Source organism: Quercus lobata, chromosome 9 (genome assembly GCF_001633185.2).
Source record: "Quercus lobata isolate SW786 chromosome 9, ValleyOak3.0 Primary Assembly, whole genome shotgun sequence".
Taxonomy (NCBI): domain Eukaryota; kingdom Viridiplantae; phylum Streptophyta; class Magnoliopsida; order Fagales; family Fagaceae; genus Quercus; species Quercus lobata.
This window is the reverse complement of record NC_044912.1, coordinates 34,118,922-34,191,010: the sequence shown is the minus strand read 5'-3', so window position 1 is coordinate 34,191,010 and position 72,089 is coordinate 34,118,922. Positions and strand designations below refer to the sequence as shown.

General features: G+C 35.1%; 2 protein-coding genes across 8 annotated transcripts; one reads left to right on the top strand and one right to left on the bottom strand.

Annotated features, from left to right (window-relative positions):
• The first annotated feature begins 38,844 nt into the window (after positions 1-38,844).
• Positions 38,845-48,826, top strand: LOC115960151 (IAA-amino acid hydrolase ILR1-like 6). 5 transcript variants are annotated; one of them, XM_031078898.1, is made up of 6 exons: positions 38,845-38,993; positions 41,648-42,063; positions 43,024-43,149; positions 46,985-47,299; positions 47,435-47,563; positions 48,338-48,826. In XM_031078898.1, exons 1-6 carry the CDS (start codon positions 38,954-38,956, stop codon positions 48,701-48,703), a joined length of 1,392 nt encoding a protein of 463 aa, XP_030934758.1. In that variant the 5' UTR covers positions 38,845-38,953; the 3' UTR covers positions 48,704-48,826. The 5 variants fall into 5 exon arrangements, with proteins under 5 accessions (XP_030934758.1, XP_030934757.1, XP_030934756.1 ...); XM_031078897.1 differs by having other exon boundaries at positions 38,939-38,963; XM_031078896.1 differs by having other exon boundaries at positions 38,939-38,969.
• Positions 48,827-50,227: 1,401 nt separating this feature from the next.
• LOC115959696 (delta-aminolevulinic acid dehydratase, chloroplastic-like) lies at positions 50,228-60,751 on the bottom strand. 3 transcript variants are annotated; one of them, XM_031078195.1, is made up of 13 exons: positions 60,572-60,751; positions 59,774-60,111; positions 59,290-59,401; positions 59,101-59,174; positions 57,360-57,428; positions 57,149-57,232; positions 56,975-57,044; positions 56,560-56,615; positions 53,344-53,465; positions 52,279-52,350; positions 52,110-52,191; positions 51,927-52,004; positions 50,228-50,643 (listed from the first exon to the last, which is right to left on the bottom strand). In XM_031078195.1, exons 2-13 carry the CDS (start codon positions 60,068-60,070, stop codon positions 50,476-50,478), a joined length of 1,284 nt encoding a protein of 427 aa, XP_030934055.1. In that variant the 5' UTR covers positions 60,071-60,111; positions 60,572-60,751; the 3' UTR covers positions 50,228-50,475. The 3 variants fall into 3 exon arrangements, with proteins under 3 accessions (XP_030934055.1, XP_030934056.1, XP_030934057.1); XM_031078196.1 differs by having other exon boundaries at positions 60,510-60,572; XM_031078197.1 differs by lacking the exon at positions 60,572-60,751 and adding an exon at positions 60,397-60,480.
• Positions 60,752-72,089: the final 11,338 nt, after the last annotated feature.

Here is a 72,089-nt window from a genome sequence, read left to right as displayed (position 1 = left end):
GCATATCTCGAGGAGATCAGGCCGAATCTCAACGAGATCTTGACATATCTCGAAGAGATCAGGCCAAATCTCAACGAGATCTCGCCTGACTCGTCGAGTTCAGGCCGGATCTCAACAGATCAGACAGAAAATATGCGATTTTCCGGTCAGATACAATCGGGTCGGTTAAATATTGGTTTCTCAGCTTCAAACCCACCAACCGACCTGCCATTTTCAGGTTCAGGGAGTAGAGACCCGTCGCCGACCCATCACCAGCGTCAGGTTGGCCAGTTCTCAGGCCGGATCGGATGGTTGGGGCGGGTGGGTCGGTTCCGGATCTAGCTGGACAGCCCTATATGATAGGATGATTTACTCCATCATTGAGGTAGTGACTTTAAGTAGACAAGTGGGTGTAATGTAACAAGTACATACACTGAATCGAATTCGATCAAGAACACCTTAGGGAGTGATCACTGTTAATTAAAAGGTTGTTCTATCACAATTTTTCTATTGTTCTCAAACATGAGAGGTTTGTGTATATTTATTTATTATGCACATAACTTTGACAATGTCAACTAGTGATGCTAATTTTAAAGGCTATATACAGACATGTTGGGTTATGTGTGTAATGAGTAAACTATGTAAATGCTCAACAATGAATCCACCAGTCTCTAAAAAAGATAGTATATTCAGTTGATTTTCATATTAAAGTTGGACTCAAAACAAAACCGGCTGGTGACATTTTTCAAAAAAAAATTTCATATATATAATATTGTGTATATATATTTAAAGAGTTTTTTCAAATATATTTTGAAGTCCAATAGAAATTATGAAATCAAGAAATTAAGGATTACATAAACTAGGGACATGACAGTGATATTAATCCAGTCCTAGTGGCTTGTGGGAATATAGTGTGGTGGTAGGACATAGATATAAAATTGTAAATAATGGGACCTCAATTGTAATTCTCTAATCTTCAAGAGTTAATTGCAATGTGTTGATGGACATTATTGCAATCTATAGAAATTCAAATATTTTCTTGATATGGTTGAGAAAATTAAGGAATAATTTTAAAAGAGTTTCAAGATAAATCAATAACATTCAAAAAGCTATTGATTAATCCTACAACTGAAGATTAGAATCCCTAAGGATCCCATGTCCAATCTCTCTCTTGGGTTTTTAGAAGTCTTAAATAAAAATAAGATTAAAAAAAAAAAATCAAATAAGTTATTGGCCATCAAAGCTACTGAGTAATACTGCAGTCTTATGAAAACCCAAAAAGAAACATAGAGAGAGACGTGAATACCTTGGGAGGCATCATACTAGAGTTGCTAAGAGAGGTACGCAATTTTGTTCTATTTAAAATCCATGGTTGTATGGTACAACGATCTTTAAATAAAAATATAATTTTTTGTTTTATATTGCTTCTTAAAAACTTTCAGAGGATGATGATGATGACGACGACGACGACGACGATGTTGTACACTCCTTACTATATCATGTATCTTTCCTTATGTCATGGTGGGTGTGGCATCCAAACTGTGAAAAATTTGTCCCCTTTCCCAAGATATTATAGATTAGAAGGTCCTACTAGCTACTCATCACTACCCCATTGAAAAGATTACCAACTTGTCAAGGGGTTACAACTTACAACACAAAATTGTGTATAAATAAATAAATAAAACAGAGACAACTTGAGAATGTCCCTGCTATATTATCCTATATACGTCATGTTTTTAACTAGTGGTGTTTGATGGCTTTGACAAACAGGCAAATACTAGGAAGTTATAGGTAGAACTCATCTTTAAAAACTAACTTGCAAATGGAGAGTGTCTAAGAATTTATAACATATTTAAGCTTATTTATTCTATATAGGACACTAAAATTATAATATAAGCTCAATGTTACTCTAGTTTTATTAAACAATGGACGATAAAAGAAGCAAAACATCACCATTTGTGAGGGTGCCAATTGGGTAAAACGATCATCGATTAAGACAAAACTGTTAAATGTAGGTTGATGTGAAATATAAAATTTAGGAATTCTTGATGGGGTCCAACGGCCGTCCAAGGAGATGGATAAAATTATTGTTAAAATTGAATACAATCAAAACTGCCACAGGCAAACCATGTGCTACTGGCATTTGAAAATTTGTGCAATATTTCTTTTTCTTTTTCTTTTTCTTTTATTTAATAATGTGGATAATGTAGAATCAGTTTAAGATTTTCATATGTTTTATGAATGCCAATTAACTCAATTGACATCTCAAAATTTTAGAGTGAAATCGTGATTCAAACTTAGGAACATATGTGATATTGTGAATATGATAATCTTTCATGTATATTAAAAACTTAACCCTTTATATGTTCAAATCTCCTCTTGTTCTATTTTTCTCCATTTCAAATATGCTCAAGTTGATGATACTAAATGATAAATTTAATCACTTACAAATTATTTATCATAAACACTTCAAAGGCATATATGACTTTATGACTAGTTTTATTTTATTGGTAGTCATCCTCGAAATGATTTACCTATATCGAGTACGTTGGAGACTTTTTTTCATTATATATAAGAAAAGATCCATTAAGCTTATCCACCCAGAAGAATTGAGGTGTCTATAAATATCAATTTGATAACAAGAGAAATTTGTGCATCACTGTTCTACGTGCGTTATTATATACTAGTTCTTTTTTATATGGATGCATTTCTATTTACTAAATGGGAGATAAGTGCATTAAACAGAAATTGTTCTAGTACAAAACAAATCAGCGAGGCTAGCAAAGTGACCACCATAGGTTCCATAAATGGATAAAGAACTTGGTTTTTTTTTTGGAAGTTGTAACTTAATTATTTCTAAGCATATTGATAATGCGATTGAGGCTCAGAGAAAGCAAGAGGCCAATACAATTCTAGGACGCTAATTGTATGCCCCGAAGATCGAGTTCCAAGTTCCTTCACTGTCTCAAATTAACCCTCTCCCTCTAGCAAGTCTCGGATTTCTATAGGAGGAACCATCAGTATTAAGTATTGAGCTTAAACCATCCAAGAGTAGGTTTGGCCCATTTGACTGCCATAGAGGAACGTTTGAGCCTGGTAGAAGAATTGATGGCAATTACGATTTACGAAACGTCTCATTCCTTTTTAACAAGTTTCTTGCAGTTTAGGATTAACTACACCTTTTTGGAGGACATAGAGTTCTTATGTAACCATAAGTTTCAACTACCAATTTAATTTGAAAAGGATACCCCACAGGATGGGGAGGTCGCGTCGAAGCATGCATGCATAAGAGCAATTAAAATTAAGTCAATCTCTCCAAGGTAGAGAAAAGGAGTACTCGAATATAGGAAGTAGATGGAATACCCAATACAATTCTTCTACTTTTTGTTTTCTCACAATTCTGTTGGAGTTCAAGAAATCTATCGTATAACTTGTTAGAATTCCCAAATAGATCGGGTTTTTTAGATCTTTTAATAGTGAACTTTATCGTGGAGCTAGATTCAAAGTATTTATATAAATAATATATATATATATATATATATATATATTATTGTTATAATACATGGTTTCATCCTAATTAAAATCTAAAGAAAAACAAAATGAAAGAATAAAATTCATAATTAAAATCTAGCAAAGAAAACTACAAAACAGTGTTACATAGATATCACATAATCATCGTTCAGTAGGTTAAGCTACAACCTAATTTAAAAGGTGTTTGGCATTCATCCATCAGACAATTGAATTATAACCACACAATCCAGCTAAGAAATGGAAAGAACACAAAATGGGGTCTACACTCACCATTATTCATCACAAAATTATGAAATAGACAAGAAAATAATAAATGAAGGCACAAAGAGTCAAACTAACCACAATTAATTCTAAGATCATAACCACAGTGGTCACTTCACAAGTACAAATGCTTATAGGATGTGGGGGGCAAAGGTTAGAGTCCAAGTCTCTAGAAGAAAGTTTCACGTATATATACACTTATATTAGACTAGAGTAAAATTTCTATCTTGTAAAAATAAAAAATAAAAATAAAAATCTAAGATTATGAATGAACATTGCTATAATGCAGGACAAAATTGTCTTATGCCCTTTTCATCCAAATTATATAGCCTTATGCCCCCCTTCCCAAACTAATTAGGAAAATGCTCCTCTTTTGAAACCCAACTTTCTCAAAATCAAGTTAAGCCCTATAGTGACCTTTTTAAGGACCTATAGTGGTGTTTTGTAAAAAATTGCCTATAACTCGATTTCATGGAGCTCGAGTTACAAAACGTCACTATAGGTCCTTAAAAACGTCACTATAAGGCTCCAGAATTTTTTTTTTTTTTAATTCGATTTTGAGAAAGTCAAGTTACAAAAGATGGGTATTTCCCTAATTAATTTGGGAAGAGGGGCATAAGGTTATATAATTTGGGTGAAAATGGCATAAGGCCATTTTGTCCCTATAATGCATGATTATGTGAAAATGTTAAATAAAACATATATGTGAATTTTATGGGAAATTCTTATGAAGAGTTATATATATATATATATATATAGAGAGAGAGAGAGAGAGAGAGAGAGAGAGAGAGAGAGAGAGAGAGAGAGAGAGAGAGAGAGAGAGAGAGAGAGAGAGAGAGAGTTACATTATGTGTAACTTGACAAGAGAGAGAGAGAGTTACATTATGTGTAACTTGACAAGAGTTACACATTTTTTAGACCATAGATTTCTAATAGATCTTGTTAGAGATATATCCGGCGTCCTTCCGCTCAGTTTTTCGCGTAGATTCCGATTTTGGGCTCCGTTTCTGCATTTGAGACTCCGAAATTAGTCAATTGGCACATTCTTCATTATGGTTTCTTCAAAGGCATTCTTTAAGGCATCTCCAAGTGATCTTCTCATGCTTATCCAAACTCAAGCCTTCATCGAGCTTCCGCCTTAAGTTTGAGAGAGGGTGTTAGAGATATATATTAAACATATTAGCCCAATGTAATAGGCCCAAGCCCATTCCTGCTTGTACTAGTAGTCTAGGATTTAGTCGTCTATATATACTCATGTTAGGGTTCATTGTAACATAGGAAATTATTGTACTACACTCTTATACAATAAAGATGTAGCCCTTAAGGGATTCCTCCGTGGATGTAGGCCGTAAGGCTGAATCACGTAATCCTTGTGTTCTCAGTGTTCCTCCTCTATGCTTCCTCTTCCGCATCCACTCTAGCATACACAACATGATATAACACATCTCTTTGCTAATATTTAACAGATCTAATAGTTAAAAAAAAAAAAAAAATGCTATTGATTTACACCTCTTTCACCTAAATAATAACACTGATTTCTATATCCTTACTTATTATTTATTTAAAACCTCATTAAAGTTAAACAGCACCCGGCCATTTTTTTAAATATATATTATATTTTATTTTATAAGAAGGCAGTGCATAATTCTATTCACAAATGAGAGTATTACTGGCTTAAAAAAGAAAAAAAAGAAAATGATAAGTGTTATATGGATTCAGTTACTCCGAAGATAAATACTAGGATATTTGTATTTAATTTGAACATGTATTTATCTAGTGTTTATCACTTTTTAATTTAATTTATATAGAATAGAACTTACCTGTTGCTATATATATATATATATATATATATATATACGGTAAATACAGATCACTTTGATAAGGTATTGAAACCAAAGTTTTTCTCATTCTTTCACTACATGGTCCCAGAGCTCGCTAAGCAAGTTTTTCTTGTTCTTTCAATAATACCTCAAAAGAGATCGGAGATCAATTGAGGTGGGGAGGTATATGTTTATGTTGGCAAAAAGGAATAAAATCAATTATTCGAAGATGTGAGAAAATTATAGTAAAAAAATGAAAGTTTATGTGGTGAGAAAATTATAGTAAATTATATACCATTTGTCATTATATTTGATAGACTAATTAATATTTTCATAAATATTTAAAAAGTATGTAAAAAATTGATAACATATTGTACAGGTTAAAAAATTAATATGGATACTAGTTTATAGTACATGAATATAGATATAAGGAGCAATTTTTCTTTTAAAAGAAAATTCAAATCAAATTGTAAAAATGAAATACATGACATCTAGCATGCAAGTGTTGTCTTTTCACTAACGTTCATTATCATTTTACTATTCAATCTTTGAAGAAAGAACTAAGAAGAGTAAAAAACAATGGAGGAAGGACAAAATTTATATAAAAAATTAAATATTAAATAAAAAAGAAGAAGAAGAAGAGAAGAAGATTCGAAGTATGTGAGAGGACAAAGCTATATTTTGTTAGAGAGAGAGAGAGAGAGAGAGAGATCGGCTATGGTCGTGGGGCTAGAAGTTAGGGAAAATTATTGAATACTCCGGGAGTAAAATAAATGTGTACTTCCCCCTCAACATTAATTGTGAGTCTTACTATGAATTTAATTAGTAGGACTTACGATTATGTGAGAAGGTGGAATATACATTATTGGTACTCCGGGAGTATCCAATAATTACCCAGAAGTTAGGGGCTTTTTGGTAATTATAATTTTATAGCTATTAATTAGGATATGGAATAATTATTACACCCGTTTTTGGTAAGGAATGATTATCCTTTATTTTAAAGAATAGTTATTCATTATGAATAACTACTATTTGTAATAAAAACACAACCAAATAATTGAATGATTCTTCCTAAGAAATAACTATTACATTATAGGGTCTACTACAGTGTAACAAACGTGGTCTTAAGACAATTAACTTGTATAATATGAGGTCTTAAGATTACTGAACAAGCAGATACAAAAGAAATTCAAGTACAAATTGCAGGATGTATCAATGGAAAAGAGATTGCACGTGTCAAATATAGATCAAAAAGGGTAGAGTTCCTCTATAAACCATTCAAGCTAATATTGATTATTGTTCCCTACCGGAGCATGGCAATAGTAGCACCTTATCCGCTCCCAAATGAAACCCCATACTCTCGGTATGTTTTAAAAAAAAAAAAAAAAAAATTATTATAATACATCTAGATAGGAGTAGAGTAAGAACATTAATACCAAAGTCGCAAGGGAGAGATTGAGCCCATAATATCTTAGAAGTAATATGAGCCATATCTCGATACTCAGCTCTAGTATAAGGCTAAACAACAATATTATATTTGTTATTGGGCCAAAACCGGATTGTCTTCAATAAATGTACAAATCCAAAGTGGACAATCTATCAGATTCAAAACGGCCAGTCATTCCAATCAGCATCATTAAAACCGATCTCATTTAAAGAAGTAGAGTGCTTATATAATAGTATTGGTCCAGGACCTCTCTTCATATATAATGCAAGATACATAAAATAAAAACACCCTTCAGTTTAAAAGATACAACGTTTTTATTTATTTATTTATTTATTATTTTTTTTTTTTATATACAAGATAGAATTCTACTCTAACCTAATCTAAGTATATATGTGTGTGAAACTTCCTCCTGAAGACTTGAACCCCGGTCCTTACTCCCTACACCTCACAAGCACTTATACTTGTAGAATGATCATTACACCAAGGGTGTGTGGTGGTAAGATACAACGTTTTTATTAACTGTGCGTTTAGCATTACTTAAAAAGTTAGCTTTTTATACTGTTTAACTTATTTTTATTACTATTCATAGATTTTATTGTACTTTTTGGTATTGTTCATGAACCCCACTATATTATTTCAGCTACCTTTTAGCTTTATCTACAGTACTTTCATCAAAAAAATTTCAATTTCAGCTAAATAAATTATTCTCAAACAAACACTAAGTGAGCGTTTGGATTCAGATGAACCTGCGTTTGCATTTTGCGTTTTGCTCTTCTTCTTCTTTTTTTCTTTTTCTTTTTTTTTTTTCTGTGCACACATTTCAGCTTTAGGGGATAAGTGCACTGTTTATGCACTATTGAGTACTGTTCACGCACTGTTGAGCCGTGATTTTTGATATTTTTGTGCACACAGTAGGTCCCGTGTACTGTTTACGAAACCCACAAATCTCACTTTTTAGTAATTTTTTCATTAAAAATAAATTTCACAGCACTATTCATATATTTAAAAATTATTTTATTACAAAATTTTTAGTTTTCAATTTTTAACTCTATCAAACAATTTTAAGCTGTTTTAAGTATTTTCATTCTTTGAATAAATCTATCATCTGCCCCCTTTTGCATAAGAGAGAGAGAGACCCGCTAGTTTTCCATTAATCTAAAGTAGTGTGAACAAACAAATAAAAATAAAAAAATAAAAATCTAAACCGGTGGTTTCAGTTAGTTCTTCTCAGCTCTCGACCCACTTTTAACCGTTGCGTGCTGTGTTACACACTTGCACTTTCGGAAATGTCAACTACCCTGCTAGGTAGGTAACTTTTCAAGATAGCCATAACTTTTAGCTTTGGGTAAATAGGTTCAAACCCATAATGATATCTCAAACCCCAATTTCTTAGGGTCCACAAAGCCATGATATTATCATCATCATCAAAGACATCAAGAACAACTAAAAACCATAATCTTCGCTATTATATAGATCCTATGCTGTCAAATCTCTGAAAAGAAGGAAATGCAAGGAATGCCCCTCCTGTAAGAGAAAAGGAAAAAAAAATGGCCCACCAGTAAATATAACAAATACATCTATTACTACTACTACTATTTTAAGCAAGACGTTGGGCTGATCTCGTCAATCAAGTTTGATTTTATCTCGCTTTCAATTCTAAAATAAGCTTACAAGTAATACAAAAATGCAATATTAGATGTGGACAATAATAATTGTGGTTGGTTTGAATTATACCACCAAAAGTCTCTTTCCCATTTTAAATCCTTGCCGCTTGCTGCTTGCTTTTCGTTCTTATCCCAACGACCTTTTTCACGTGCTAAAGAGAGAGAGAGAGAGGGAGAGAGAAGACCATTTATGCACGTAGGAGTAGGATGATGTAGAGCCAGTGTGATTGCAGTCCCAAAATGCTGATTTGATGTTTTATCAGAGAATCCAATGAGCTAGCTCAACGAAAGAAAGTTACGAATTTGTTGCTTGGGAGTTGGGAAGAAGAAATAAATGTAATGGAATGGGTTCAACAGTATTTTTTTGACGAATATTCGATCTATTTTCCTGTTTGAGAATAATAAGATAAAAAAGAAATGCTCATTTCGTTCAATTTTCTTATAAATATTGATCTCAAAAGTGTGAAAGTCGCTCATTTCTTACTTTTCATAAAATAAAGAGATAAATGTGAAATCTCGTTCCTATTTCTTTTTTGAAACAAGACAACAATGTACAACAACAATAAAAAGAAAATTTTCCACCCATAACCTATTGATTCCGTCCATAAGTTTTCCATTGACCAAAGTTTTCTATCATATCAAATCAAACACCCAAAAAAAAAAAAAATCCTACCAAAACCATTGATACAGATAACGTTTGGATCCGGATTATTTTGCATCTGTGTTTTTAGTGTTTACTTTTCTTTTTTCTTTTTTTTTTTTTCTGCACGCGTTTAAGGGGACAAAGTTATTGTTCACACTGTTTATATACGGTTCACGTACTGTTCACAGGACCCACCACCATTTTATTCAAAAAAATATATAAAAAATAGGTCCCACGATACTATTCACCTATTTAAAAATGATTTTGTTACAGTATTTTCAGTTTTTAGTTTTCAGTAAAATAAGCTGTATCCAAACGAACCCATAATAGTTATTCTTTTCTTTTTTCTTTTTTGAAATGCCATTGATAGAACAGTTTGTTGTTCAAAATATACTACCATGTTTAGGTTTAATAGACACTCAGTAAGAAATTAAGGCCTTAACCTAGCCTCTATGAAGGAAAACTCAAAACGGCCTTAGAGTAAGTTTGGATGTAAAATGTTTATTGAAAATCTATTTGGTTATTTGCTGAAAAATTGTTAGCGTCTATTTGTATTAGGAAAATTGAAATTTTAAAAATACATAGATAAAACATAAGTTCGAAAATTCTATTTTATTAAAGAAAAGTTGTTGCCCAACATACACTTAATATCTCATAATAACTTTTTCTGTAACTCTTAAAATAAATTGAACAAATAGTGTAGGGACACGATTTGGAGCCCAATACAATGAATTTGTAGAATATGGGTCAAAGAACTAAATTTTAATGAGTTGGACAATAGCTAATGTTGAGTTAAGAGACAATCAAGCACAAATAAAAGACATTGGTGTCAATGGATTTTTAGTCCGAGAAGGCCAAAGTTTAATGTATACTGATCACAATTGAATATTAAGATAGTTTAGTATGCTACAGTGTTCTCTCTTTGTTTTTCCATTACCCCCTCATGGGGGTTCTTCCACATTATATAGTTCCTTTCTGATCATCTAGACCTTACACTCGTTGATCATTTGGATCTCCACTTGAGTACCCATCCCATCAAACACCCCTTTCAGCCTTTTATGAGTTGTGGTAGCCAAGGCAGCACTATTCAGAGGTTCTCTCCACATTAATACAGCTAGAAAAGTAGCTGCAGTGTACTTAATGCGGTGGTAGCAATTTTTCCTTAGATATTTCAAGTTTCCTTCCCTCTCACATGTTCATTGGACGCATTTCAATTGTTAGAGTACATACTTGGACTGCATTTGTCGTGTCCGAAGAGGAATTCCTCCTCGGACCTCCTTTCCTTCATCCCCCACTGATGAAACTTTTAATGGGAGTTATTTAATAGTTATCTTCTCCTCCTCGGACTTGTTAGTGTCCTTGAACAAGGCCCAAAGCCCAATACATTATTTTGGGCCCTAGTCCCTACAAATAGTTATGGAGTGTAGACACCTATTTTCCCAAGTACAAAAAGAAGGATAAATAAGATTTCTTAAAAATTTAACTCTTTGACTCATTTACTTATATAATTACAAACATTGATTTAATTCAATTGTTGGTTTAATTATATTTTAGCAATGGTTTTACCTGAATTTGATTTGTCAACCTAAGGTTTGAAAACTTACACTTTGTATATACAATTTTTTTTAATAGGTATATAACGAAAAAGGGGATAGGGTTCAAACTAAAAATAAGGAGCATCACAAAAAATACCAACGATGGGGGAATTAAAGGGTGTATAGAGGGACCATGGCCCTCTTGGGTTTTTAAAATTCCTTCCTCCCCTCTCTATATACATATAAAATTTAGGACAAATTTTAGCTACAAAATTGGTTGTAGCTTAAGGTTATAACCTTACTCAATAAAAAAAATATTACTACATATTTTGAAAATCTAACCGTTACATTGTATATTCGTTGCATTCTTAATACACATATCAAATTTTGTATCAATTGGATATTATTTACCATATAATCTATAAGTTTATATTTTATGCATAGTTTTAAATTATAAAAATTTGCAATTTAAACAATTTATTAATGACATAACTATTGATCTTTAATATTCTAGAAATTTTGCAAGCATGGAGGATATAAGATAAAGATGTAATTTAATGGTGGATTTATCAAAATTCACCTTCAATAAAAAGATATTGAGTAAAGTTGTAGTTTAATGCTATAACCAATTTTGTAACTAAATTTTGTCCTAAAATTTAATTATGCCCCCAAATTAAAAAGTTATGCAACATTTATATAAATAATTAATGCATATATATTCTTTTTCCTCTCAGTATTCTTATACCAGATATAAAACCAATTAAATCAAAGTGTATTTAAGGTATATTTTTCTTTAAAAAATGTATAAATAATAAGTGTATCATTTTCTTTTCTTATTACTCTTATATCATATATAGCTAATTAAACCAAAGTATATTCTAAAAAATTATATTCTAGACATATATATTCCTAAAAATTAAAACTAATAAACATTATTTAATAGAAATCTTCTTTATTTTCTAAAAATAATACCTTTTTTAATTTAAATTTAGAGGATTAGATATACTAATACTACGTTTTTAATTTTTTTTTATATAAAAAATATTACTAGAAGAAAGGATGGAGTTCATGGTTAGGAGTTAAAGATCCTAATTGCTTTTGTCATCTATAAAAAATAATGATTTGCCTTTTCTTTACTGATTAGGAAATAGTTAAACAAGCATTTAGTATAACAAGCCAGTTCTTTTTTCTTTTTCTTTTTTGAGAAAACAGACTCAAGGGTCAAACTTATTAAAGATGAAAAACTCAATTTCAAAGAGTCATGTGTGACTAAAAGAGCTACATCATTAAGAGTGGATTCAATCCAGACTTGAAGCTTATTACCAGAAATAGATTTTCTGGCTAGAAAATGGGTAAACAAATTTCCTATGTGTTTAACATGAGAAAAATTACAAACACAGAAACTGTCAGCTAACACAAGAATATTATTGATCACATGTCCATACTCCGGATTGTTTGTGTCCCTAGCTAATATAGGCTTGATAAATATGCCGTTTCTTATTCGTAAATTTTTTTATTAAAAAAATCCCTTTTCTTTACGAATAAATATTTCATTCAAATTCTCATTATAATAATAATAATAAAAACATAAAAATAGGTTTTTTTCCCCACTTTTTTTTCTGTGGTTATAAATGTTAATAGTTTTACAAAAACCCTCATCACACCAAAGTCATCTTTATTTGTATTTTTTTTTTAAAGGAAAATATTTCTTACTAATTGTCTAGTAGAAATGACTAAATTAAATTAAGAATTAAGGGAGATTAAAAAAAAAGAGTTAACTAAAATGACTAAAGTGCCACAAAAAAGGAGTCTTTTGACTGAATATTGTAGAAAACAAAATTTATTTGTGATATGGGTACTTATGAGAGACCACAAAACCTGGGTGCTCTCAAAAAAGAGATTTGAGTACTTTTTAGGGCACCTCTCTTTTTGGGTTAGTGATATAGAGTCGCCACTTATTTTTTATACAAAAAAAAAAAAAAAAAAAAAAAACTAGATACAAAAAATATATGATTGAATTGTTTCCTTTCATTGATTGAATAAAAAAATACATGTTTGAAAAATTGAAAATTACATGGCTTTGGGTCCTAGTTACAAACTACCAAACAATTACATGGTTTTTTATCCTAGTTACAATCTACCCAAAATAAAACAAAGATAAGGCTAGATCTACCTATCCAAAAGACCTAAATTCGGAGGCTAGGTTACGAAATGGGAAGGTGTTAAGCATCCATTCCGCTTAGACAGAGTCTGGTCTTCTAGACTCTTGTGACCAATGTACCCCTTTTATGCATGCTATGAATGATATGTTGTACATGTGAATAAAACTAAATCACACAAATTTATTTATGAATGCATCCTCTTCTTTGTTTTAAAAGAATTTAGATTTATTGTTGTGAGTAAAAAAATTAAATTTTGGTTTATAAAAAAAATCAGATATGTTTTTGTTGTGTAAAAAAAGGTGGTTTTTAGGGAGAAAATTCAAATCTATTTTTATTTAATAAAACAAAGTCTTTTGGTTTTAAAAAATATCAGATCTATTTTTTGAGAACTAAATAAATGGTTTTTTGATTTGTAAAAGATCATATCTGTTTTGTAATAATAAAAAGATTTAATTATTATAAAAAAAAATAAAAAATCAGATCTGTTTGTATATGTGTAAAGAAAATATGAAAAAGATTTTTTTTTTTTTTTAATTTTTATGAAGAGGATTTCATTCAAGAAACAAATTTATGCTACATGGATAAAGCAAACACAACAAACATAACCATTCGTGATCTTTTTCTTTATTTCAAAATCTCCTATGTTAAAAAAAAAAAAAAAAAAAAAAATCAGATCTGTATCTAAGGAAGATACAAATTAGTTTTTGATTTAAGAAAAATTCAAATATGCATCTTGTAAGGACTCGATTTGTAACGACCCAAAATGATACTGGGTACGCACGTAAAAAAGGCCCAAACAATATAATTTGTAGAGCGTGGGTATTAAGAGCTAGATTAACTTTTTTGGAACGAAAAGATTCACCCTCACGTATATTGAAGGCAGAGCTGGCACAACAATCGGTTCTTTTCTGGTAATCGATACAGTTCTTTTGCTTTTCACGTTCTTCTTGCTCAGTCTATGCTTCTTTCTTTCTCTTATGTTCTGATCCCCTTTTTTGCATATTCTTCTTTCAGTTTATATACCACCTTCTATGTTCCATCCTCACCACACACGTGTAGGTTGGGTTCGGGGGATTTCTTTCTATCCCATCTAGCACCTCCTGGAACTTCCTATGGGCAGCTGTAAGGCTGCCTCCTTACTATTCAGGTATCACCTCCACATCAATGCGGCCAGAGAGTCGGTTGGGAGGTAATTTATGTGGAGGCAGCTGTAGTTATAGATATTTGTTTGCCTTTTCTTTCTTACCCTTGGTTTGTTATCCCATCTTTAGTGGTGACATAATTCCGAGGTCCGGTTGTAACAAGACCGCGTCCTGATTGTCCTCGGACGCATACTGCCTAGGAGTATGGCGTCCTCGAACGAATACGGTACTTTCGTGATATTGACTACCACTCCCCCTCGGTAATTACCCTTATGACCCGACTTGGCCTCCTCGGACGGATATGCATCCTCGGATGGGCCACAGGCCCAACGATCTTGACCTTAATGGGCCTGCTGACTGATTGGCCCCCATAATAGCCCCTCAAAATCCTACTTTTTGACTCCTTGGGAGAGAAGGTGGATTTTAACGTCATAAGCCCGTACCTATGCGTGTTTTGGGGCATGCCCCTGACGCTTCAGCATCTCGATTTTGGCAGCATTAAATTTTGGCAACGTCCTTGTCTCCCACGTTCGATGGTGAGATTTAAATCAAACGGCAGAGGGCCTCCCTTGTTTTGTGAGCAGGAACTTTACCGCTCACAATCCTTATATGACTATAAAGGCGTTCTCAAATTAACCATGTACCTTACCTTCGATGATTACGTGGTTCCAGAGTTCATACATTGAACCTGCCTTTCTCTATTTTCGTTACTTTCCTGGCGACTACAAATAATCGTACTTTGTCTGAGGTCCTTCCTTTGAACCTGTAAGTCTTCTCGAAGTTTTTACCACTTTTATTTCAAACCCAACAGTCTTTTCTGCTAAGTCTTTTAGAAAAATGGGGAAACAAAAGAATACATTTCGATGTCTCATTGAATCCGAGGAAGGTATTAGAAACTTTCGCTCTAAGTATGAAATCCCCTCAACGGTAGGGATGAGATACACAGCCCAAAGGGAATGGGCTGATGCCAGACAAACTGGGGAGGTGCTTATTCCCATGATTGCCTTTATAGAGGGCGGGATGACTATCCCCATGGGTAGTATCACTAGGAGTTACCTCAACTTCTTTAGGTTATCCCCCACCCAGTATGCTCCAAACATGTTTAGGGTCCTAGGAAGTATAGACATTTTGAATAAGAGAATGGACCTAAAGTTAACCCATCATGATGTAAATTGGGTGTACAACCTTCATCACTTAACCGGTCAGGGGTATTATCTCAGGTCGAGATATCCTAAGGTAAGGCTGATTCAGTGCCTTCTCACTTCAAACAAGAACCTAAAGGAGATTTCCTTATTCTCTCTGGGGAATGGCACGATAGTCTGCCTTGCCTGACAGTAGAGGGAACACCAGGTGGGCACGTAGTCATAGATCTATAATATTTAGTTTGCGAGCACATTTCGTTTACTTTTTTCTTTTTAATTATTTTTTTCTCCAACAATTTTCACTCTCGACTCAACGGTTTTGCAGATAGACGCTACACAAAACCCAATCTTAAGTTAGTCAATAAGGCGAACTTGGATAAGTTACTGAAAGCCGAAATATACGTGAACGAGGCTGACGGTCAGCTCCGGGCAGCATACTTAATTCTCAGCTATACCCCCATTTCTTTTGCTTTTCAGGCGCCGAAGTGCGTGATTAGAGCCCGCGATCCTCAGATTCACCGTATCAGTGTTGCCTACGAAGGATTCATTGTTCTAGAGGGTATTCCACTTCCCCAGTGCACATCTTGCACAGAGCCTCTTTTCGTAGCCAGCGTCTCGGCAGGAACTTCTTCATCCCTACCTACCCTCAGGGAAAAGGAAATAAAAGGGAGAAAGGAAAAGGAGAAAGGCGAGGAAGAGGTTGTAGCAGTCTCTGAGTCCTCGGACGATTTCGGGATTTTTGATCAACCCATAAGCCCCGAGGAAGATCTTGACGAGATGGGGATACAAAGAAAACCCCAGAAAAGCTTGCTGGAGCTGATGGAAGGTCAGCCGGGAAAGAGTGCGCCTGCAAAATCAATACCATCACAGGCCTCATCTCTTCCCGCTAGGTCTCCTCCTCCCGCTCCTCGTCAACCTCCTCAGCCATCACTACAGCCAGCGCTTCCTAACACTGCCGAGCAGAAAAGGCGTAGGGAACAGAAGGGCAAGGAGGTGGCAGACACGAGCAAGTCTCGTCCAACTCGCGAGGAGGATGTCTAACGAGCTGCAAAGCAGCAGAAAACTAAGCACCAAGCCATGCGAGGCCAAGAGAAATCTGATTCCCAACATCCTGAACCACAAGCATGGTTACCAGCACCTATGCATGGTGGGGAGCCCCTGCGAGATGATGCATCTATAAGGGACTTTAACGACGGCATAGGGTGTCACGTAGCCTCGGCCATAAAGGAAGCCTTATTGCTCCTAAAAGATATGGCCGAAATAAAGAACATGAGGAAGAATGAACTCATCCTTGACAACAAACGATATTTGGGCATGGTAAGGAGCCAACTTTTATCTTTTTCATTCTGTGACTGTTACTCACCAATATGCACTTTTCATCGACTATAGTGTCAACCTTTTTTCCTACAGATCATCCAAAATACTTTCAAGTTAGATGAGATGCTCAACGCCTGTTCCGATCAGCTAGATGATGAAAGAAAAAGACGGACAATGGCTGTACAGACCTTGTCCAAATTTGAATAGGGCTTGGCCGATGCAAGGAAAAAGTTACAAGTCGAAGAGCAAGCTCGCAAGAGCGCCGAGTCGGCATTAGAAGGCTACCAAAAGCAGGCCGAGGACCAAGGGAAACTTCTGTGTGAGGCGAATGCCGAGCTAAAGAAGACTCAGGAGTAAGTCCTAGTTCTTAGGAAGCACTTGGAGGAAACTCAAAAGCTAAGGGAGCGAGTTGAAAAGTCCAAAGAGCAAGCCGAGAAAGCGAAAATCGATGCCGAACAGGCAATGAACGAAGCTGGGCAGAAAGGCTACGAGGTTGGTATAGCTGAAACTGAAAAGGTTTTGAGAGCCGAGGTTCCGGAGGTATGCCGTATCTACTACGCAAGAACTTGGAGTGAGGCTCTTAACCGTGTTGGGGTTGAAGCCTCATCTGAGTTACGTAAGCCAGAGAACGTATTCTATCCCGAGGCGATCCGCCCTTCAATTCTTCTACCCCATCAGGCTGATGCTCCTTCTTTAGTTATTAACCTTAACGAGGAGGTTTCGCCTCACAGTTTTCCTCCCCTTGGCCAGCCAGAATTAGCTAAAGGGGGACTTACCCTTCCAGGAGCTTCTCCAGACAAGACCACCACCGCTTCGAAGGCAGAGACAGCCTCCCAAGGTTTTCAACAGGATTTGGACTCCACAGTTTTACCAACTGGGGGCGTTACCAAAGCCAAAGAGGGAATCACCACTTCGGAGGCAGACATATCCGCTGGTCAAAACCCAAAGATCCAATTGAAATTGAAAAAGTAGAACTTGTTTTGTAGTTTAACTAGATATTTAGTAGGGGACTTCCGTTCATTTCAACTACCCTTTACTTGTATGGGGCAATTTTACTCACACATGTCGTCAATTAATAATTAGCAATAGGCAATAAGCATTAATACAACAGGGTCTTAAGGAGACGTTTTAGATATGCACGTATTCTTTCCAATCACTTGCAATTCTTTACGAAAGTTCATAAACTAAATAAAATCATGCCTTCAGTACCTTGATTGTACGCCAACTTACGTCCATAGATCTCTCTTTAATTTCCCAATGAGTGTTACAAGGCGTTACTTCCCATTAAGTTTGTGATCAGAAGATTTATCACAACTCAGTTACTGTTCAATACTTCAATACACATCATAGGACGTTAATTTCCACCAAGTTTGCGGTCCGAGGACCTGACATAACTTAGTTTCTGTTTAACATTTCAATATACATCATAGGACGTTAATTTCCACCAAGTTTGCGGTCCGAGGTATTTGGTGATACCCTTGAAAGGCATCTAAGAAACTCATCCTAGGGTGACCCACGGTCGCATCCACCAACTGGTCGATCTTCAGCATGGGAAATGGATCCTTAGGGCAAGCCTTATTGAGATCCGTGAAGTCGACGAACACCCGCCATTTTCCAGTCTTCTTTTTTACTACCACCGTATTGGCCAACCATTGAGGATAAAAAACTTCCTTGATAGTCCCAACCTGTTTGAGCTTGGCAACTTCACTTCTAACCGCCTCGGCATGTTCCTTCAATGGTCGCCGAGGAGGTTGCCTCCTGGGCATAACGGCGAGATTCACATTGAGTCGATGACAAATGAAATTCGGGTCCACCCCTGGGGCTTCATATGGGTTCCATGCAAAAACGTCCACATTGGCTCGGAGGAATTCCAGGAACCTCGCCTTCTCTTGCAAAGGCAATTTAGCCCCAACCTGGAAGAATTTTTTCGGATTGTCAGCAACAACTACCTTCTCCAGATCTTCACACTCTACCCCATCGGCTGGTACGCCCAAGCCTGATACTGGGGACTTTAGTTGCTATAACTCATTGTCGGCCGTAGCCGAGGTTTCTGGTTCTGGCTGATACTGTATAGCCACTACTAGGCATTGCCGAGCAGCCGCCTGACTCCCTACTATTTCCAACACTTGGTCTCCGGATGGGTACTTCACCTTCTGATGCAGAGTAGACGAGACCGTTTTAAGGGTGTGAAGCCAAGGTCTGCCCATAATAGCCGTGTACGGAGAAAAAACATCTACGACAATAAAGTCCACCTCCACCACATCTGTACCTGCTTGCACAGGCAGCCTGATCAGTCCTTTAGGAGTGACCATCATTCCCTCAAAACTTACCAGAGGAGAGTTGTAGGTTGTTAAGTCCTCTGGCTTCAAACCTAGCCCCTTGTACAAGTTTGGATACATTACATCCATAGCGCTACCCTGATCAACCATTTACCCTTCTGACATCGTACCCGCCAATTCTCAACGTTACCACTAAAGCATCCTCATGGGGCTGTATGGTCTCAACCATGTCCTCATCCAAAAAGCCCAGAATCAGGGGGACACGCACCCTGGCTCTCTTCAATGCTTGGGAATGATCCTCGGCCGGGGATTGGAACACCGACAATACCCTGGAGGGGCAAGATCCAGTCCTTCCAGGGGCCGCAAAGATAACGTTAATTGTACCCAGAGGGAGTCTTGATGAAGCGTCCCCACGCACCTCTGAACCTGCTTAGCTCGCCCTTCCACTGGAGTGATGCAAGAGTTGCTTTAATTTCCCTTCGCGGACCAACTGTTCCAAGTGGTCCCATAAATTCCTGCAGTTATCCGTCGTGTGCCCATGATCCTGGTGATAGTGGCAGTACAAGTTCGGGTTGCGTTTCCTAGGCTCCCCCACCATCTTGTTCGGCCATTTGAAGAATGGCTCGTTCTTTATTTTCTCCAAAACTTGTTGCACTGGCTCTCGAAATACTGCATTAACCACCTGGGCGTCCGCCGAACCTGACTGCCCAACAAAATCCCTCCGGGGTCGGCTGCTATTATAACGATCCGACTTGAAATCCCTCCTCTCTTGAGGGATCACCTTGGCCTTCCCTTTTCCCTGAAGTTGATCCTCCTCAACTCTTCTGTACTTATCTATTCTGTCCATCAGTTAATGCACACTGGTAACAGGTTTACCCGACAGGGATTTCCTTATATCGTGATCAGCTGGGAGGCCAGCTTTGAAAGTGGTTATGGCCACACCATTGTTCTTTCCCTCTATTTCATTAAACATTTCCCAGTACCTATCCGAGTAATTCTTGAGAGTCTCGCCCTCTCGCATAGACAGAGCCAGCAAAGATCCCAAAGGCCGAGGAGTCCTGCTGCATGTGATAAAGCGAGCACCAAAAGCCCGAATCAGTGTTTTGAAAGATCCAACAGAATTGGCCCTTAAGCCGTTAAACCACCTCATCGCCGTCGGACCCAAACTCGATGGAAAAACTTTGCACATCAAAGCCTCGTCCTTGGAGTAGATAGCCATCTTCTAGTTGAAATAGCTTACATGTTCTACCGGGTCTAAACGGCCATCATACAGATAGAACGTAGGCTGATGGAATCGCCGAGGATGGATCGCATCGTCTATGTTTTTCGTAAAGGGGGACTTGGAAATTTGACTCAAGGCCTTGTTCATGGCATCGTTACCCAAGCCCCTGCTAGGTGGACTTCTACGCTTACGTCGATGGTGATGCTCCTCTTCATAGGAGAAAGTCTCGCTTGGCGGAGTCCTCAATCTCCGCCTATAACTAGCCCCATCCGACTCCTCAGATGATGGTTCGAAGCAAGGTGGCTTGCGCTCCCGCCGGGCATGGCGCAATTCTCTCTTCAAATCAGCAACCTCACGTTGCAGATTCGCCTCATGCTTCGTGTGGGAGACGTGACTTTTCCCACGAGAGTGGCTTCTGGTGGTATGAGTTGTACGTACACTCCCCTCATGGCCTTCTCTCCGTTCGGGACTCCTTTGGGGATCACCATGCTGGGAGCCCCTTGACTCTACCTGGTGCAGGTTGGCATCCTCCTGATGCGGTCCCGCTGTGTGGTGATGTGGACCCACTTCCTCCATCAGAAACGTTGCACCGGAAGTCCTTTAAGTTAACACAAGCTCTTCCCACAAACGGTGCCAATTGTAAGGACTCGATTTGTAACGACTCAAAATGATACTGGGTACGCACGTAAAAAAGGCCCAAACAATATAATTTGTAGAGCGTGGGTATTAAGAGCTAGATTAACTTTTTTGAAACGAAAAGATTCACCCTCACGTATATTGAAGGTAGAGCTGGCACAACAATCGGTTCTTTTCTGGTAATCGATACAGTTCTTTTGCTTTTCACGTTCTTCTTGCTCAGTCTATGCTTCTTTCTTTCTCTTATGTTCCGTTCCCCTTTTTTGCATGTTCTTCTTTTAGTTTATATACCACCCTCTGTGTTCCATCCTCACCACACACGTGTAGGTTGGGTTCAAGGGATTTCTTTCTGTCCCATCTAGCACCTCCTGGAACTTCTTACAGCTGCCTCCTTACTGTTCAGGTATCACCTCCAAATTAATGCGACCAGAGAGTTGGTTGGAAGGTAATTAATGCGGAGGCAGCTGTAGTTATAGATATTTGTTTGCCTTTTCTTTCTTACCTTTGGTCTGTTATCCCATCTTCAGTAGTGACATAATTCCGAGGTCCGGTTGTAACAAGACCGCGTCCTGATCGTCCTCAGACGCATACTGCCAAGGAGTATGGCGTCCTCGGACGAATACGGAACTCTACTTTCGTGATATTGACTACCACTCCCCCTCGGTAATTACCCTTATGACCCGACTTGGCCTCCTCGGACGGATATGCATCCTCGGATGGGCCACAGGCCCAATGATCCTGACCTTAATGGGCCTGCTGACTGATTGGCCCCCACACATCTAATGAAGATGCAGCTTTGTTTTTGATTTGAAGAAAAATTCAGATCTACATCTAATGAAGATCTGTTTTTATTTTAAGAAAAATTTAGATCTACATCTAAGGAAGATGCAAATCCGTTTTTGGGTCAAGAAAAAGAATTGTTTTCATGCAGATTTTTGAAAATAAGAAAAAGATCACAACAATAATAAAAGAATTAAGAACATGTTTTGACAAAATAAGTCAATAATTCATGATATGAATACTATAAACATACTATAAACATACATATATCATCATAATAAGAGAAGCATTAAGAAAAGAAAAGGGTAATCAAAAACAACCTCTTGCATGGAGCACTTCTTCTTCTTAAGAGGATGTTTTAGGGTTCAAAGAAACTAATTCAATTATCTTTGAAACTTAAAAACTCTAGTTTAAGAGAGAATACCAGAAAAGAGGGATGAGAAATTTGAAAGTGTGAAAAGGTGACTCTCCTAGAGCATAAAAGAATGTGCTGAATTTTGGGATCCAGTCCCTACTTATAGAGACTGGAATGCTTAAAAAATAAGCAACCACGGGTAGAATGCAAATTGGGACGCAACTTTCTGCGAAAAAGTCGAAAAGGGTGTGTTTTATCGGCACTCGAAGAGAATTGGGTCAAAGCCCAAAAGAGTGCAATTCGGCACTCCAAAAGTGCTGAATGGTACTCTTGGGTGCTGATGCACTTTCGTGTTCAAGTGCGTTTTGGACTCCTTTTTTAGGTTTCCTTGAACCAGTCCTTGCACTTAGACGTGTTTTCAATTCATATTCTAAGATTTTTATCTCTTTTTTGGATAATTCAAGTCTTTTCTAGAAAAATTATCTCGTAGATAAATACTCTAAAATAAATCTTGATAAAGTTCAGATTATCCACAATTTTATTATTATCCAATTATCCCCTTTAATCCTACGCAAGCAATCCAATTTTAGACACTAATTATCAACCAACCACAAAATTATTTAACTAATTTTAATTGCTTAACCAATCAAAATTAATTTAAATTAATCATGCGTGGTCGACTCTACCTAGACACAATGCATGCTAACCGTGCAAACTTGATCATGTGATATCTTTCGATCCGATAGTACGATTTGGAAATTGGACATACCGTCACGACCATTAGAATCCCAAGATTATTTTTATGATATGCAATGAATAAATTAATGCATGTAATGCAACCATGATTTTTGGGGTACATGGATGGTTACTCATCATTTTCCTTGACTAAATTATGGGTGCAAAATCGAGTGTCTACAGTACTGTTCAAACTTATTTGGGAAAAGGAGGAGAGAAACGAATTTCGGCAACACCATTGCCAAAATTCTGAGAAAAAGTAGGAGAGAAGAGAGACAAATGATGTCACGGAAGTGGGAGAGAGAAAAAGGAATTTCGACAATGGTATTTGCAAAATATGTGCCCAAAAAAATCTAGTTGACCTACCTGAAATTAGAGACTAACCTAACTGAAATTAAAATAAAATAACTGAATTGTGGCAATTGAATTGCCAAAATTGGAGGATTATAAAAAAGAAAACTGAACTGTGGCAAGAGTAATGTTACGACTACAAACTATTTTACCATATTTTTACAAACTGTTGTTATGGCCAACTTCTTACTGGTTCTCATCAAGGCCCACCAATAACATCACTTTTTTATTTACCAATAATTACTCACCACATCAATAGTTTGTGAAATTTTTTTGTAAAAAAGTTTATATCTCTAGCATTTTGCCAAAAGTGAAAGATTTAAAAAAAAAAAAAAAAAAAAAAAAAAAACTCAATTGTGGCAATTGAATTGCCAAAATTGGAGGGAAAAAAAAAAAAAAAAAAGGATTGTGGCAAGATTAATGCTACAACCACACTTTTGGAGGACTAAAAAAAAAAAGAATTATGGCAAATGTGGCCTTAGCTAGGGCTGTCCACGAGTTAGGCCAAGTTAGGTTTGTGCCCAACCCAGAGTCAACCCGAATAATTTGGGTGGATTATAAAATAACCTGAAACCAACCCGAACTATCTAATCGAATTTGCTAGTTAGAGTCTTGTCAGTTTCGGGTTGTATCGAGTCGTTCTCAGGTTTTATCACTGGAGCCGATATTTGGCCAGTTCCGTCGAGATCCGGTCGATTCCGACAATATCTGGCCAGATCTGTCGAGATCTAGGCGATATCTAGCCAGATCCGATGAGATCAGGCCTAGATTTCGTCGAATAACGACGAGATCTCACCGGATCTGATAAGATCTGGCCTAGATTTCGTCAGATAACAACGAGATCTCACCAGATCTCAAATGATTTGGATTAAATCTCGATGGATCTCAACGAGATCTTGCCAAATCTAGTCTGAAATCCTTGAAAAATCGTTAGAAACAATAACTATTACGAGCGGGTCGGGTTTCACGGGTTTTGAGAAAGGAAACCCGCAACCGACTCGTCGATGTCGAGTTTAGAGAGATCTGAACCTACATCCAATATTCGGAGTTGTTGGATCGAGTGGTGGTGGATCTTAGGGGGCCGCTTGGACACCCCTAGCCGTAGCATTACTCTTGCCACAATTCTTTTTTTTTTTACTCCTCCAATTTCGGCAATTCAACTGCCACAATTGATTTTTTTTTTTTTTTAATCATCCACTTTTGACAAAATGCTAGAGATACAAATTTTTTTTACAAACATTTTTACAAATTGCTGATGTAGTGAGTGATTATTAATAAATTTAGATTATTAATAAATAAATAAATAAAAATGATGTTATTGGTGACCCTAATGAGAACCAGTAAGAAGTTGGTTATAATAACAATTTGTAAAAATATTATTAAATAGTTTGTGATTGTAGCATTACTCTTGCCACAATTCTTTTTTTTTTTTTTTTTTTTGGATCAAGTCAGTCTCCAATTTCAAGCAAGCCAGCTGGGTTTTTTTGGGCACATATTTTGGTAATACCATTGCTAAAATTCCTTTTTCTCTCTCTCACTTTCCTAACATCATTTCTCTTTCCTCTCTTCTACTTTTTCTCAGAATCTCGACAATGGTATTGTCGAAATTCGTTTTTCTCCTCATTTTCTCAAATAAGTTTGAATAATACCCATATCACAAATAAATTTCGTTTTCTACAATATTCAGCAAAAAGTCTATCAAAAAAGTGCGGTGGGCTTTGTATTTTTCTTGATTTAATGGTGGCGAATGTGGAAATTGCACGCCAATGTAACCCCACAGACAGACGTACATTACATTTACATCTACGAAAATGATTGATCGAAGAAAAAGGGCAAAAAAAAAAAAAATATATATATATATATATATATTCACATTTCACAGGTGGTCCAATAATCACCGAGGTAGACAAACGAAAGAGTACTACTTCTGGTCTTTCATTCTATTACTTCTCTTTCTCCTTCTAGACTACTAGTCTTGTTCATTCAAAAAAAAAAAAAAGACTACTAGTCTTGCTGACAATGAGATTTGTGGCCTCCACGTGTTTATATTTAATGAATACAAACCTTTCCTTTTTTTTGTTTCTATAATTAGAAACAAAACAATCATATCATGTAAAGTAACGGAAAAATAAATAACAAATCGATATGATGATCAAGGAAAACCAAACCAATAAAAAATTTCGGGAGGATTTAACCTAGTTATCCTCAAGGTAAAAAGCAAATCCACTGTAGAGAATCAAAGTTTACAGTAAGACTTAGACCACTAACATCTTATTGCTACCACATGTAGAACATACTTCTTTATTAGGCCTTTACAACACAAGCACCCACACTTGTAACAAAAAAAAGGACCGGTTGAATGGTGGAGCAAGAAATGCGGTTGCCTAAGGCTCCAAGTAAAAAAAATGCCCCAAGATTTTAACCAATAGGATTATTTATAATCAATAAATAAAATATTTTTTTTTTACCTAATGAAAATCAAATAAAAAAATTGAGAAAAATGCAACGTTCACAATATTTTTCACAACACTTTTACAACTAATGTTAAATAGCAGGTTGTTACAGCTTATTGTTGATGGTAAAAAAATTAATTATAGTGATATTTTCAAATAAAAAACAAAAAGCAGTTTAAAATCTAGGATTTGTTATAAAAAATATTGTGAATGTTGCACTTCTAAAAAAAAAAAAGAATAATAATAAGAGTTTAGTTAGCAAACTTTTACTAGTTTTCATCTAATTCTCTACTACTAACACCACTGTTTTATTTACTACTATCAATCTACCACATCAACAAGTATGAAAATTTTGTCAAATTTTTTGTCTATAAAATTTCTAAAAAAAGAAAAAAGTCTACGTAGTTCATGTTAATTAGTAGTAATTTTGCATTTAAAACAAGATAATAAATTTTCACCTTAAGCCCCCAAATGCATCAAGCCGCCACTACAAAAAAAAAAAAAAAAAAAAAAAAAAAAAAAAAATCTCCTGTTTGTGACTCCAAGACCACCCTTGAAGGTTTAGATCATCAGCACCTTTGATGACTAGAGAAGGTAGCAACTTCTATAATACCGGATCTTGAGATTCTTCAAAAAATATATGAGAGAGTTTTTTTGGTACAAAACCCTAAATACAAAAGAGGCACACTTTTCTCTCTCTAAAAAGCCATATAAAAACATGCTTAGTGTTTCTTTTATATATTAGTAGTGTTTTACTTGAAACCAAATACGTTTAAGTAGAATTTGGGCTGAAATAGAATTTTGCAAATACATGTTTCGATCGGTCAAGTCTGTCTCTCGATTGTTCGAACCAGGTAGATTCTGAATTCTTCTTTCTACAGCTTGCATGTTCTTGAATCTTGACTTGAATCACCTTGAGTATTATCTAATAATACCTATAGACTCTAAGATCTATATCTAGCTAAGTTTGTATTCACGATTTGTCAATTGTTCTAAACTTTTAGAGCCTAACAGTATACATATTTTAAATTTGTGAAAAACTAAATTTTCAACATGAAATCGACCATTTTAATTTCTTTTATAGATTGGAGAGAATTTTAATTCTAAGTTTACCGTATGTTTGGATAGAAAGAGAAAAGTTTCAAACAGATCCATACAAATTTGTTTACTTGATTTCTTTAGTTTATCTAAGATTCTAAGGGCATTGCCACCATAAAGGGTATAACCCAACAATAAGAATGCTAATGTCGAGTAGGCTTTTTAAGTTCACGACAGTGTGATATTGATTCAGATCGAGCATTCTTACTTATCATAACCAAAATTATTGGATCCTTGCACGAGGTTAATGTTAAACTATATACATGGTTAATTCAAACCCACCCAAGTGAACGTTTGTAACTCTCTTATCATCTGGGAACTTCAAGCATTGGTTAATTAGAGGGTATGGAGTTGCTGTGGTCACCTTAAGTATGATAGAAATGATTGATCTCCCCTTTACCCTTTGAGAGAGAAAAAAATTATTTACGTGACATTCAAATTACTCCAATTTATTGGTAATAGTGGTTTTTTTTTTTTTTTTTTTTTGGGGAAACAAACACACACACAAAAGGAATAAGGAAAGGGGTTCTAACACAAAGGAAAAAAGTGTTGTGTGTAATATAATTTGTCCCTTTTTCCCTTAAAAGTTACCATAACTTTTGAGTGGAGTTATGGTAATAGTGGTTTTGAGTAGGGGTGTAAAATGGGTGGGTTTGGGGTGGGCATAGTTGGGTTGGGTATATAAAACTCATTCACCCATTAAAACCCATTTAATTAATTGCTTTTAACCTAAATCCAACCCAACCCAACCCAATTATAATAGGTAAACCCCAATCCACCCAATTACCCAATTATCAAAATTATCAAAATGCCCTTAAAGTAAAAAAGTCCAAAGTACCAAAATATTTTAGTTTGCATTTTTTGACACATCAACATTTTAATTTAAAAAAAAAAAGCCACGTCAGAAAATTAAAAATAAAATTCTAAATTTATAATTTTTTAAAATTTAATTAAATTAATTTTTTAAATCTTAAAATCAGATATTTGTATCTAGGTTGTGTCTTGAGAAAGAGAGAGAGAGAATGATTTGTGAGTAGTGACGTTGGCTTCCGTTTGTGAGCTTTCATTTCAACATTAAACCCTTCTTCTTCTTCTTTTTCTTTTTTTTAAATCATTAAATCCCTTCATTTTATTTTACACTTCGAAAAATACGCTCTTACAATATTTCAACAGGACAACGCCATTAAATTACAAAACAGAAGAGTAAAAAGAAAATATGAATACATGGAGTGAGTTTAGTAGATTGGAGGAATTTTAAAACTAACAAAAGAGTAATCATATTTTGTAGGAAGTTAATGAGTAGAAGTAGGAATTTAAATCAACGTAAAAGTAGGAGTTTATTAGAAACAGGAAGGCATTCCAACCTAGAAGTAGGAATTTATTATTTTTGTCAATTTACTATTTTAACTCCATTTTTAAGTTTTAGGTAGGGGTATTTTTACCGTAAAAAAAGTAATAACTAACTTTCTTTTTTCAATTTACTATTTTAACCCCATTTTTAAGTTGTTGGTTAATTAATTTAGGGGTATTTTTTCAAGAAAAAAAAGCAATAACTAACTTTCTGAATTCTCTTAATATATACAGATTAATCATAGGCCCATAACAAGTATAATTAATTATAGGAGGTGTTAAATGTATCAGGTTCCCAATGTAAATACAACTAATTTTTTTATGGCATAAGCATAATCCAATTCTACCTAATTATAGGAAGGTCCCCAGTTCGATCCTGGGCAACAATAACTTATCAATTCTACTTCGATTATGGTTGCGCACTTTTAACGTGATGGTCACTCTATAAGTATAAGTGCATGTGAGGTGTAGGGGAAAAGGTCGGGGTTCAAGTCTCTAAGATGGAATTTCACTTAGGGACGGCAATTTTTCCCCGCCCCACTTAACCCGCCCCTCCCCGCTTCACCCCGCGCGGGTTTTCCCCTCCCCACAAAGGCAGTGGGGCGGGGATGGGGCAAGATTTTAGCCCCGCCCCACCCCGCCCCGCATTACTAAAGGTTATAATTGTAAATTTTTCATATCTTAAAACCCTACTATTTAAACAAACATATTAATATTAGCATATTTTATTCTACCCAATGTGATTCTCTGTCTTTATTTTGTTGTGTGTTATACTATGAGATTTTTATTTTATTTTTATGATTGTCTTGTTAAATACTTGGATATATTATTCAATTTTTTTCTAAAAATTGATTTGATTTAATGGGATAAATTTGTAATTTCAAGTATATTTTTATTAATGAAATAAATTTCATTAAAAAAATTGTACTAGTTGTAGGGCAAATTAACAAAAAGTAGAGTTTTACGGGGTGGGCCGGGGCTTCACGGGGCCCCAAGGGGCGGGGATGGGGTGAGAAAGTATTCCCCGTCATGCGGGGCGGGGTGGGGATGGGGCAAGATAAAACCATGCGGGGCAGGGACGAAGACCCCATCCTTCGGTCCCGCCCCGCCCCATTGCCATCTCTTCACTTTCACACACATATACGCTTAGATTAGGTTAAAGTAGAATTTCTATCTTATATCAAAAAATAAATTCTACCTAATTAAAGTGAGAACCAATTTTCACTTCACTTATTCTAGCCAGGTTTAGATTTTTTTTTTTCTTTTATTTATGTATTTTTTTTAGTAAAGGAAACTTGACCATGTGAACGTATTTAAACATCCAAAACCTTTATTGTTTTGTTTTGTGAACATTCAAATCTATTATAGTCCCTTTCAAGTTTCAACGCATGTGAAAAAAAAATTTGGGAGTGATTGACTCGTCCCTAAATCGTCAAACGACTTGCACTTTAAGCAAATAAATGAAAAAACTGTAAAACTTTTTAGTATGTGGTAAATGCGATACCCATAAACATAAGAACGTCTCTTTGTCTAATCTTTGCTCTTAATAATAATTAGTCGCTAACCTGTGCGATGCACAGAAAAATTCAGAAAATATTTAAGAACATATTTATTTATTTATTTTTCTTTTTGTATCATCTTCTTTTATATTGATGAAAGCAAAAAATTTATAAATCTTTGCTCCTCTGGCAAAGCACATTTATTTTCCAATTAAGCTACCATTCAAAATAGTGCTTCTCATTATTGGTACATTTTGTGGTTGGAAAAGAGATATGCAAGTGAAATGTCTAGTTCACATTGCAAAGTTACATATTTGTTTCTAAATATGTGATGATTGATCAATTTATTGAGGCCTATTATATAAACCATATCCCAAAGGTTTAAGGAACACTCAGGTAGTTTAGTAGTTGAACATAGCTTTTTGTAACTCTCAGTATTAAGCAAGAACTTTCAATACCAAGCCTAATTTACTAACTTTTTTTTTTTCCAATATGTAGCCTAATTTACATATATGACAGCTTAGTAACTAAGAGAAGACTTCCACTGAAACTTTTGTGGCACCATCAAACCCCAAACTTGTCAACATGCACTAATAGCCTCTGAGACCATTTGTAATGCTTGCTCTCAACCAAAATGTTTCCTCTTTCCTTCAGATCCAAAGAACCAAATAGCCAAACCCCTCCCCTCTTATATCTCCAAAGAACCAAAAAGTGCACTTGAATTTGGCAATAGTTTTTTTAAAGATCAGCCAAAGAACCAAAAATAGCACTTGAATTTGGCCTCAATCATTTTAAAGATAAACCAAGTACAATGTCAATGAATTTAATGAAACCTTGAATTATTGAATTTTTTCAAGTGACTACATGGTAGTTTTGTCCAGCAGTTCTTCTACATTATATCAAAGAGTAATATCAATTCCTTTCTAACATATAAAAGAGCATCGTCAACAATAATCATGTCAATAATTTAATAAAAAATTGACTTTTGTAGAAGTCACTGTTGAACTCATTGCAATACAACCTATACACACACAAAAGAAGTTTGCTATGAAAGATAATTTCATAACTCAAATAACTAAAAATCATTATAATGCAATCATTAAATATGGGTTTAAAAGCATCCTATCAATCATTCAAACCAATTGCATTATCGAAAAGCAGAAAAAATTTATAAAATTTAAGTAATAATAGATCTTGATGATCCTAAAAAACCAACTAAAAAACAAGGGTTTCTAAACCTAAGTAAATTAGGATTCCTAAGCGTGATGTGTTGCACCCAAAAAAATAAATTGCAATTGTATTCAATTTTCAAAATTATGAATTCTGCAACCCAAAAGTACAAAATACGAAAGAATAGTTGCAAAAATTACATGAATCAACTTGCTGCTTATGGGAGATGCGCTTACCTATGTTTCTGTGGGATTGAGGGTAGTGACAATGGAGGGTTGGAAGGCTGAGAAAGAAGGATATTGGTTATTGGGTTGAAAGAGAGAGTCGAATAAAAGAGAGTCTGCCTTTGAAAAGAGTCTTTTTTTCTTTTTCTTTTTTAATATTATTGATGTTGAAAATTGTAGGAGTAGAAAAGCTTATGTGGCACACTCTCAGAAGATCAATAAAAAGTCAAAGGCTTTGGTTTTAAAGTATATATAGATAATAATTTTCCTTACATGTAGTTTTTTTCCCTTTATATGATAGAATTTTAACTTATGATGTCTGTTCCATTATAATTGACAACAAAAAACTTAACAAGCACCTTCCTGAAGGCTTGAATCCTGACCCTTACTCTCTATTCCACAAGAACTTTGTATTTGTAGAGTGACCATAATGCCAAAGATGCATGGTGGTATGGGAACACTTTACTAATTGAGTTAATTGGAACATATCTCCTTAAATGTAAGCTTCGTTTGTTTTAAAGTAAAATATTTTTCCAATGTAAAATATTTTACATGTAAAACATGTTCAGTAAAACATTTTCAAGTGTTTGTTTTGACAAATAAAATTTTTCAAGCAAACCACAAAAAAACGATAGCTCAACATTGAAGTTGCTAGTGCTAGAGGTCTAGTGACCAGACCATTAGAACTGGCAATCAGGGTGGTGGCTTCAGCAACCAGATTGCCAACGATTATCATCAAAGTTGTATCTCCAATGACTGAACCACCAACACTGGTCGACAAAACAAAGTCTTCGATTACTATATCTTCGGCACTAGTTACAATGTGGCATCTTTGGCTACCAGTCGCTAGTGCGACTTCTCTGACCATCGAACCGCTGACACCGATTGCCATTGAGGTGTCTCCTACCACTGGATTGTTGGCATTGGCCGATAGAGTGGAGTCTCCAAATATCAAACCAATGACACCGGTCACAGAGTGAAATCACCAGTCATCGAAGCGGAGTCTTCGAACACCGGTCACAGAGTAGAGTCACTGGACAAGTGACTTATTGACCAGATGGTAGAGGATGTTTTTGGAAATTGTTTTATCAAATTTTCAAGTATAAAACATTTTACAACTTTTTATAAAATATTTTACGGTCAATGAAAAATATTTTACAAATTTGATTATATTTTACGTGCAAACAAACACCTGAAAATGGAAAACCTTTTTCAAAAAATATTTTACATCAAAACAAATAGAGCAATAATTACAACAAGTGGTTTAGCAAACTCTAGTCTCATCCACCTTTTATGACTAGTGAGGTACCAATCATTAAGTTTGTTTCTTGTAGTTAATGTCACTAATAAGTACGTTTTACGTGGTAATAAACACCAAAATCATAAGAATTTTTTTTTTATCTTTTTATTTTATTTTTAAAAAAAAAAAATCTTATGATTTTGGTGTAAAACTATTTTACAAAAAATTTACAAAATGTAGTAACTAGTGAGTGATTCTTGAGAAGTAAAGAAATGATTTTAGTAATGAGCTCGGATAAAAGCCAATAAAAATTTGTCATATCCATAATTAGTAAAAGTATTATAAAAATATGTGTGTCTGTAGCATTTTTGATAACTGATATATTAAGAGGATGTTACCACGGAAAATAGACTTCAGTTTAAGGATTTGTTTAGGATCTGCTTATTTTGCTGAAAATACTATAGATAAAGATAAAAGTTAGCTGGAATAGTACAGTGGGACACATGAATAGTATCAAAAAGTGTAGTGATGCCCATGAATAGTAGCAAAAATAAGCTAAATAGTAAAATAAGCTGGCTTTTTAATTTAGAGCCAAACACACACTAAGGGTCTGTTTGGATACCACTTATTTTGCTGAAACTAAAAATTTATTGCTAAAAGTATTGTAGATAAAGATAAAAGTTAGTTGAAATAATACAGTAGGGTCCATGAATAATACTAAAAAGTGCAGTGGAGCCCATGAATAATAGAAAAATTAGCTGAATAGTGAAATAATTTTCATTTATAATCTCAATTCAAATGCACGCTTAGTGTGCATTTGGGAAGCAATGAAAGTTATAAATTAGGGGAAATTGTCCTTTATCCACCTGTGGTTTGGCCCGTTTTAACAGTGCCCGCCTGTGGTTTAAAAGTTGTTACTTAACCCACTTGAGTTGGCTTCCATTAGACCCCCGTTACCCACCTCTGTCCTTTCCGTTAGAAAATCCTCTAACTATATAAGCCAAAATTAGAACCCAAATAGAACCCTAAAAAAAGGAATGAGCTCTCTCCCTCTCTACCTTAGAACCCCAAACCCATTTCCTCTATATCAAGATCCCTAAAAACCCCCAAAAATAAATGAAGTTTTTCGCGCAGAGCTCTCACCACTTGCGTCGAATCCTTCAATAACTCATCTGGAAACTGAAATTCAAACAAAATGCAGTTGGATTTCGACTAATGAACATTGAAAGTCAGCCCTAAACCTCTCTCTTTAATCACAGATAGAAATTTAGGAATAGAATTTGAACGTAATTTCTGAATGAAAAATTAAAGAAATTCACTGAAACTAATAATTTAATCGCATTCAAAATTCACTCTTTCAGTTACAGCAATTTTTTTCTTTTCCCTTTCTTCAATTTCTTAGCAAACAAATAGAGAATGAAGAAACAAAATTTCAATAATCTCTTCGAAATCAACTGAAGCAAGTAAACTAATCACATTTAAATTTCACTGACACAGTAACCTTTTATTCCTTTTCCTTCATTTTCTCAGGAAACAAACAAAGAATAAGGAAATAAAATTTCCAAAATCTCCCCAAAAACTTTGAAGAAAGTGACCGAAACCAGCAAACTAATCAAACTTAAATTCTCACTGACACACACTAACTTTCTATTTTCCTTTCCTTCAGTTTCTCAACAACCAATCAGAGAATAAAGACACCGAATTTCTACAATCTCTCTAAAAGCTTTTGTTATCATTATTTTTTTTCCTTTTGTTCAGTAAATTGTTTCCAATTCCATTAACACAAAAGAAAATTATATTTTCCTTTTGGTTTTCTCAGAAACCAAACAGAGGATTAAAAAATGAGAGATAATTTCTAGGGATTTAGGAAGTTTCATTTTTTTTTTTTTTTGGTGGTTTATTCAGCGCTACCTATAAAGCGACTCTGGTGAAGTTGCGGGAGTAGATGAAATTGACAGTGGGGGCAATTGCATAATTAGATTCCAAGTCCATGGCCGAAGATCAAGTTGATATAAAGGAAATGGGTTTGGGGTTCTAAGGTAAAGAGAGAGAGAGATTTGGGTTCTAATTTTGGCTTATATAGTAAAGAGGATTTTTTTAACAGAAATGACAGAGGTGGGTAACGGGAGTCTAACAAAGGCCACCTCAGGTGGGTTAAGTGACAACTTTTAAGCTATGGGTGGGCACTGTTAAAACGGGTCAAACCACAAATGGGTAAAGTGCAATTTCCCTTATAAATTATTTCACTATTCAGCTTATTTTTATTACTATTCATGGACCTACTGCATTTTTTGGCACTATTTATGGGCTCCACTGTACTATTTCAACTAACTTTTACCTTTATCTACAGTATTTTCAGTAATAATTTTTCAATTTCAACAAATAAACGGTATCCAAACACACCTTAAGTATCAATTATGTGCCAACTTTTCAAATAGCCTCGGTGAAATTGCTCTATATTCATGAGTTATTTTAACATCCCAATTATAATTATTAATAGTGCCTAGATTAATTGTAGTGCCCAATCAATTACGGCCTTTTTTATTTATTTATTTTTAATTTGATGAATGAGGGATCCTTTTCATTGCGCAAATTTCATGACCTACATCCAAACTGACCTATCTCTGTATCAAATATGGTAATTGTCTCCATCATCAAAAAGAAGAAAAGAAAAAGGAAAAGATAAAAAAAGAGGTCATTGTCGAATGATATTGATATATTTAATATTTATTTTAAAAATAAGCAAGATTTAGTTTAGAAGTTAGATGTTGTTCTTTAGATTCATCTCTTAAAATTCTATCATGTGAATTTTTTCTTATGGGATAGAAGTATCTTTTTAGTTAAGTAGCCATATGACTGAATTTTAAGAGTAGAACTTAAAAAAACAGCACTTAAATTACTGTACTTAAATTTTGTAAAGACTTTTTTGACCCTGTATGCGCATAAAAATTTATTTCATGGCCTTCAACCTTCATGTCTGCAAGTTTAACACTTTAATTTAATGCTTCAAGTTTGGGGGTTTTATTTTTTTCAATCATTTTACTTTAATGTGTTTTAATTTAGCTGTTCTGTCTAGTTTTATCCGATATTGACATTAGTGTTAAGTCTTTTATAAGCCAAAAATACATTTTACATCCTATAATTTTAATGAATTGTCATTTTAATTTACCTAATTTAAAAATTGTTGCTTTGGTCTATTAACTTTGATCAATTGCATATTATTTTATTCCATTAAGTTGAAAAATTATCATTTTAATTACTTTGAAGAATTGTCATTTTAATCTACTAAATTTAGAGACTGCCATTGTTTTGGATTTAAAAATTTAACAAAATAATCTCTCAATTTATTATTTTTATGTTAAAAATGTTAAACCATGTTGTTTTGACGGAGTTAATGACAACTTTTTAACGGCAGTGGACAAAATGACTAAAGTGACCATGCTATCAAAGTTAATGGATTAAAATGACAATTGATCAAAGTTATAGAGAGAAAGTTTTGCATTTCTTTTTTTACTCCAAAACAACTCTGTTTTGGACTTCTTTTTTTTCTTTTTTTGAGAAACAAACACATATACATACACAAAGAAGAGGGAAAGGGGGTTCTAACACAAAGACTGTTAGGAATCTGGTGGTTCCTAATGGGATTGAATGAGAATTATAGAGGAATTGATGGGAATTGTAGGAAAATTGATTTAATTCGAGGTAGTTACCCTCCATAGAGAAAGAGAGAGATTAAGAGAGATGCACTAATGCACTAAGAAGTTGGTTTATTCTTCAATTGATATCTCATGTTGGATTACAATCATGTATTTATAGGAGACTAGCTCTAATCTCATTGGCCCACATGGTCTCATCCTATTGGTTCTATTATTCCCCATGTGCATTAATAATTCCAACATATGCTAAATGTGATTAATATGCTTGGAATTGTAACTAAATCTCAATGCAACAATTATTATCCATATGCTCATAGCATTTCTAATAAAGGCACACTACAACTTCACTCAAAAGTTATGGTAACTTTTAAGGGAGAGTGAGGCAAGTTATACTACATACAACACACTTTTTTAAGCAATGTGAGACAATTACCCATTCTTTTTTTTGAGAATTGGACGAAATGATTATATTAGAAGTAAATAAAAATAGACATATTGAAATGAAAAAATATATAAAAATTTTATTAAAATAAAGTAAAAATTAGAGACTTAATTTGTAATTTAATTAAAAAGAACTCAGTGTGTTAGTGTGAGAACTGACTCGTGGATGTTATATTATAAAAGTCAATTTGTAAGAGACTAAGAGTATCTGAAGATAGGAGAGGTGTGCTTGGCTCTTGTCTAGATCTTCATTCCACCCCAAATTTTGGGAAGTACTTGGGTTTTCATTAAAACTTCCAGGTTCCAGCAATCATGATTTTGACTATGTCATCGAAAGAGTTCAGAGTAAACGTGCTAGATGGAAGGCTCATCTTTTGCCCTTTGCAAGACGAGTCAATCTAACAGACTGACTCAGTCGGTTCTTTCTGCAATACCTGCATATGTTATGTAGGGGTGTCAAATGGGTGGGTTTAGGGTGGACATAATTGGGTTGGGTATATAAAATCCATTTACCCATTAAAACCCATTTAACTAATTGCTTCTAACCCAAATCCAACCCAACCCAATTATTATGGGTAAACCCCAACTCACACAATTACCCAATTTTCAAAATTATACAATATGAAATTCACAACTACAAGTACAAAAACAAAATCTCAAAATAATCATCAATTTAACAACAAAAAAATGCTCAAAATTCAAATTGCTGAGAAAACAAACAAATAGACTTTTTTTTAATTAATTAACGTAACATTATGATAATTATATTTAATTAACGAAAAAAAAAAAAAAAAGAAGAACAGTAGAGTTAAGTCTTCAATTTCAAGAACCAGACCAAAAAAGAAAGCTTCAAAATTCTCATTCTTTTTCCATTAATTTTCTCAGTAAACAAACACGAACCTTTTTGTTAGTGATAATAGTAATTAATCAAACAAATTAAAAATTTTTCCAAAAAAAGAATCAACAACAACAGCTGAGAAGAGTAAAGTCGAGAGAGAGTCTTCATATTCAAGAACCACACCAAAGAGAGAGAGAGAGAGAGAGAGAGAGAGAGAGAGAGAGAGAGAGAGAGAGAGAAAGAAAGACCCAGCAGCGAAGATCGGCATGGCGGAGCTTGGCTTCGATATCTTCAACAATACAGTTCTGCGGGGACTTAGACTCGGAGAGTCTCCGGCGAAGCCTACAAGGCAATTTGGGCGAAGAAGAGGAGGATGAAAACGACGTCGCACCACTGTCATCCAAGGGAAAGTCCATTACCATCGCTCCTCCAACAACCACCACTTTCCCTTCTCCTCTTCCCTCAAGTGGTGACTGTTGCCGGCAACAACAACGATGGAAAATGAAAACCCTGAAACACTTAAAGTTTTTTTTTTTTTTTTTTAATGGGAAGGGATGGGTTGAATTTAGGTTTACTGTTTTTGGGTTAAATGGGTCTCAATGGGTTTTTAGTTAAAACCCAATAATCACTGGGTCTAATTGCGTTGATGCCCATTTAACCCAACTAATAATTGGGTGGATTTGGGTTCAATTAGAATGGGTGAGTTTGGGCAGGCAAATGGGTTTGGACGTGCAAATGAGTTTGAGCTTACTTTGCCACCCCTAATGTTATGCAAGGAACCATGCTTCCTGGGAAGACTCTGGACATAATAGATAAGATCAGTAGGAACGTTATATGGGGTACAATTGCAGAGAAGAGAAAGCTACACACAGTCAGTTGGGAAAAAGTTATGAGACTAAAGAGAGGGGGAGGATTGGGAATATCTACTACTAAACCAAAAAAGTTGGCCTTGCTAGCAAAATTAAATTGGAGGTTACATACAGAGAGAGAACAACCGTGGGCCAAAGTGTTGAGTATTAAGTATAAAATCCTAAAAAGAACTGTTCAAGAACATAGGCAGGAATGAAGAAGGGGTTATGACATTTTCCTACAAGGTTCCAAATGGAAAGTAGGCATTGGTAGTACTCTTAATTTGTGGCATGATAAGTGGCTATCTGATAGGGCATTAAGATCTCTAATTTATGGTCCTCTCAATCGTAATGAAGACTCTTTCATGGTTAGTGATGTCACCCATGAGGCATCATGGAACACTAATTGCATCTCTTTTGTTCTCCCTCCTGGCATCTTTTTAAAAATAAAGGTAATCCCAATGCCTTTATCTCCTATGTGTATTGATGCTTTGACTTGGACTTATTCTCCATCAGGCAATTTTAAAGGAAAATCAGCCTATAAACTTTTTAATGGTGGACTAGTCTCCTAACAATTTCTCTAGGCAATGGATATGGAAACTTGATACTATCCCAAAAATTCAGGTGTTTGTGTGAAAATGTTACTTACATAGCTTCCCTATCAAGGATCTGCTTATGACTAGAGGTATTATTGAAGAAAACATTTGTGAACTTTGTAGTAGAGAGAGTGAAACCATTATCCACGTGCTGCGTGATTATAATTTTGCTAAAGTTTTCTGACTAAATTCAGGTTACACTTGCTGTGATGGTAATTTTTTTAAACTCTGATTTATCCAACTAGTTGAAGAAGAATTTGTGTTTAGCAGTGACCTCTGATCTGAAACTACCATGGAACCACTCCTTTGCATTTGGTATTTGGAGTCTATGGCTTCATCGAAACAAGATATTTTTCAAAAAAGAGGAACCAAACTACAAGTTGGACGGAAAAGTGAGGAATCTATCTCTAAATTTTTATCATTGTGCAGGGCGTGTCAAGCAGGTTGCTACTCGAAGTCAGGTTAATGTGAGGTGGAAAAAACCAGAGCTAAATTCGTACAAACTGAATACGGATGGATCAACTTTATGGAATCTGGTCATGGTAGGAGGTGGAGGTATCATTCGAGATCATAATGGTAGTGAGTGCTAAATTTTTCTAGATGTAGACACTGCATTTTGTATCCCTTACAACTTGGGCTCCCATTCCACAATGATGTTGAAATTCTAAAGCCTAAGGTTGGTTTAGGACCCAATCATATTGAAATTGACTTAAAAAAAAAAAAAATTTGTTTTATGAAAAGTATAACTCTTTTTATGAATAAAATAAGTTATTTTTTAAAAATAAAGGCTAAGGAAACCCTAGGGCATACATACGCATGTTAGGATTCCAAAAACTATGAAAGACAAGTTTTTCTACATTAAAAATGGATTTTGGAACGAATCTCACATTGTCTGGGAGTCATTTCAAACCTGTTTTCTCACTATATAAAGCCATACATAGTAGCTTTTCAAAACACATAAAAAATCCTAAGGGAAAACACAAGATTCACTAGAAATAGTGAATCAAAGAGGGAGTTTTTTACAAAACATTTTCAAGTCAAAATTTTTTTGATTGGGGCATTTTCTGGCCTTGATCTTGGAGTTTTAAAATTATTAATCACTTTTGTATTTGATTGTGAATAGATTTGACTGAGGGGAACGGTCAAAATCAAGCTAACAAGCTTTTGTTTTGAAGTATAAAGTTTCTTACCTCTTTTCTTTTATTTTTCTTTGTTTTGATCTTTATTTCTATTTTTGCCGCTTATTTTTGTGCTATAATATGTTTGCTTAGTTTAGGTTTTCTTTATCTTTTGATGTAAAGCATGTTAAGTTGTTAGTTTTTCATTTCTGAGTTGCTGCGTTCTTGCTTTTTTGTGTTAGGGTTTTGAGGCGTGTATCCGTTTGCATGCTTTTTGCATGTGTACGGATTCAGTTGAGTTGCGCACGCATGTTTTATGAATGCGCACGCATGCTTTATGAATGCGCACACATGCTTTATGTATGCGCACGCATACTGGCCCAGAAATCCTAATTTGACCCTTTTTGCTTTTATTTCTTTATTTCTCTTATATAATATGTCTTTGCCTTGTTCCTCTTTATGCTTGTAAGTCTCTGTTTCTCTGTTTGTTTGTTTGATTGTTCTTCACATGCTAGATTAGGGTTCCTTTAATGTTTTCCTTTGTTTTGCCATGAACACGCCTTCATATGACCATGCATTGATGCATAGGTGCTGTGATGGAGTGAGAAAAGTCATGCATTCACATGAAAACATGCATCTGGTTATGGATATGATGTATATGATGTATATTAAATGTGCAATCTAGATTTGCTATGAATATGTGAACATGTTTTGATCTTACCATGCTTATATTTCTGCCTTGATTTGATATATACATGTTTCTGCCTTGGATGTAATGGATGCTATATGTGATAGATGTATGCTAGGTTTGATATGAGTTGCCATGATAGATGTATGTTAGTGTGTGTGTGAGAGAGAGAGTCTAAAATGACAATGTTTAATATGCCTTTAACAAGATTAAGATGTAAGACACAATAAGTGGAAGTCGACCCACGGGTCGAGCGGTCTTGGGTGCCTAAAACCTTCCTAAGCCATACCTAGATTCTGAACCCGTACTCTGATAGTAAGATCAGTTCTTCCATGAAGTGTGCTATATATAAGGTTCTTAAACCTAATCTAGGTGACGACTCCATTTCTTTTCTCTGCCTTGGTCCACTCGGGTGAGGCGTACTCCTCTCCCCCCCACCCCCCCACCCCCCCGGTTGCACCCACACCAGATCTATAGGTATAGCAACCAGTACGGAGGCTGAATTGTAGGCCTTGAGAGATGGTTTGAAGCTCTGCATTGTAAAGAATTTTCAAACTATAGAAGTTGAACTAGATGCAAAGTGCTTCGAGAGGCTCTGTCCAAACTTTACTGCTTTGAATTAATATAATCTCAAATTAACCAAAAAAAATGGTATCATATTAAATATATTTAGAATTCAATTTAGAACTTTACTGCACCTAAAGAACCATAAATAAGTTTTACTTTATTATAATATATTCAAAATTACCCATTTAAAAAAATATATCTAAATTGTTTAAAATTAGAGAGAGATTTTTTTTTTTTTTTTCTAATAGAGAGATATTATTTTATGTTACTGATATGACGCGATTTTACATTTTCATCATCTTATATAAAAAATTCATGAGGTGACATTTTTTAATATTATTCTCCAATCTCCTAAGTAAAAAATGAAAAAATGAAAAGAAATTGAATAAAAATATCATCATCAATTCATCATTATCATCGAAGCAGGGGAGTGTGGCCAAAAAAAAAGGAAGAAAAGTCTATACGTTTCATTGAAAAGAGGTCCACAAAAAAATGGGTGGGACCCATGAGCTGCGATTCGACGCCTTAATCAATCAACTATAAACATACATACAAACAAACAAAACATACATAACCTCTTTCATTAATATAGTATTTTAAATTAGTACCACGCTACCACTACCCTTCATTACATATTCTCCCACGTGCTCTATTACCCTTTCCCCTATCCTTTACCTCTTTATCTCCACGTGCTCAAATTCTCTCTCACCATTTTCTTCTTCTTCTTCAAAGCTCTCTTTGTTGTTCTTGTTCTTGTTTTCTCTTCTATGTGAAAAAAATGAATTTTCACAAACTTCTTTTGATGATGTTCTCAATCGTTGTTGTTATGTTCACCTTTAATTCCATAATCCCTTTCGCAGAACCAATAACTACAACGGAAAACGACAGGTCGTTTTTCGATCCAAGCTGTAGTAGTTGTACTACTGGTCTGAGTTTGAGGCCTTCATCTTCGAGCCGCAAAAACAAGAGCACTACTGGGTCTCCTTTAATACCATCAACTGAGGAGGGTGAGGTGTGGACAAAAGAGGCGGTGTTGGGACTGGCACGGCGGCCGGAGACGGTGGAGTGGTTGAAAAGTTTGAGGAGGACGATTCACTCGAACCCTGAGCTGGCTTTCGAAGAAGTCGAGACCAGCAAGTTGATTCGAGACGAGTTGGACCGCATGGATATCACTTACAAATACCCTTTGGCTAAAACTGGTATTCGAGCTTGGATCGGCACTGGTTCTCCTCCATTTGTGGCCATCAGAGCTGACATGGATGCACTTCCTATTCAGGTTCCTTTTACTTTTTCAATAGGGACTATTGGGTTTTCTCAGGTTTTTTTCACCCACTTTTCTAATCTAAAAGATCATTGCAATTTACAACTTTTGAAGGACTTTTTTCTTTTCTTTTATATAAATTTTTTGGTTTTTCATTTTTTTTTTTTTTTGGCTACATTTTTTGGTTTTTCATTTGGGTTTTATATTTTAGGAAATTATGTTTTTTTTTTTTTTTTTCCTACTTGGTTTTTTCAAAATTATTTTAATTTGATTTAGTTGGGTTTGTTATACACCTTTAATCTTTAGTGTCAAACTATCAATGTGATAGTATGTGAAAATGGTTATGAGTCTCTATAATCATCTATTATTTATAAATAAAAAATCACACACTTTCGTACATTCATCTCATCTGATCCTTCCATAACACAAAAATGATTTGGTTGGTGTAAAATCTTAGGTAACGAAATTGGTATCATCAGATTTATCTGAACATTATTATCCTTTTCTGATAGTGACGTGGAAAGTTAAGATATTATATCTCAGATAGGTTTTCCGATTCTTTTTTATGGATGTTGAGATTTCATTTATCTGACACATGTTTGACTTATTTTTTTATGTAGGATTGTACTAACAAACATAAATAAAATGGATAGAAATACATTATTATTCCATGTGATGGATTATGGGACAAGTTCAGATCCCAAAGTAAAAGTTGTACGAACTAAAATAGCGGCTTTGATAATTTTTGTATCACACTCAATGGCTTCATTTGAATCTTGTTGGATTTTCTAGCATTAAGCCCCCCCCCCAAATAATGTATACCCTTTGTACTTGTCTTTGGCGGTTCTCTACTTCTCTCTCTTTCTGTACTTTGTGTTTGGGGGTAATTATTATACTAGCTTTCAAGTTGCACCAAAATTTGGTTAGTATGGAAAAAAATATTTGGCTAACATTATGGCTAATTATTTGTTGCAGGAAGCTGTTGAATGGGAACACAAAAGCAAAGTTGCCGGCAAAATGCACGCTTGTGGACACGACGCACATGTTGCTATGCTTATTGGTGCTGCCAAGATCTTAAAGAGTCGCGAACATCTTTTAAAGGTTTGGCTTCACTTCGTTATTTCAAATAAGGTTTTTTTTTTTTTTTTAGTTCCAGTGAGATCTAAGTTCGATTTCCACTCGTACCAAAAACTAATTATTGTCTTGATCAAATGGTAAAGATCAATCGTTAAATACGGATATCATAAATTAAAACTCTATCTCATAAAATAGGTCTTACTTTTTTCTTTTTCATTTTAGATTAATTCAAATAAGTCAAGGACCTTTGAAGAAGGATTCCTTTGATTTGAAGTTTCAACTATTTTTCCCATTAGATTACGCCTTAATTAAATGATTATACACACTAATTTTTCTAAGTAGCTGTATGCTTTTTAAAATCATAAATGTTTGAATAGCTTTTTGAATATTTGCATGTTAGGTAATTAATTGCTTCTGAAAAACCTATCCAAGTCTCCCCTAGATGCTCTTTTCTCTTCTTAAGGGTAAACTGCGTGGTAAAAATTGTGAGGACCATTTTTTTCCCCTTAAAAGGCAGATATACATGCAATAAATTCATGACTTTTTCATTGCTGAGTTGTTAGGTTGTGATGTAAAAATATTAGGAGTAATGTACTAATATGAAAATGATATTATACCAATTATAAATTTATAATCTAACATCTCAATGCATTGAAAAAAGGGGTTGTATCCCCAAAAAAAAAAAAAAAAAAAGGGGGTTGTATCTTTAGTGATATTCATTTTTTTTTGCAAGTTCATTTGGTTCACTGCACTATCCTTTAAATTTGTGTGGACAACATTGGATCCACGAAAAGTTTTATAGGCCCGTGCATAGCGAGCTATACATGACCTTAGTTTGCTAGGTTTGGACATTTGTGGCATAACCTGTCTTCACTTCAGTTACTGTTTGGTACCGTGTTTTTCTTCAATGCTGTAACAAATCATATGATTCACATTTTTGCCACTGTCATGTCTTTTCCATTTCCACCTTTGTGCCCAATATTCAACTTTTCATAGCACTTTTATATATATCATTATGAGACTTTAAAATGTGTTAATTTGGTTAATAAACTTTAGATTTGAATAACCACCGCACACTCTTGGTGTGGTGGTCACTCCACAAGTATAAATGCTTGTGGAGTGTGAGGAGTCAAGAGCGTGGGATTTAAGTCTCTAGGAGAGTTTTACACACATATGCACTTAGATTAGACTAAAGTAGAAATTCTATCATGCATAAAAAATATATATATATATATATAATTATAAACCTCTTGGCATAATTATTTGATATGCATGTGATAACAATAATATTTGAAAATTATTGATGAGGTGATAGAAACCATCTTCTCAAAAAAAAAAAAAAAAAAACGTGATAGAAACCATATGTACAGCAAATAATTAAATCTGTTCAACTTTAGTAGAAAATATTAATAGAGGGTTAATTTCTCACCAACCTTATGTCTAGGAAGTAATTGTTCAAACCAAAAGTGTAAAAACCAAAGTACCCTAATGTCAAAATAAAATAAGATAATATTTATCTAAAAATCTTATTTTGTAGAACCCCCCATGATCAGCATGCGTATAATGGTATCCGAAGTATTATGCTTTAATTTTTCACACAGGTTAAGGTTTAATTTAGGGAATGTATCTGAATAAGTTCCTTTTGAATAAAAGGAGTAGAAAGGATGGCATGATTTAACAAATACTTTTCCAAGAATTAAATCTAGTTAATTCTTTTTAGGTATGATAGAATTTTAACTTATGGCGTTGGCTTTATAATGATTGCGCTTTACCATTAGGGCCAAGACATCAATCAATTGTTAGTGTAAGCAGGGATCGAACTCAAGATCTTTTATTCAACAACAAACAAATTTACATGTTAAGCTAATTGAAACCCACAATTAACTTTCTATTAGAGAAAATCACACCCACTCATTGCAATCCATAGATGATAGATATCATTATATGTCGCATGAACTTTTGTCCTTGCTTTTTCTCCCCTATAGTGTGTTTAGTTTTCTACAGTCCAAAGCACGGCTAAAAAGGGAGTCACATTGTATGGACAAAATTGATTTACCAAAAAAAGCAGGGATTAGCTTTGAGATCCTTTATTGATTTGGTGTGACCTAACAAGTTGTATTTATTCTTGACATCTATGGTTAAAATTTGACACATTAATAGGGTTGCCATGTTCGTTTTGACTCATGAAATAATGGGCTATTTTCTGTCATTCTTTTGCCTTTTTACCTTTTTCATTTTTAATAATTGTCGGTGTTGCATTTGTCCCTTGCTCTTAGACTATTTTGAGTGTTCTTCACAATCAAATACCCACGATAAAATTATATTATATATATATATATATATAAATGTATATGTATGTATATAAAAGCCATGATAAATATCGCATGTGTAAGACATATAATTTTGGAATATTCCAGAGTAAAATATAAATGATTTTAATAATAAATTCTTTCACGTATGTTCACTGCCACTACCCTTTAAAAAAAATAAAAATAAATGGGGAACCAAAATTAAGTATAGAATCATGAATGACAGTCTCTCGAAAGCTTGGTCTTTAAGCAGAATATATTATTCTTTCAACTGTTTAATGCATTATTATGTAGGCTTGTTGTAGCACTTTTAATTTGTTGCAACAGTTATTCTTACTTGCTTATTTACATGCTGGTAAGTGAATATATTCTTTACTTTCTTGGGAGTTGACTGATGAAAAGCAAGGAGTCTGATGTATCTTAGGATACTAAAGTCTAAAATTATTTTCATTTTTTCCTTATGCTGTACCTTCCTGGTTGGTGAATATATTCTTTACTTTGTTGGGCGTTGACTAATGAAAAGCAATGAGTTTGATCTTTGATGTACTCTTGGATGATATATATATATATATCTTTTCTTTGTGGTATCTAGTTGGTTAAACTTTAAAGGATAGTACAGTACTGGTTTTTATTTTTAATTATTATTAAATAAGTGAAGGAGTGAGGAAAGGCCATTGGGTAATAGATAATACTGACGAGTGATGACACCCTTAAAGGGAAAAATATCATTTTTCCTCTTAAACAAGGCATGAAGTAGGGTTGATGAAGAAAATAGGATTAGTCTTATGTGCATTCTGACCTTATATTTCTTTTGGGCAACGATGGTTACAATTTAGAGAGAAGAAAGAGAAGCAAAAGGAGACAGATAAAGGCCTAATTTTTTAGTAGAAATTGGCGCAGTGGCTTGGCCAAGTTTATGTCTGACATGCATGAAACAAGTCATGCTCAGATGTTAAAATATTTGAGGCTCAACGCTCAACATGCCACTTGAAATTTGAAAATACAATATTAAAATGGTTGTAGCTCAAGATGCTGAGAATATAAACCAAAGTTTTTGTCTTGCATGGATGAACGCATGTGAGTCAATTTCGGTGTCCCTATTTAAGCAAAAGAATTTTTAAAAGCTTTGGAATCTGTAAGCCATACAATAGAATATGATTCCCTCCCAAACTATCAATAATGTCTTATTATACTAGTTAAATTGTTATGGAGTTAGTTGGTTGAAATATAAAAATGTTCCACACAAACCACCAAATGGGTGTTCTTTTGTTAAGAAAAATATTGTTGGGTATAGGACAAGGAGAGAGGTTTATTAAGATGAAGACTAAACAATGAAGTCTTTTAATATTTAACATTCATGCACACTTTATTATTAAAACATATAACAGCACACATCCATGTCAAAACCTGATCTACAAGTTAATTTTATTTATTTTGTTTAATCAGGATTTGTTCAGACAAAAGTGTGACAATTTCTTTCACTTCCAGTACTAACTACTAAGCTTACTAGCAAGCCAGTCCTGAAAACATATGTATGGTTGGTATCACAGGGAACTGTAATACTGCTGTTTCAACCAGCAGAAGAAGCGGGGAATGGTGCAAAAAGGATGATAGGGGATGGTGCTCTGGAAAATGTGGAGGCCATTTTCGCAATTCATGTATCCCATGAACATCCTACAGGTATCATTGGATCAAGACCTGGTCCTTTGCTTGCCGGCTGCGGGTTCTTCAGAGCTGTAATTAGTGGCAAAAGGGGTCAGGCAGGGAATCCTCACCACTCTGTTGACCCCATTTTAGCAGCCTCAGCCGCGGTTATCAGCTTACAGGGTCTTGTATCTCGCGAAGCAAATCCATTGGACTCGCAGGTTGGTATGTTTAAGGACAAAGTTTTATTCTAAACCAATTTGGAATAATCTCCTACAATCCATTATCGTGCGCTCATTATTTGTACTGTGTGTGATTTCTTTTACTTTGCTTTAATTGGCTCTCTTTGTACTCAGGTTGTGTCGGTAACATCGTTTAATGGAGGTAACAACCTTGACATGATCCCGGATGCTGTTGTGCTTGGTGGCACTTTCAGAGCTTTCTCCAACATAAGCTTCTACCAGCTTCTACGAAGAATAGAAGAGGTTTGTCTTAGAACCAGTCCTATAATTAATGACAAAACTTTACCAAATATTAGAACAGGATTTTTTTTTTTTTTTTTTTTTTTTTTTTTAAGAACAAAAAGGGAGGCGGGGGTAATCATTGTGACTCACCTTCCTGGACGTGACCATAGGGACACCTCTCGTTAGGGAATGTTGGATTAAGCCATAGTTACTATGGTCTGGGGTGAACACAGATTTTACCTTAACACGTTGAGAGAGCTAGTAATCAGGAGCTCCTCAATAGAGATACCCAAATTGCGATCATTGTGACTCATCCTTCTAGACGTGGCCATAGGGGCACCCCCGCTAAGGAATGTTGGATTAAGCCATAACTATTATGATAAGGGGTGATCACAGATCTTACCTTAGCACCTCAAGAGAGCTGGTAATCAAGAGCTCCTCAATAGAGATACCCAAATTCCCCCCAGGTACTCGCCCGGGTTCGAATTAGGGACCACAAATCTGATTCACGGATCCCAACCACCAGGCCACCCCTCTCGGGGCAGAACAGGAACTTTTTTTACCTTGTCTGTTTATAATAGAATTATAGAATAGAACCCATCATTGCTCAGCTGTGGGGACCTGCCTTTTGTCGAGCAAATGAAAGAAAACAATTGTTTCCTTGACAAGGCGGGCCAGCAGAAATTTATTTCAAAATGTAATCCAGAAATGACTATTGTGGGTCCCCTTATTTTTTTAGTGATTCTTCATTCACAAATCAATTGAGCTAACAACAATCTTCACCATGAAAAACAGGTAATTGTGGAACAGGCCAGCGTTTACAGATGCTCAGCAATGGTTGATTTCTTTGAAAAGCAGAACACAATATATCCCCCCACTGTGAATGATGAGAAAATGTATGAGCATGTGAGGAAGGTGGCCATTGATTTGGTTGGTCCAACAAATTTCAGGGTTGTCCCTCCGATGATGGGTGCTGAGGATTTTTCCTTTTACTCTGAAGTAGTCCCTGCAGGCTTTTTCTACATAGGGGTAAGGAACGAGACATTGGGTTCTACACACACAGGACACTCACCTTTTTTCATGATAGATGAAGATGTTCTTCCTATAGGAGCTGCAGCTCATGCCAGTATTGCAGAAAGATACCTCGACGAACATGACTGATGTGCGCGAATCAATGTATTTTATGCTGCAAGTTTAAGATAGAGGCGCACAAGTGACAGAGAGTCCAATCCATCAAGCCTTTGCATGCTCTATAAATTTTGGTCTAATGGGAGTTTAGGGATGGTAGGTAATAGGAAAAACTCCTCCATGCTATGAAGAACCAAGTAGAGGATGCTCTGCCTCTCGGTGCAATTGTAACTACTGGTTTTTTTTTTTTTTTGATTTGTAACTACTGGTTTGTTGTTATTACAGAAAATACTCAAAATAGTAGTTCCTTTATCATCATTCTGTTCGGTTATAAGCATCAACTTGGGACGCAAAAGAGAAGTGAAGATCATTCATGTTGGTTAATCCTAGGCAACAAGAGAATATAATTATCAAATCTCTTTCCCATAACCTATAAGTGTGCAAATTTATCACTGAGTTTAGTCGCCAAATTAATCAACTTTTGACAATAAAATGAATATGGGTTTTGAGATCTAAGGAGCTAGCAACTTCAAAAACCACCTCTGCTAACAAGGGTCGTCCAAATTCCTAACTCAGTATCTAATCTTTGCATGCTTAAGATGATACAAGAGCAATGGACATAACTAATCTTTGCATGTTTCTTTTTTCTTTAAGTTTTAATAAGTTGAAATTGCCAACGGTTCCATTCTCACAAAGAAACTAAGAAATAAGAAAAAACATTGAACAGGACAGAATAACACTTCCATTTAGGGTTTGTTTAGATATCATTTATTTTGCTGAAACTGAAAATTTATTGCTGAAAGTACTGTAGATAAAGTTAAAAGTTAGTTGAAATAGTACCGTGAGACTTATAAATAGTACTAAAAAATGTAGTAGAGTCCTTGAATAGTAGCAAAAATAAGCTGAATAGTGAAATAATTTTCATTTATAATCTATATCCAAATAGAGGCTTAAGGGCTAAAAGATTTGTTAGGAAATTTTTCTTTTTTTTTAGTAAAAACTATTTTAGTTCCTAAACTTTATTAAAAGTTATTTTTCATCTAAATTATTGAAAAGTTCATCTTTTATCCCCAAACTATTGAAAAATTCATATTGTTCCTAAACTATTGAAAATGTTTTATTTATGCCTTTAAACTTTATTAAAAGTTTTTTTTTTTTTTTAATCCCTAAACTATTGACAAAAGTTCTTTTTTCATCCATATTTTTGTCTCTAAACTATTGAAAAAACTTTTAACAAAGTCAAAGGCCGAAAAATGAACTTCTTAAAATTTAGAGATTAAAAAAAAATTTTGAGAAAGTTTAGGAACCAAAATAATATTTTACCTTTTTTTTTTTCTTTTTTTTTTAAATGACCATAATCTATCTTTCCAGTTTCCCTGTATAATTTGCTTCTTCCGCTTCAAAACCCCACTCCATTACATAACAAACCGATCAAGTTTCAGCTTCTCGTCGGCTTATGGCAAGAAGCCAAAAACTCATTTCCTGCACAATACAGAATCTAGCAGAACAGCACATGCATGAGTATTATTTACTTGATATGAGAACAAAACAAAGAACAAACTGAAAGCCAAGCATTTTATTCTAATCTTTATTAAAAAAAAAGTCACGACTCACGTGCACTAAGCAATACACAGCAATCAAGCACCTTAATTACTTAAGCTGTACAACAACAGAAGGCAAAACTGGCATGTTAAAAGCATCTCATTCCCAGTTTCAGCTTAATTCTCACGAGATGAAATAAAAGAACTCAAAAGTTTTTTACTTTTCCACAATAAACGATCCCCCTATTTTATTCTAAAAGTCTCTCACCTCTTCTCACCACATAAACATCTAGCAGCTTGTAGAGCAAAATATGTAAGGATGATGTCAGCACCAGCTCGTCTGAGACACATCAGTGATTCCATCATAACCTTTTCTTCATCAATCATCTTCAGAACCCCACCAGCCTTGATCATTGAGTACTCACCCGAAACCTGAATCCATGAAATTAATGAAATTTTCACTTACTCACCCAAAACATTAGTCCATGAGTTCCAGAAAATTTAAACAAACTCATTGAAGAAGAAGAATGTGGGTAGTAGTTATAACACAACAAAAATCATTTTTTGAGGACATCCACAAGAATTCCACATCTTTGCAAATTATACAGTGAAAACGTTTTCTTTTTGCTAATCAACATAACAAAGTGTGGATTATGTCACGTCCATAGACAACAAAATATTTCCTTTTCAATGTGTTCCTTTACACATTATGCATGTCCAACAAATATCATCGTTTTTCTTTTGTTTTTTTTTTTTTGCTAGGTAAATAATTGACTTGAATCCCCACTCTCACCCACCACCCCATGCTTTGGGGAATGGAAGTGCCATTTGGCACACAAACATCATAGTTTGAGAATAGGATAAATTCCCAAAAGGTGGGAGACAAGCATAATTAACCCTCTTACAAATTAGTCTTTCAAACACAAATAATAACAACTCTATCTGTACCATTTTAACCGGCTGACATGGTACTAAGGCATGTGATACACAAATAGACAGCTATAGATAATGCCCCCCCTTATTATAGCATTATTCGGTACAGCACATGTCGTGTTCTATCAAAATCTCGATCTTATACTGTTATATTATATAACAATCCAATTATTCAGGACTGCTGCATCAATACATCTGTATGGCATCAGTGCCGTATTGATGCTGTGCTTCATTATCTCAAAACATAAAAAGACCAAATGCAAGATAAGATATAGTATGACTTTACACATGTTAAAAGTTAAAATGATAGCAGTCCTCTCAGCCTTGAAGGTTATCTTGAACATGAAATTTGAGACAGACTATGAAACAAATGGCAAAGGTTGTGTTACTTATCTATTCCAAAACCATGCACGTGCTGTGTATTCAGACCAAGCATCATCTATAAGCTAACAAGACAGTTATAAAAATTATCATTTTGTTTCGCTCAATCTTTATGTGCTGCACCAACAGGAGGTTTAAAATAGCATGGGGCTAACATAAATTAATTTCAGTGCATAGGTGCAAAAAATCATGATCTGCTTCCATAACAACATGTATCCTTTTTGGTGCTAAGAGGACTACATCCTAAACTACAAAAATGTGGAAGAGAGATTCCAAAGTAATTTGTGTCTTGAAGATTAATATAAATGATAGTGCACAAGAATCAGGTCAAGAATGGGAATCTGAAATAAGTATGCAAGCAATTGAAGAGACATTGTAAGTACAAAAGCGAATGATCATACCTGATATGCAGCAATCGGCAAAGAAGAGTTATCTCGGAGAAGCCTTATAATATCCAAATAAGGAAGACCCGGTTTCACCTGTAACCCAAGGAAGTTAAAACTAGTGTACAGGGGAGCTTCTGCCCTCAAGTAAACATGTTCAAGAATCAAGTAAAGAGAAATTTGGGAAAGGGGAGGACAAACCAAGAGGATATCGGCGCCTTCAGACTCATCTTCATGGGTCTCAACCAGAGCTTCTCTATAATTGGCTGGATTCATCTGATAACTTTTGATTCCAAATAAAAACAAAACTGAGCATAAGTATATTAGATAACAAAGTCACCATAAAATTTGACATTAATGAATTACATACGTCTTCTTGTCTCCAAAACGCGGATTTGAGTCAAGTGCTTCTCTGAAAGGTCCATAAAATGAGCTTGCGAATCTGTTATCAACATGACAGAGACAGACATTTAAAAACAGTGACCAACACTAAAGTGGCAAAAATGGCTTCGGGTAATACCTAATAATGCTATTCAACTAGTCAAAAGTTCTGCTCATTACAATGGTTGGTCAACCTAGAAACCATGTGTGGACAAAGGTCCAGCTCCCAACCATCAAAAACCTCAAAGGGACTAATCAGACTGAATCTAATAGACTAAAAATGATAACAACTATACAGGGGTACTTGGACATCCCTTCAAAATGAGATTACCCAAATTGCATTCTTTGCATTTAAAGAAATAGCACAGCTTCTCCAGGAAGAAGCCATGAAAACAATAATGGGTCTATTACTTGGGAAAAGGGAGGGAGAGAGAGAGTACAAATCACCACTACTCGTATGGAAAATGAAAATTTTGTTCTAGGGATCCTAACAGTAATCCTATGCAAAGAACGGAGCAAATTCATTCAAAATGCTATCATTTTAAAGAAATGATGCCATCCATACTATTTCCAGATGCTCCATAACTGCATTGTTACACAATCTCTGGAGAAGAATTGACTTCCACACAATACATAATGCGATTTTCATGCACTCGGATAGTAAAAGCACCCACATTACTGTGTCTCTCTCTCTGTGATAAGTGCTTCTCTCTGTGTGTGTATCTGCTACACAGGCAGATACAATATAGTTTTTCTTACTGTGATTCTCTAATAACCTCTAAAGCTTATTGCACAGTGAAATAAGTAGCTTAAATTTCCAGAACATTGGCCATATTTCTCAAATCTTTTGTGGCACTTAATTGCACCGTCATGCTTTGACACAGTATGAAGCTTAGAAACCAGAACTCAAAAGAACTTTAGTAACAGGACATGGCTAAACATGTGCACTTATTTATGTGTTATATAGAAATCTATGAATCTGTTAATAATGCAATACATGCTACATAAAGTGATGGGAATAGGACTAAAATGAGAAATTATGTAATCACATTACTTTGCTGTATAAGACATTATTGAGACATGATGAAAGCCTTCGGCATCCAAAGCTTCTCGAATGGCTCCTACACGTCCATCCATCATGTCACTCGGACTGACTACATCAGCACCAGAATGGGCCTATTACAAAAGTAACCAAGTCAAAAAGTAGCAACTAGTCAGGGAACAGCAGCACAATGCGGAGTGCATATTACACAGAGCAATATAGATGTAAATATTAAAGAACCCCAGCAAGATTGCTGAACTACCAGTACCTCCCCATTCTCAAGTAAAAATGAATTGCAGGCCATGGGAGACTTATGCAATATTTTTGGGGACTTGAAGCAGTTAACTTTGAAAGTCAGGGACAAAGTAGTTTCCAATAACTTTTAAGTGGAAGAACTCAGTATACCCAAATCTTTTTGCCCAATTAAGTGAACCTTTTTGAAAATTCTATATGAGTAGACCTAAATATGATAATCAAAATGTATGATGGGCAATTTCACCTTTAGAAATCTTGGGATATTTTCAAATGTCAATAGATATATCTTGTATTTTTCCAAACAGTAAATACATAATGCATAGAGACTTATTGACGCAGGACAACCAGAACAAAATTGAAATAACGGAAAAAATAAAAGATATGACCTAGGAGTCAGCACCTAGGCCTTGCTTGGAGTCAGCACCAAGCGGGGAAACCACTAGGAGTCAGCACTTAGGGTAGACCTGGAGTCAGCACCAGACCAAAGAAAGACCAAACGGCCATTGTTTTCATTCATCAAAATATCAACCGTCTCTTCAAGGAGTACAATAGGTTGTTTATAAAGGATTACTAAACCCTAGTTCTAATTGGCTAGGAAACCCTAATTGCCTTATTACAAAAATACCCTTGCTGGTTAGGAAACCCTAATTGCCTTATTACAAAAATAACCTTACTTCTAAATTAAAATACTAAAAGCCCAATAAACTACTAGGACCTAAAACATAAAAATACAATTGACTTGCAAACATAAATAATATTAAATAATAATTCTCTTTCATCTCCCGCATCATTCTCCTCTGGTTGGAGAAAACTCGACCTCGAGTTTTAAAGCATTGAAGGATTAAGATGCTAACAAACAACACTTGCTTCAAGTTTGAAATCACCTTAGGAAGCATAGGGAAAAGAAAAACCTTGAATTCCACCACATCAAACTCATTTGGAATAATAAAATCAATGTGTGGAATCAGTATAATCTCTTCTTGAACTTTATGAACCATAGGAAGCACTTTGGTTTCAACCTCTTTGACTTCACCAAGATGTAGATCTTCAAGGACTGTGGAGGGTTGATCAGAAGCACATTTAACAACTTCAACTTTCACAGCATGTGCACCCTCTAACATAATACTCTCTTTTTGCTGATTCTTTTCACCTTGCTGTTCTTCAATAAATTCATTTCCTTGCACGCTTGTTAAAGCAACACTTGTCGAGGCATGTATGTCTATGTCAACATCAGGCTTTGATGTTGCTAGAGGATTCTCCACGACCAAGATATCACCATCAATGTTGTCTTTTATGGGGGCAGCAATAAGTTCATTGTAATCAATTATCCTTAGTTTCCCAATTGAATCAGGTTGAGTCTTCATTTGCTTCATCTGAGCAATCCTGTCTTGAATCTCTTTCATGGGCTTTACAGTTAATTCTGTTACTTTCCTGGTAAATAATTCCTTGGTAGATTGTTCAAAAGTGCACTAAGGACATGATATGGGATGAAGATGAGGATTCATCGCATTTGCTTCAACTTGAAAAGTACCACACTGAGATTGGGGTAGATACTTAGCTCGATAGTATGGTGACAAATACTCATCACAAAACTTTTCTTTCATATCTTCCCACACAGTAATGGCAGGTTCATAATCCATATAGCAGAAACGTTCAAGATTCTCCCAAAACCTCTGTGCTTTACCTATTAACTTCGACTTGGCATACCTAACCTTTATGTTATCTGCAAAATTTACTTGCTCAAAGAATCGCTCCATCCCATTCATCCAGTTGACAAAATCTCGTGGATAAGTTTCATAACCATCAAAATAAGGTGCTTCTAATATTTCCTTGATTCTCTAAAATAGTGCTTCAGCAAATAGCTACTGTGATTTTCTCCTTGATAGTGGCCAACTTACTGTACTATAGTCACGGGCTGGCAGCAACTGTGGATAACAGCTTTGGGGCCTATACGTGCAATGGGCTAGCAACAACAAGACTTCTTCTTCTTCTTCTTCTTCTTTTTTTTTTTTTTGCAAAATAATAAAATACAGTACACGGACTTAAAATTGAAGAAGCTACAAACACGGACTTTAAAAGAAAGTCAAACGAAAGACTCTAAATTGAAAGACACGGACTCGAAGTACAGACTTATGAAAAAGAAACCACAGAAACTAATGAAAGAGAGCGGAATCTCTAAATTGAAAGAAGGTTGCTCGACGATGGGCTTGCGGGGCTAGGGGTTGACAACTGTGGTGGCGCGACGACAGGGAAGGCAGCGGCGGCACGAGACATGACGATGGTCGACGTGATAATGGGTTCGGCGGCTAGTGGCTGTTGGGTTTTGGGGCGGTGGGTGTTGATCTTGTGGGTTTCGGCGACTGGTGGTTGATGGGTTTTGAGGCGGTGGGTGTTGATCTTGTGGGTTTTTTTTTTCTTTTTTTTTGTGGGTGATATTTTCTGGTTCTTTCCTGCGGTGATGCTTCAACAGATCAGTGTTTGCTCTGATACCAAAATTGACGCAGGACAATCAGAACAAAATTGAAATAACGGAAAAAATAAAAGATATGACCTAGGAGTCAGCACCTAGGCCTTGCTTGGAGTCAGCACCAAGCGGGGAAACCACTAGGAGTCAGCACCTAGGGTAGACCTGGAGTCAGCACCAGACTAAAGAAAGACCAAACGGCCATTGTTTTCATTCATCAAAATATCAACCGTCTAATCAAGGAGTACAATAGGTTGTTTATAAAGGATTACTAAACCCTAGTTCTAATTGGCTAGGAAACCCTAATTGCCTTATTACAAAAATACCCTTACTGGTTAGGAAACCCTAATTGCCTTATTACAAAAATAACCTTACTTCTAAATTAAAATACTAAAAGCCCAATAAACTACTAGGACCTAAAACATAAAAATACAATTGACTTGCAAACATAAATAATATTAAATAATAATTCTCTTTCATCTCCCGCATCACTTATCTACCAATATTACCTGGGAAACAGCTTGCTTACATAGTTGGTATGTGGTCTCATCATTCATTATAACACCTACAGGGTATCAATAATATATACATATTTGGAATTAGTAACTCAACGTCTGTATCCATGGGAAATCAAAATACAGAAGCACAAAAGCTTAAGCCTAGAGTCAGCTCCCTAAGAATAATGATCAAACTTTTGTTGAAACTTGAATGATGATTATAAGAAGTTATTGAGGTGCAATATTAGATACTCAGGTAAAGAAGCACAAGCAATACCCTACATCAGCAGCTGTCGAGGATCCTTCTTAGTTTGATCTCCACAGTTCTTGAACACCATTTTTTTAAGAAATATTGTTCAAACCTCTATATATATAATATGTATATCTATATATATATATATATATATATAAAACACATCTTTCTTACCATCTTCTCTGACAATACCATCATGACCATCAGAGTTGTATGGATCTAATGCAACATCAGTGTAGATTACCTGATGAAAGACCCAAAATTAAGAAAAGTGACATTTCCACACACACAAGTAAAATGAAACCCCATCTATAGCCCTAAAAAACCAAGTGAAGTGTGTTGACTTACAAGATCAGGGTATTTGTCTTTGAGCAACCGTATTGCTCGAGGCACTAAACCGTTGTCATTGTATGATTCAACTCCTGTTGGAGACTACAAGGCAAAAACCAATCATGATACACCATTATGTGGAATAGAGTGGAAATCCTCCCACCCACACCCAGCCAAAAAAAAAAAAAAAAACACCAAACAAATGAAAAGGTAGGGAGGCAATAAGAACCTTGAGAGCATCTGGAACTTTGGGGAAGAGCACAACACTATTGACACCGACATCCCGAGCCTTTGCAACCTGGTTCAGACAATGCTTATTCAAAAAATTGTCCTCAATTCTGAAAAGTAGATTATATTTTAATAATACCTTGAATAAAAAAAAAATCTTAAAAGGTGCTCCATTTGGGTGTGAAAATTAACTTAATATGAGCAAAAGGTTATTCAAGATTTGTCTGCTACCATCTCACTTCAAACTAGGTCTAACTTATAACTAGCTGTTAAAGTTCTTAGATATAGTACAACTAACATCTAAACAATTAAGTAGGTCTAAAGCACCATGGAGACTCCGTAAGATTCTCAAAAATCAATATACTTACCAAAAACAAGTGGACAATGCAAATAAAAATCTAAACTTGTGCCAGCCAGAGATCCTTAAAAGGAATTTATAAGCCAGTCAAGACACAACCTCTACATATTCTCAGTTTCCTTTTTTTTTTTTTTTTCTTCTTTTTGTTCCCCCTCAAATGAGATGGTAACATATGAACTTAAGACCTACCCTATCCCACCCCAACATTTTACAAAATGAGCCAAGGTCCATGGGCAATAACCTCCAGGGATTCTGGCTCAAGTTCTTCACATAGTCGAAATCAACTTATACAGACAATACTGAGCAAGGGAAACACCTAGAACAGTTGGTTTTTTTACATATTTTATCATAATGTTGCAAAACATTTAAAACAGTTAAACATAGACAACAATGCACAGAGGAAAAATCCAATAATGATGTCCACTAAAGCACTTACCATGGAAGTTTCATTCAAATAAACGAAAGGGAAACAACAATGAACGCAAGTTTGAGAAATATTATTTTCAAGAGGATATGACAAGTAAACTCAATAAAGGGTGGAGATCTTATGTTTATCTATTTATATTTATTTTTGGGTCTTTTTTGTGCTATTGGGGTGGGGAAAGTTTTGGAATCAGATTTCCTTACATCTGATTTGAAAGGGCTGCATCAATTTATTAGTACGAGAAGCTCAGCTACTTTGAGAAGCAACCCTTGAGCTGCTTCTCAAAAGCCACCTAAAGCATAAGCTGCTTCACAAAATTAACAAAAAGCCAAAGCACCCTTGAGTTTTTTTTTTTTGATAGGTAAGAAAAAGTTTATTAAAGATGCTACAATATGCATGAAAAGCACAAAGTAGTCAAAAAGTACAAAAAGAGGACAGAAAGCTAATTACAAAAAAGAAGAGAGTTAATGAACAAAGGGATGGAGTCACAAGATGTGAATCCCCAAGCCCGAGAACAATCAAACCAATAACGAAAGAAGTAAGCAACTAATCATCAGAACTATCCACATCCTCAAACTTATGACGATTACGTTCCCTCCATATGCACCACAACAAGCACAACGGTACTAAATTCCAAATGTCTAACAAGTGTTTCCCTAGCCAATTTCTCCAACCAAACAAAAGATCAAACACCATTTTGGTAAGATGCTGATAGCTTCTACTTTTTAAAAGCCATAGCACCTGTGAAAAAGCCTGACCAAACAAAGCCTAAGGTCATCTAATCATAAGTAATGATAGAATCCAGCAAGGCCAAGTCTTTAGTAAAGACCAGTTTTGGCTAGCCATACACCAGCAAACCTTTGGACAATATTACCCTGAGTTTTAATGCTTGGGACAGAAAACATAAATTTAAATATTTTAATTTAACTAGACATGTAATATCAGTTAGAGCTAAATCACCTCTTCCACAAGTCCGTGTCTCCACCCAAGCCTATAACATCCAGGCATAGCTCCAATAGGTGTGTCCTCCTCACCTGCAAGTTTTGTCAAATGACATTTCATATCATGTGAACTGAGACAAGTTTATGCATAAAAACCAGAAGCAAAAAACTACAAGTCTACAACAGAACGGTCCACATCAATACAAACCTTCATGAATAAAAAGTGGATAGACGAAATTAGCAGGTGATATTTGAGTTTCCTGGAATGCAGCCCGCAGTACAGGTGACTTGCGATTACGACGAGGACGTCGACTCAGTGGCTGATACACACCAAAAACAGTCATCAAGGAAAGAATTGCAATTGCCAATAACAAAGTTCAAATCCACACAATTAAAACCCATCAAACCTAATCTAACATTTCACTCTAAATCCACAGTTTTCCCATTCTTATACTTCCAAACCAATTATACAAATGACATCTATTCTCCCAAATTTTTTTTGTTTACAATAAGCGCGGGAGGGTGATTTGAAACCAGGTTCCCCTCATTGGGAGAATCGGGCAATGCAATTAAGCTACAAGGCTATTAATCTACTTCCCCAAATTATATCCCTATAATTGGTACCATACTATATGCTTATTTCATGCTATCTAGCAATGCTATTCAAATGGGATTCTGATACTAATACTCACATATGAAGGGACCACAGGAGTTCCAGCTGGTGCTGCTGGCTTGGGTGGCATGGGAGGGGCTTCAGGCACATTCCCAGCAACAACAGCAGCTTCACATTCTGCTTCACTCAACCCCAACTTCTTAATGGGTCCATCGTGCTTCTCACTCGCCCTTACAACAAAAAGACGCGGAGAACGAACCCTTATTGCAGTCTTAACACAACTGAACTTTGAACTCGTTGATGGCTTAAGCCCAACATAGTGGCAATCCACACCTTTCATTGCTTGGAAAGGCACATTAACGATACTCGAAGCCATGGATTATCCCAATACTTTTTTCTCTCTCTATAACCAAATGTCTGCGTATTACAAATACAAAACGAGCAGAACAGATCAAAATTAAAAGGTCCGATATATATATACACACATAAAATTCAATAATATTTGATTGTTTGTGTAATGTAAGTCAAACTTTTTATAAAGGTCGTTCTATGATTTCTATCAACACACAACCAGCTAACTAAAACAAGAAAAAGCACATATTTTTCTTCAATTGCAGTCTGTTTGGTTGCTGAGAAAACAGTTAAGAAAGAAAAGAAAATGTTCAAATTCAAAAAAAAAATAAAAATTATCTACTTCCCTACTTCAGTTCAAGTCGTCTTCAACCGAGCCACAAATAGTTTTGAGTCATTCTCAGTTATTTAAAAATAATTGATTTCTAAGCTTCAACTAAACGAAGGAAAAGAAACTAAACTACCTAAGATCCTAACAGTTTCCCGAGAAAATCGAATTGACAGGAATCGGACACGAAAATCATACCTTGGATTCGAACAAGCCGCAACAGATGAGAGAGTGAGAGAGGAGCTTATCTGATAGGGGAATTTGGGGGGAACCAATGAGAAGAGGGCTGTACACAAAGGGCGGGTGAGGACGCTGACATTTGATTTTTATTTTTGTCAAATTTATTAAACTAGTTTAATCATATTCGTAATTTGGTATCGAGGACGAGTACCTACCCACTTTGACAAAAGAGAATGACAGAGAATTCTAGTTGGATCATGTGATTCATGTTCATGTCATCATGTGGCGTGCTAGCTTAGCTAGCCTAGTTTTGCCTTTCTGTTTCTTTTTCTTTTTTGGGCCAATTGGGCAAGGGGCACTTTACAATTATGGGGGTGTAAAGGGTAAATTTCGGGGTTCAAGTCTTTAAGAAGAAGTTTCACACACATATACATTTAAATTATGTTAGAGTCGAATTTTTATTTTGTATCAAAAAACAAAAAAAGAATCAACACCACTACTAGATTAGGTTAGGGTAAATGGGCAATTTCTGTGAGTAATATGGTTTACCCCCTATTGCCCCTTTCAGGCAAAAGAGAGATAAGAAATATGATAAAGTCCATAAAGATTACACATGTAAAAGATATAAAAAACGATTTAGTAAACCTAATGATTTTTATGCTAAAAAGAAAAATGTTTATAAGAAAAAGGATAAGCAGAAACCTAGTAAAGGAAACTGTTTTAATTATGGAAAATATAGTCACTTTAGTAAAGACTGCAACAAAATGGGTCATATGTCTATGGTTGCTAATGCTTATATCACCGACCATAATCTTGACCATGCTGAAATTGTTTTTCTTCTTACTACCGGTTTTTCTAGGACCTTTTGCAATTGGTGGGAAAAATATCTTACCGAAGAGTCTAGAAAATCCATCAAAAAGGCTATTAAAAAAGATGATGATGGATTACCCATTTTTGATGAAAGAGTTGGTCAAGGTATTCCTGATGGAGTCAATACTTTAATCTATACTATTATTAAACATTTTGTTAGAACTCCTTCTAATATTTCTTCCCGTATTAGTTACTATTTAAACAATTTGCGTTGCCCCACTAAGTCTGATTACAGATGGTACTAAGATGTTTTTATTTCCAGAGTAATGTTTCGGAAAGACTGCTTGAAACCTTATTGTAAAGAGAAGTTTATTGCTGGACTGCCTCCTCTTTTTGCTCATAAGGTAAAAGAAGAATTAACTGATAAAAATGGTATTATTAATTATGATGATTTAACATATGGTGATATTTTTAGCACTATAAAAAAAAACTTGGTATTAACATGTGTAATGATCAAAAAATGTTAAAACATCAGTTAAAAAATAGTAAAAATGCCAAATATGAAATGGGCAATTTTTGTGAGCAATATGGTTTACCCCTTATTGCCCCTTCCAGGCAAAAGAGAGATAAAAAATATGATAAAGTCCATAAAGATTACAAATATAAAAGATATAAAAAACGATTTACTAAACCTAATGATTTTTATGCTAAAAAGAAAAATGTTTATAAGAAAAAGGATAAGCAGAAACCTGGTAAAGGAAACTGTTTTAATTGTGGAAAATATGGTCACATTAGTAAAGACTGCAACAAAAAAACCTGGTAAATTAAAAAACAAGCTTAATATGTTAAATATCAATGACAATAATAAAGAAGATCTGATTCAGATTCTTAAATCACAATCTTCTAATCCATCTTCCTCGTCAGATAATGATATTCTCTCCTCGGTCAAATTTATTAAACTAGTTTAATCGTAGCCGTAATTTGGTATCGAGGACGAGTACCTACCCACTTTGACAAAAGAGAATGACAGGGAATTCTAGTTGGATCATGTGATTCATGTTCATGTCATCATGTGGTGTGCTAGCTTAGCTAGCCTAGTTTTGCCTTTTTTTTTTTTTTTTTTTTTGGGGGGCCAATCAAGTAAGGGTCACTTTACAATTATAAGTGTTTGTGAGGTGTAAAGGGTAAATGCCGAGATTCAAGTCTTCAGAAAGAAGTTTCACACACATATACACTTAAATTAGGTTAGAGTCGAATTTTTATTTTGTATTTTGTATCAAAAAACCAAAAAAAAAAAAAAAAAGAATCAACACCACTATTAGATTAGGTTAGGGTAAATGGGCAATTTCTGTGAGTAATATGGTTTACCCTCAATTGCCCCTTCCAGGCAAAAGAGAGATAAGAAATATGATAAAGTCCATGAAGATTACAAATGTAAAAGATATAAAAAACGATTTACTAAACCTAATGATTTTTATGCTAAAAAGAAAAATGTTTATAAGAAAAAGGATAAGCAGAAACCTAGTAAAGGAAATTGTTTTAATTATGGAAAATATGGTCACTTTAGTAAAGATTGCAACAAAATGGGTCGTATGTCTATGGTTGCTAATGCTTATATCACCAACCATAATCTTGACCATGCTGAAATTGTTGATCTTCTTACTACCGGTTTTTCTAGAACCTTTCACGGTTGGTGGGAAAAATATCTTACCAAAGAGTCTAGAGAATCCATCAAAAAGGCTGTTAAAAAAGATGATGATGGATTACCTATTTTTGATGAAAGAGTTGGTCAAGGTATTCTTGATAGAGTCAATACTTTAATCTACACTATTATTAAACATTTTGTTGGAACTCCTTTTAATATTTCTTCCCATATTAGTGACTATTTAAACAATTTACGTTGCCCCACTAAGTCTGATTATAGATGGTACCAAGATGTTTTTATTTCTAGAGTAATGTTTCGGAAAGACTGCTTGAAGCCTTATTGGAAAGAGAAGTTTATTGCTGGACTGCCTCCTCTTTTTGCTCATAAGGTAAAAGAAGAATTAACTGATAAAAATGGTATTATTAATTATGATGATTAAACATATGGTGATATTTTTAGCACTATAAAAATAATAATAATTAAAAAAAAAAAAAAAAACTTGGTATTAACATGTGTAATGATCAAAAAATGTTCAAACATCAGTTAAAAAATAGTAGAAACGCCAAGTATGAAATGGGCAATTTCTGTGAGCAATATGGTTTACCCCCTATTGCCCCTTCCAGGCAAAAGAAAGATAAGAAATATGATAAAGTCCATGAAGATTACAAATATAAAAGATATAAAAAACGATTTACTAAACCTAATGATTTTTATGCTAAAAAGAAAAATGTTTATAAGAAAAAGGATAAGCAGAAACCTGGTAAAGGAAACTGTTTTGATTGTGGAAAATATGGTCACATTAGTAAAGACTGCAACAAAAAACCTGGTAAATTAAAAAACAAGCTTAATATGTTAAATATCAATGACAGTGATAAAGAAGATCTGATTCAGATTCTTAAATCACGATCTTCTGATCCATCTTCCTCGTCAGATAATTATATTCTTAATTCTAGCTATCATTCTACTAATGAAACTTTCGATTCCCCTAATATTAAAATTGGTTGTAGAGACTCTTGTTGTAATACTATTAATGTTCTACCCAAAGGTCGCAAAACAATTAATGTTCTGACAAAGGAGAAGAACAAGAATATTTTCTAATAAACTTGATAAGCCAAATTGATAATCTTGAGCTTAAAGAAGAATATCTAAAAAAACACAAGAAAACTTTGGTTAAAGAATAAAATGATAAAAACAAGAAACCAAAGATAAGTCTTGATGAGACCTTAGAAAGGTTTAATAAAAAGAAGTCTAGAGAAATAACTGTTAATGACTTACAACATGAAATTACTATTATTAAGAAAGAAATCGTTGAACTAAAAGATGATTTAAAGAAGGTTAAAAATGATAACTTTAGCTTAAAACAAGAAATGTTACTTTTAAAAATTGATAAATAACTTGATAATGAACAAACTGATAATGAGCCTGATGAGCAGAGAGGTGAAGACAGCCCCAGTCAACAAGCTCCTCTTTCTGATAATGCTCCTACAGATGGTAATAGGCTCAATCTTATCAACGGACTGATTCCTCCAAAATGTTTTTCAAAAGTTAAAATTGTTGTTTGCTATGAATATGAATTCAATGTTATTGATATGATTGATTCTGGTGCTAATAGGAATCGCATTCAAGAATGAATAATTCCTTCTAAATATTATGAAAAATCCACAGAGAAACTATTTTCTGCTAATGGTACTCAAATGAAAATTAAATATGAATTAAATAATGTTCATGTTTGCCATGACAATGTTTGTTTTAAAATTCCCTCTATTCTTGTTAAAAACATGACTGACAAAGTAATTCTTGGTATTCCTTTCATAAATTCTTTATATCCTTTTCTTACTGAACATAATGGTATCACTACTGACCCGTTTGGGTAGAAAATGAAATTTAAATGTGCTTCCAAATTTGAAATCGATACTGATAATTCTTTAAATTTGATTCATGCTAAAACCAAACACCTAAATTTTTTAAAACAAGAAGTTAGGTATAAGAAAATTGTTGAACAGCTTTCAAATAAATTATTACAATCCAAAATTGATAACTTTCATAAAATATTGATTAATGATGTTTGTTCCGATATCCCTAATGCTTTTTGGCATTGGAAAAAGCATATTGTTAATTTGCCTTATGTGAAAGATTTTAATGAAAAAAACATTCCTACTAAGGCTCGTCCCATCCAAATGAATGCTGAAACTATTGAATTTTGTAAAAAGGAAATTCATGATTTGCTTGCAAAGAAGTTGATTAGGAATAGTAAGTCTCCCTGGTTATTAACTAGAAGCCTTTGAACAAGGTATTAGAATGCATTAGGTATCCTATCCCTAATAAGAATGACCTAGTACATAGGCTAAGTGATCCTGTCATATTTTCTAAATTTGATATGAAATCTGGGTTTTGGCAAGTCCAAATCAGTGAAACTGATAAGTACAAAACTGCTTTCACCACTCCTTTGGACATTATGAGTGGAATGTTATGCCTTTTGGTCTTAAGAATGCCCCTAGTGAATTCCAAAACATTATGAATGATATTTTCAATTCCTTTGGTCATTTCACCATTGTTTACATTGATGATGTTCTTGTTTACTCCAAATCCATTGATAAACATTGGAAACATTTGTATTCGTTCCTTGATACCATCAAATGTAATGGTCTTGTTGTCTCTGCTAAGAAAATCAAACTATTTCAAACAAATGTCCATTTCCTTGGCTATGACATTTCTGAAGGACAGATTCGTCTCATTGACAGAGCTATCCAGTTTGCTGATAAGTTTTTTGATGTCATTATTGATAAAATACAACTACAAATATTCCTTGGGTCTCTAAACTATATTGTGGACTTCTATAAGGACTTAGAAAATTATGTAAACCTTTATTTGATTGATTACAAAATAATCGTCCTCCTTGGTCTGATATTCATACTTCTCTTGTCAAACAAATCAAGTCCCATGTTAAAACTCTACATTGTCTTGGTATTCCAACCATCAATGCGTTCAAAATTGTTGAAATTGATACCTCTGACATTGGTTATGGAGGTATCTTGATTCCTGAAACAACGTGTTGTAGGGAATTTAATCAAAATTCCCAACCTGTGAGAAACAAAACAAATAGAGAAAACACACGCCAAAGAAAACAATCACACGCACAAGACAATATTTATGTGGTTCGGCAATTTGCCTACGTCCACGGAGTTGTAGGGATTTCACTATTATCAGGGAAAATACAATAGTGCACAAGAACACTCTCAAGAAACCCAAATCCCAATTACACCCTAGCACTCTCTCACAGAAAAAATAAGAATAGAAGCCGGCTGCCTCTCTTTTCTCTATTTTCTCTCATGTGACTGCTCACTAGGTTAATTGGAATTTTTATTAAATCAATTCTCTTCTTTTTTGGCCGCATATAATAAAGCACATATATATATATATATATTACTTTATAAAGTCGGTTGAGTGGGATTCCTAATACAACTTGTATTAGGTCAATTTTATAGCCGGATTGGGCTTGGTTGGGCCTTATGGGCTTGTGGCAAAATTCAAGCCACACTAACAAATCTCCACCTTGGCTTGAATTGATCAAGCTATACTAGCAAACTCCTCCATCAGCTCCACCTTAGCCCTTAAGGGCTCACAAGCTGCAAACATCAGCCACAATCCTCCATAACACAATCCCTCATCCCTGCAATTCATCCTCCTGTCCTCAAGCTAGAAGACCAATTGAAGCTGCGCACAGCTTCAACTTCTCAATAGTGACACCCTTAGTCAACATGTCTGTTGGGTTCTTAGATCCATAAATCTTCTCAAGCATTACCAGCTTATCTTCAACAAGGTAACGGATAAAGTGGTATTTTGTCTGTATGTGCTTCGACTTTGAATGAAAAATCAAATTTTTGGTAAGAAAGATTGCACTCTGACTGTCACTGTGTAGAATGCCCATCTCCTGCTTCTTACCCAATTCATCTAAGAAACCATGTAGCCAAATCATTTCCTTTCCAGCTTCAGTTGCTGCAACATACTCAGTTTCTGTAGTAGACAAAGTGACAATCTTTTGCAGATTTGAAGCCCATGATATAGCTGTACCACCCAGAGTAAAAACAAACCCAGTAGTACTTTTTCTACTATCAATATCACCAGCAAAATCAGCATCTACATAACCCTGCAGTTTCAAACTTGCACCTGTGAAGCAAAGACATGTATCTGATGAACCCTTCAGATATCTCAGAATCCACTTGACTGCCTCCCAATGCTGCTTTCCAGGCCTACTCATGAATCTGCTCACAACTCCCACTGCATGTGCAATGTCTGGCCTTGTACACACCATAGCATACATCAAATTGCCAATAGCTGAGGCATAGGGCACCTTGCTCATATGGTCCCTTTCTACTTCTATCTTCGGTGACTGTTCTTTGCTTCGTTTGAAATGACTACCCAAGGGTGTGCTCACTGGTTTAGCTTCATTCATGTTGAACCTACTGAGAACTTTCTTTACATACTCTAACTGTGAAAGCTTCAATGTACCATTAGCCTTGTCTCTAATGATTCTCATACCAAGGATTTGCTTTACAGCTCCCAAATCCTTCATTGCAAACTGTTTGGACAATTGCTTTTTCAAATTATTAATCTCCTCAAAGCTAGACCCTGCAATAAGCATATCATCCACATACAACAGTAATATGATGTAAGAATTGTCAAAAGACTTAGCATAGCAACAGTGATCAGCTTCACATCTCTTGAACCCAATTCTATGCATAAAACTGTTAAATTTCTTGTACCACTGTCTAGGAGCTTGTTTTAGGCCATACAAGCTCTTTCTTAGTTTGCAAACTAAATTCTCTTGTCCTTGAGCAATGAACCCTTCTGGCTGAATCATGTAAAGGTCTTCTTCCAAGTCACCATGAAGAAATGCTATCTTCACATCTAACTGCTCAAGATGTAAGTTCTCTGCAGCCACCATTCCCAGTACCAGTCTGATTGTTGACATCTTCACAACTGGAGAAAATATCTCTGTGTAGTCAATGCCTTCCTTCTGCTGGAACCCTTTAATAACTAATCTGGCCTTGTAACGTTTGCTACCATCATGCTCAATCTTTATTCTGTATACCCACTTGTTGTGCAAAACCTTCTTTCCTACTGGTAATTCAGTCAGTTCCCATGTTTGATTCCCCAACAAGGAATCCATCTCATCCTTCATGGCTAACTCCCACTTGCTTGAATTTTTATCTTGTAAGGCTTCATCATAACACTCTAGCTCACCACCATTAGTCAACAGGAGATAATTTAAAGTGGGTGAATAACGCTGTGGAGGTCTAATGTTCCTGGAAGATCTGCGGACTTTAACTACAGGTGTACTCAGATCTTCCTGTGAATTTACATTCTCCTTATCTTCTTCACCCCTTTTCTGGACAGTACCTTCAGTCAATTCATCTAAGTTGACAAACTCAGATTTCTTTTGATCTATCTCTGTAACATCTGACACTACAATTGACCTGTCCTTGTACATAACCTGTTCATTAAATATCACATTTCTACTTCTGATGATTTTCCTGTTTTGTTCATCCCAAAACCTATAGCAAAATTTCTCATCACCATAGCCAATGAAAAAACATATTTTAGACTTTGCATCAAGTTTACTACGAGCATCAGAATCAATATGAACATAGGAAACACAACCAAAAACTTTTAAGTGTGAAAACTTTACCTCTTTACCTCTCTAAACCTCCTCAGGAAGTCTGAACTCCATGGGAACTGAAGATCCTCGGTTTATCAGGTAAGCTGCAGTGCTAACAGCATCAGCCCAAAAAGTTTTTGGTAGTCCAGCATGCAACCTCATACTCCTAGCACGCTCATTGAGAGTTCTGTTCATGCGCTCAGCCACACCATTCTGCTGTGGTGTCCCAGAAATGGTCTTCTCCATCCTAATTCCCTATGCAGCATAATACTCACTGAACCCTCCATCTATGTACTCTCCTCCATTATCTGACCTCAAACATTTTACTTTCAAACTTGTTTCTGTCTCAACCATGGCCTTCCACTTCTTAAAGGTTTCAAATACATCTGATTTATTTTTCAGAAAATAAACTCATACCTTTCTCCTTGAGTCATCAATGAAAGTGATGTAGTACCTTGAACCTCCAAGAGATGCAATCGGAGAAGGCCCCCACAAATCAGTGTGTACTAACTCCAATTTTTCAGCCTTCGGTGTCCTGCCAGTTTTCAAGAAGCTCACATTTTTCTGTTTTCCTAAGATGCAACTTTCACACATGTCAAAATCAATGGACTTCAATTCTGGTAGTTTTCCTTTTAACAGCAGCATCTTCATCCCTTTCTCACTCATATGACCAAGTCTGCGGTGCTATCTGCTTGTATCAGTACTTGCATCAGCAACTGCAATTGTGTCTCTTGGACTTGAGGTCATGTACAGAGTACTAATCTTCTTTCCACAAGCCAATACCCTAGCTCCCTTTGTAACCTTCCAAGTACCACCAACAAATAGTATTGCATGTCCTTCATCATCAAGTTGTCCAATAGAAATCAGATTCCTCTTCAGGTTAGGAATATGTCGAATCTTCTCCAGTAACCAAACAGACCCATTGGGCAACAATATTCGAACATCTCCCATACCCACAACATCCAAGACTGAATCATCAGCCAAATACACCTTACCAAAATCACCTGCAACATAATTCTGTATGATTTCTCGGTGTGGAGTGGTATGAAACGAAGCTCCTGAATCCAAAACCCAATCATCAAGTGGACTGTCTACTGCAAGAAGTAATGCATCATGTACCTCTTCTATTACAGCATTAGCAGAATCATCTTCATTCTTCTTCTTAGGACTTTTGCATTGATTCCTAAAGTGACCTGTTTTCCCACAATTCCAGCATTGTACTTGTTGACCTGATCTAGATTTACTTCTGTTCCGATTAGAATTTCTGGATTTTGATCTGCCCCGATTTGAATTTCAATTATTACCTCTGCCTCTTGTCTCAAGGTTTAGGGCAGAATCAGATCCTAAGGTTTCGCCTGCATCTCTTCGGCGAATCTCCTCAGTCAGAATCAAATCTCGTATATCATTATACTTGAGCTTTTCCTTTCTTGTAGAATTGCTTACTGCCATCCTCATTGCCTCCCAACTGTTTGGCAAAGAAGTCAAAACGATCAATGCACGGATCTCATCATCAAAATCAATTTCTACAGACGACAATTGATTTGTGATAGTGTTAAATTCATTCAGATGTTGTGCTACTGATGCATTCTCTGCCATCTTCAGATTGAACAGTTTCTTCATCAAGTGCACTTTATTGTTTGCTGACGGCTTTTCATACATACCAGACAAAGCCTTCATCAGATCTGCTGTGGTCTTCTCCTTTACAACATTGTGTACAACAGACCTAGACAGAGTTAACCTGATAACTCCTAGTACCTGTCTGTCAAGAAGAGCCCATTCCTCAGCCTTCATAGCCTCAGGTTTTGTCCCTAAAAGAGGCAGATGCAATTTCCTCCCATAGAGATAATCTTCAATCTGCATCCTCCAATACGCGAAGTCTGTGCCATCAAACTTTTCTATTCCAGACGTCTTTCTTGCTTCCTCTGCCATTGCTCCCACTCAAACCTAACCCTAGGCTCTGATACCAGTTGTAGGGAATTTAATCAAAATTCCCAACCTGTAAGAAACAAAACAAATAGAGAAAACACACGCCAAAGAAAACAATCACACGCACAAGACAATATTTACGTGGTTCGGCAATTTGCCTACGTCCACGGAGTTGTAGGGATTTCACTATTATCAGGGAAAATACAATAGTGCACAAGAACACTCTCAAGAAACCTAAATCTCAATTACACCCTAGCACTCTCTCACAGAAAAAATAAGAATAGAAGCTGGCTGCCTCTCTTTTCTCTATTTTCTCTCATGCGACTGCTCACTAAGTTAATTGGAATTTTTATTAAATCAATTCTCTTCTTTTTTGGCCGCATATAATAAAGCACACACACACACACACACACATATATATATATATATATATATTACTTTGTAAAGTCGGCTGAGTGGGATTCCTAATACAACTTGTATTAGGTCAATTTTATGGCCGAATTGGGCTTGGTTGGGCCTTATGGGCTTGTGGCAAAATTCAAGCCACACTAACACGTGTTTCGCCAAACTCATCCGAACAAATTGTTCGTTTCCATTTAGGAGTTTGGAATAATGCACAAATGAATTATAGTACTATTAAAAAAGAAATTTTATCTGTAGTATTATGTATTTCCAAATTTCAAAGTGATTTGCTAAATCAAAAGTTTTTATTACGAATTGATTGCAAAAGTGCTAAATATGTTATAGAAAATGATGTTGAAATATTGCTTCAAAACATATTTTTGCTCGATGGCAAGCTATTTTAAGTGTTTTTTATTTTGATATTGAATATATTAAAGGTTCTAAAAATACTATTCCTAATTTCCTTACTTGTGAATTCTTGCAATGCCACAATGGCAAGAAGAAGGTCGAAAGACAAACACCCTACTACAGATACTTCTAAACAACCTGTTAAATAAGAACCCGCTTCCCTTGTTGAAATTGCTAGCCATTTTACCACCTTAGGTACTATCCCCAAACAAAACTACTCTACTGTGTTAGCATCCTCTTATGACCCATATGCTATGGTCCCTGTTAACCAACCTGTTAAAACCACCTTCTCCAGAAATCCCAATGCTTCTTAATACGTCTCAAAACAATATTGCCAAAACCTATTCTCTATTGAGCCCAACAAAGCTATGATCAAAGATCCCCTCAAACTTGTAATAAGTTATTTTCCTCAAAATTTCCACTAGATTCCTGAACACATTGGTAAATATTTAAGATATTATTTTGCTATCTTGTTCCATGAGAAGTCAATATTTATTAAACCTATATCTAATAAAGCTGATACATCCAAATTATTTACCATAGTGTTCTCTTACTCGATATTGTTACTAAAGAAAAATGGGGACTCAATCCTACTTCTACACAGCATTTACTTGGCTGGACTATTCCTTATTCTTACCATTACTACATCCATGCCTGGTTCAAGTTCATGCTACACCAAGATAAAA

What these genes read in the sequence shown, in the direction of transcription:
- LOC115960151 (XM_031078894.1), top strand. Translation starts at nt 41,566, where the DNA reads ATGAATTTTCACAAACTTCTTTTGATGATGTTCTCAATCGTTGTTGTT. An exon ending in TGGATGCACTTCCTATTCAG is followed by an intron (nt 42,064 to 43,023) that starts GTTCCTTTTACT and finishes TATTTGTTGCAG; the next exon opens with GAAGCTGTTGAATGGGAACA. An exon ending in GTCGCGAACATCTTTTAAAG is followed by an intron (nt 43,150 to 46,984) that starts GTTTGGCTTCAC and finishes TTGGTATCACAG; the next exon opens with GGAACTGTAATACTGCTGTT.
- LOC115959696 (XM_031078195.1), bottom strand. Translation starts at nt 60,070, where the DNA reads ATGGCTTCGAGTATCGTTAATGTGCCTTTCCAAGCAATGAAAGGTGTG. An exon ending in TCCACTTTTTATTCATGAAG is followed by an intron (nt 59,175 to 59,289) that starts GTTTGTATTGAT and finishes CAAAACTTGCAG; the next exon opens with GTGAGGAGGACACACCTATT. An exon ending in CGTTTTGGAGACAAGAAGAC is followed by an intron (nt 52,192 to 52,278) that starts GTATGTAATTCA and finishes TGGAATCAAAAG; the next exon opens with TTATCAGATGAATCCAGCCA.